Below are 72,089 nucleotides of genomic sequence, written 5' to 3' on the forward strand. Positions count from 1 at the left end.
ATTCGTGTCTCGTGTTTACATGCTAACATTTACCCAGACAATAGTCTTGGCAAGAACACAGCTGAGAGGGCAAGAAGGATACAAATGTTACCAGCGGCGATGGATGTAACTTTTATCATTGTCGGCGGTGAAGGTGCTGATGATGGCGGCGGGGTGGCACAGGGAGCAGCAGGCTGCATTGCTGCCTTGGCATTCTCAGCTATGTACTTGGTCCATGCTTTCTTCCAGGTCTGGCGCAGTAGAGCGAAGTTTACCATGCCACCCTTCTCACCCTGATGAGTGTGCAGGCTGGCCGGCGAGACTAGCTCGTAAATCGGAACGAGGGTGGCCTCGCTGGACACGTCCAGTTGGGAAATGTGTTCCGGCACCTTGTCAACAAGTGTACGCCAGTAGCTAACCTTAGGTGACACTCCGCCGGACGTTGAGCTCTGACTGATGGCCGCCGTATCAGACGTGCTAGTAGAGTAGCCCAGGGAATTGCCAAAGCCGGCCTGAAGAGCCGCGTCGGCAGAAGCTGCAAAGCCGCCAGCTCCCGTCGAGCTGGAGTAAGCGGATTTCAGCGAGCACTTGTCCATATAGGCCGTAGTGAGAACGCTACCACCGTAGTCAATAGCGGTGATGAAGTGAGTACCCCATGTCTTCAGTAGCTGGTTGAAGTAGGGATCATCTGCGTCTGACTCGTTCACCTCGGAAAAGATGGCTGACAGCTCTCCTCCCAGCTCCAGGCATCCGAAGTCTGGCAGAGTGCCAGTTGCCAAGACAACGCGTCTCCGATTCTCAGCGAACACATAGTTGTTCTGATCTTGTATGCGTTGCTGTTGCGAATACTGGAATTTGAATCCCAGAGCGACATCTTCCACTACGCCCAACAGTCCCAGTTTGCCTTGAACGCTGCGCGAATAATCCATACTAGTCAAAAACGAGACCGTGTCGCGATCGCGATGCTCTGACGGTGGATCATAAAACCTCACCGAGGCTTGACACGGCATAACACACTGCAAATCGTAGCGCACACTATCGCTCTTGCGGCCAGATGGGGAGTCCTCATTGCACGCATACAGATTGAAGACGGGGCGTCGTATGAACTCCGACAATTGATAGTTATTGTATTCAGTGATGTCCACGGAATATCCCAGATGGCAATAGCCTTTACCCGGTGCAAGCCTCGCAGGCTCGCATTGCTGTGTGCTCTGGCAGTTTTGTTGACTAAGCGAACAGCTCTGTATGAACTGCTCAGGCGTTAGCTCCGTGCGCACAACAGGAATAACGTGACCGCTCAGCGTGGCGACAAGAAGCAAGTATCTTGCCAGTGTTGCTATTGCCGAGGTCATCCATGCGGAGAGGCGCGCCGCCATCCTTGGCAGCGCTGTTCAGAAAGAGCGCAGAACAACAGTACCGCATGCACAACTAGTATCTGCCCGGTACAACAAAGAAAAGAGAAAGGGGAAATGGCAGCGTTCCAACCTTCGAAACTTCTTCAGTCAGCCTAAGATCGGTCGCGTCGATCTCGTCTGTGCGATCGTAATAATCGTGAGTCTGTTAACGGACTCGGAGCGGAAGGAACGCATGAGGACGGGGATTACCCCGCCCGTGGGTGCTGACATGTTGTTGACGCCAGGACTTTGCCGAACCGAAACCAGCCGATCTACACTACAGACTGCATGTAGTGTAGAGCTAGCTGGTAGAGTGTAGACTGACAGTCTGTAGCCGCGCCAGCACCGGATACTTCTAGAGAATTCTATGTGACATGTGACATGTGACAACAGTAATGTTGCTCCCCGAGTCTGCACTGCTGGAACGATAGATCGTGAGGCAGGCCTCCTACTCCGAAGCGAAACCTGGCTAACGTTTACAGTGGGCTCTTTCGATTACGCAGTCACACACAAGACAAGTAAGTATTACTAGTAGTAGTAGTTAGTTCTGGACCCAGGTTTCAGTATCACATTGCGTGTATATGTAGATCTACATTTTGTAGACTCTACACGGTTATCAAGACTTGGTAAGTGCCATGCGCTTGTCGCCTGATGTCTACGGATCGATCGCTACCGCTACCATGTAGATCTACTAGTAGTCTACAGTACAGGTCAGTACAGCATCATGGGGCAGACCTGGTCCCTTGCGTTCGAATTACTATCCTCCAGCAAGTATCTCCAATGTTTCAATGGGCAATGCTCATGGTAAACTCTTCTAACCACTCACAGACTCCTGCAATATTCATGGTCACTAGTTGGGCGGATCGGACAGATAGGGTGCCCATCGAAGAAGGGAGTCTCACGAATAGGTGACGTGGAGGGCGGCAGAGCGGCAAGAGACTTGTAAGTTGTAGCAGCGATACAGACGAACCACGCTTCAGTTTTGATTTGCAGCGAGTTACGCCTGCATGTCTGGTGTTTCTTGGGCGCGTTCGCAGACGCTGACTGGTACGGCAGTATACGTCCTTTTGCTGGAGGTACCCAGTACTGGTAGTAGATCTACAGCTGTTGTTTATCCTACCGATCAGGGGACTCGAGTCGCGAGGTACAGTGGGTTTGCTGAGAGCTGCCAATGCCACTAGACCATCATCATCATGCTCGTGTGTGCAACTAAGGGGAGTGGTCGCTCCGGCAAGTTCGGCGTGCGGGCTGCGTACATGTACACACCGCCAGTCCTAGCGGACTACATACACGTTGTCCTATTGGTCCTTGCTAGCGTATTGCAGATGGCACTGAGGAGCGACGCATTATACTGTCCATCCGGCTCACAGCTACCCCAGATCTGCCTGAACGAGAGACGGCAGGAAGGTTACTCGTGCGAAACTCCGAACTGCGAGATCGATTTCGACAACAACGTGCACGACGGTCTGCCGCTCGGACGGGGCTTCGACTTTTCCAAGGCTACAGACACCATCTACACGAATAAGCCGGCCATTCTGGCCGTCAAATACTGCAAAGGTACGCCCGCCCGCTAGGCATGTACATGAGTGTGTTGTAGACGCTTAGGAACTATAATACAGCTCAGCTAGTCAGACCTGGTTTGTCAAACAGCATCCATTTAGCAGCTGCACAAAAGGTATACAAGGGAAAGTAGGGCTTTTTAAAACAGTTGTTGCAACGCAGAGTTGTCATGGTAACAATCATTAGACCAGCACCTCTATTTCATTCCTTGGTGCTGACCGCTTTAATGCGCTTCCCGAATCCCTTCGCACAAATCATATCCCCAATTCATTTCGCCATGAACTTAACAATTTCATTCATCTTGGGCACCCTGTAAGAAGACCTTAGGGTCTGTTGGGAATAGGTGTTGGCGGATAATGCCGGCATTATATCGAGCATTATACACCACCCGGAGCATTACGAGCATAAAGCATTACGAGGCCAAAAATGGCATTATACGGCCCAGTATCAGCGAGAATCGACCTTCGGGTGAAAATCATTTTTTTCAGAATAAGGCATTTTCTGCAGCGGCAAAAAACTCTTGCTTCGCGCTCTGCACATTCAAACAAAAAATTAGTTCATCGCAACAATGAATGCTTTTGATCGTCCCAGTAGCAGGAGAGTTCACTCACGATGGCCAGCTAGCTGCCGTCCGGCTCCGCCAGAAGTCATTGCATTTCCTAGGGAGGAATCGTCGCGCCTGATAGAGAACGACGACAGTTTCCAGAAGATGTTTTTTGTCGACGCGCAATTCCTATTTAGCAACGAGAATTTCAACTTGATATAGGCGCTCCGCCAAAGGAGCTCTCTGCTGGCAAAAGTACTTTCTGACATCTGAAAATCCTTGTAGGGCCCTTCTGAATTTAGTACAGCTCCGCTCAGGAGAAATACTCAACGAGGAGAAACTAGTCTAGTGAGGCGACAGCAACAGAGGTAGACGAACTGAAACGCCCTGGATCAACTCGAGTCAGGACGAAAGGGCGCTGCCGCTAGTGACATGATCTGAATTATTTTCCCAGGCTCCCACACTGGACTCCGTGGTGAACACCAAACCCCTTGGACGGGGCAAGAGATGAACATTGATTGATGAGCTACGAACTCTCTGCGCTCAGTGCTGGAATCATGGCGCACTGACGCGCATGCAGCCAGTTCCCACAGAGCTCATATTTCACAGAGGTGCAGCAGTGATGGACTACCTCTAAATCGTGTATGACTATGAGATGAAGTGTGGGGTGTTACTGTTAGAATGTTGTGCCTGTGTGGTATTCCCTGTGGGGTGCACAGACTGGGACTCCAGGTGTAGTTGTAGCCACCCTCCCTCCTGTTCTGCACTTCTGTGGATTTTCAGCAGACTTGCGATGGCGTTCAAACAGTTTTCATTGGTATGCAGTGATGAGGATCAAGACCATCCATGCTCTATGCCAGAGGTTGCCCAAGAGTTGTTTTACAATAAAAATTGGATGGATGATATATTACATTGTCTATTTTTTATTTATTTCACTGTAACACATAGTATTCCGATGTGGAAAACACTGTGATAAATTGTTGTATTTCCTGATATGTGCCTATGCTGGTTTGAGAAGCTTCTGGGTCATCAATATGGCTTTGTTCGGTCTAATACTTTGCCATGTGATCATTCGATACCTATAGATGACAACAGCAGAAAAAAGTCATTTTGTGAAAAATCACCCTAAGGTCCATTTCCGCAGATACTGGGTCGTATTACGACGTTCTACATGACTGCATAGTTGATCTACACACATCGGCAGTTCGTCATGTACAGATTTTTATCGGCTATAGCGTTGGTCCTTGATTGGCAACATATATACGCGATGTATTACTAAAAGCAAGAGTACTTTTTTGTTGGTTTATGTACTCTTGCTACAACTTCAAGTACAAGTACAAGCGATAGACCACCGTACACATCATGCATGGTACATGGTACCAAACAGATCGTGGCACGCAGTGCCAGGCCCAGTATACCAGGTATACTGCAGTCTGCATGCAGTAGTGCTAGCTCGAGTAGCTGTGGTCCAGCACCGAGCACAGTGTGGAAACTCTCGCAGAAACTTCCGGTCCCGGAAGTCTATCTTAATAGGTAACAACGCCGAACCAACGAAACAAATGTGAACCAGGATGGAACGGTGGAGGTGCGCACACGCACACATTCCAGACCTTACCCGGTTACCGTCCACAATGTTACAAAAAAACAATCTTCATCTAAGCAAGTGTCAATGTCTTTGTCGAAGAGTATCGCTGGACTTTCACCGGACATTGACCATTGTGTAAGACCAGCTAACTAGCAGCCAACGCTGATGGCTGACTCGCCGCGTTGCTATTCTTGGGATTGGGAGGAAGCTGGGCTTTCTCCAGATGAGCTTTTGGCGGATAGTGACGTCGTCGAGTTGGAAACTGCAGATCCTGCCGCCGCGATAGCGAGGAAGCGTTCTTTTCAGAAAACAGCTATTACCAAGTCTGAAAATGTTTCCAAAAAGACGCGAGTAGCTCATGGACAGAGCACTGAAGTGGCCATCAGTGCCGAAACACGGGTGCGGGAGTTCCCAGATGAGCCGCTCAAAAGCGACTGTGGCAAGTAACTAGTGTGCCTGGCATGCCATACAACATTGTCAGGGAAGAAGAGTATAATCATGTCCCATATTGCTACCGCGAGACATAAACAAGGAAAGTCCCGTTTGGAGAGGGAAACTCAGAGGCAGAAGCTGGCCAAGAAGTCCTTCTTGGCGTATCCTCTTTGTGCCGCCTCAATATGACTACATGTGTTTGTACGTGTAACCTAGCGTACATGTATACCTGATATTGTATTATGTGTTTATCATAGCATGGGTGCAATATTATAGCGTTTTTCTTAGCCCAATACCGCAAGGTTCAGGTGTTTATATTCCATCCGGCGGAGCATTATCAGCATTATTTGGAGCATTATATGGCCTTTTGTGGAGCATTACTGAGAGCATTATATCCCATATTACCGAGCATTATCCGCCAACACCTAGTTGGGAATGCCCAAGTAAAATAATAAAATACAATACAAAAAAATACCTACATAATTATACATTTTTCTGCGGGTTTACGGAGGCTAGGCTGCTTGGTTAATAACGAGCTTGCAGACATGATATCAATTTCAGTTCAATCACTTGTAGCAACCTGGTTATTTAGTCTTCAATAGGTGCAGGTGAGGTTCAATGTGCTTCCTGCCGTCTGTGTGCCTTCATTTTCTATGAATGTGTGCGTTTGTGTGTATGTGTGTGTGTGTGTACATGTACGTGTGTGTGTGTACGTGTGTGCACGTGTGTGCACGTGTGTGCACGTGTGTGTACGTGTGTGCACGTGTGTGTGTGTACATGTGTTTATATGTGTCCTTATGTTCACGCATTTGAAATGCGCCATGCTCAGACGTAAGCAACCTGAAGACCAGCAACTACCGACTGCCGTGCGAAGTCCTGAACATCCTTGATCGGTCGTTTGATGCCAACTCGATCTGCGTGAACAAGACCTATCACACACTGAGGGATTACGTCAGGGCCATCTCGTCCAATGCCAGATTTGGCACGTACGATGACCTGGACTTGTTGATGAGTGGTGGTGGTTCAGGGCTGGTGGAACGCATGCGTGAGACTCAGGGAATCACGGCCCTGTGCGACCGCTTCTTGAAGACGAAGACGATCAGCATTCGGCCGGAGTGCGTGGAGCTGACGCCGACATTCCTTCGCTATCTGGCGCAGCTGGACGAGACAGACTTCAGACACCCGTCGTACCGGGCTCTGATCGAGACCCACGGCACTCACGTTATCGTCGGCGTGCACATGGGCGGTCGCCTACAGGCACACAGCTTGATATCGGCGTGCCACGCGGAGAACTTCCGCAGCGCTAAGGCAACGGTGGATGCGGGCCTCCTGGACGTCATCAACTTCCACCTGGGAGTGAAGAGCAGCTTGTCTCAGGCGGCGCGGGACGTCAACGCACAGGCATCAGTCACCGTCTACGGTGGCAACGCCAGCTATACAAACTTCTCGCAGTGGATCGACTATGCGCACTCTGTACGCGGCCAGGAGGCGGTGATCAGCTTCAGTGAGTTGAAGCCACTCGATGAGCTAGTCGAGTGTAGCGTCAGTACGGCAGACGACATTCCACGCATTGCCAGGATTGCGCCGCTACTCAGGATGGCCCTGGACGACTACATCAACAGCTCTCAGATCGCACCGCCGCATGGCTTCAGCGGTGCCGTCCCGCTTGCTGACTACTGCAAGAAAGTTGTGTAGTACTACTATGTGTTGCAAGTTACAGTGGGCCGCTGGTTGCCTGCAGGACTCTGCGCTGCAAATTCGCACTGCATGCTATATCTTTTCCTTCTTTTTACCATGGTTGGCTATCACCCACATCTTCCCGTTTTGGCTGCCATCGGAAGCCTCAAGATGTTGAATGAATAAATATTATGCTAAGTGGTTATATGGTCTCCATGGTTACACTCTGATCATGATGTCATCATCCGAAAAGTGGTGTACCAACTACACTACGTCCTGACTAACGGAGTCAGTTTTATTTCATTTTAATACATGCATGACATGTACATGTACATGACTGCATGTATATCCTGAGCCAGACGCTGTCAGTGGCTGAGTGGAGTCAAACTGCAGGGGAACTGTCACTGGTACATCAGAGACCTATGCCGCATGCCTAGCGGCCTGAGCGTGCTGGCAGTGTCACGAATATGAAATGGACATTCGCTGCCTGCTGTACTCTTGTTTCCACAATTCCCTCGTTACGGCCATGTTTGCTTCTATCTCCTGGCCATCAACATTTGAATACATGTACACACTAGTCAAAACAACAGTTGGCCCAGTCCCCAGCGTTTTAAGTTTGGTGCCATCTTATACATTCATCAAGTGCCACGGTATGAACGTCATCAGTGTAGGTGTGGACTATCGTCGGGCCAGCTGTTGCTTTCACTAGTGACCGTAGTGTTCCACGTGCTGCTTCTGTTGTATTGAGCGCTCTTGGAGTTCTACAGCTTTCTCACTGTCTTGTATAACTAATTACTTATATTCTTGTTTGGCCCGGAGTAACATAATACAGGTATTATACCTGCATGTCCACGGGCCAGACTAGGATGTAGTTTTCGCACTATTACTTTTCGCTACACGTAGATCTACAATGTACGAGGCCGGGCGAGTGGCCGAGGGCCCGCACGCCAACAACAAAATGGCGCCGCATGGAACGCACGCCGGAAAGAGTTCTCGCCTGGGAGTCGTACAACTGTCTTGTTCTCGCCTCTCGGTCTTCTGAGTTCTTACCTGCATGCGGGTTTTTCACGAGCTGTGAGGCACAGAGCTGACGAGGCAGGTGATACCGGCGACACCACCGTGGACACCGTGGATACCGTGCCAAAGAGCAAAACGAACAGCTGGAGGTTGCTTGGCTCTTTTTGCTCAAAGCTGCGACCGAAGAATGTTTGCTGCTTTTTATTCCTGGCTACCCAATGTCAACCATGCCGGTCAACATTGCGTGTGCGACGGCGTGTGTGAGTGCGTGTACAGCTAGCGACGCTTCCTAGTAATTTCTGGCCACAGTGACTACCGTAGCGGTGCAGGGTTGCATGGTTTCGAGTGGAGCATTTGTAGGAGTCCGAGTCAGTCAGTGACCCTGTTTTCCGCCGCCAATGAAACTGATGGCAATAACCGTAAGGCAGGGCAATGCAGCAGTTCGTGTTGCTCCTCCGTGTTCTCATAGTTCTTTTGAATTGGCACGGACCGGTCCTGTTCAAGTGTGCTATCCATGCAGGATGATACTATCCTGGAACCCCAAGCTCCAGACCAAGCAGGCAAGCAAGCTGCAGGTGTTGCGAAGTCGGAAGCTTACAAGTTACCCCGAACTGACTGGCTGCTGTAACGACGTCAATGCACATACTCCTACTGGCCACACGGCCGAGAACTGTTACTTCTTTTGCCAGCGGTCATGCGACTAGACTGTATATCGGTATGCCAATGCTCTGTCCAGTCCGAGCTTCAGCGCGGAGTTGCTCAGGTTAGGTCATGCAGATTTTCTACAAGCAAGACTCGGGTGGAGTCTTTTAAATTTACGTTCTATAGTACACGCAAAAGGCACTATCTATCTCTTTATCCTTCTCCCTCTTTCTCTCCATCTTTCCATCTTGCCTCTCTCTATCACACTAACGGAGTTTGTCAGAACTCTGAGTTTAGACACACTCCGAAACCTTTCCATTGTGCCTTTTGCGTGTACTACTGCCCCACATTATTGTGTTGAGTCCTTTCCACTGGCTAAAGCCTAAAGGGAAGTTTCCTCTTTGTGCTTTCTACAGTACAGTGCCGATTACCCGCACCCATCGGGACGCGGGCTGTCTCCAGGGGGTTCTGATGAGGAGAAAGTTCGGATAAGAGAGCAGTCACACATCCGTCTACATTCATTGGAAACGGGCACCCTAACTTTTTGGCGTCTCCCACACATACATGTAGTTGCAGATTTCGTGAAAATAACAGTGCATCCTGCATTGTGTGACCCGTGCAATTATTCCTTGCCACATTTGAGGCCAAAAAAGTCCAAGAACGGGGAAATAGAAATTCAGCCAGGTTTTACAAAATTAGGACAGGTATGCCATGGAATCATAGTAATGTATTGAGAAGCAGATCCAAAACCCAGATTTTTGAGATTTAATTAAAGTGAGTTTTTGATCCTCAATTCGGCCCAAAATCCGACTTTCAAAAGCCAGTTGGACTGTTTCCGATGAATGGACTGTTGCGTTTGTTTGGTTATGCCGGAAATCGGCGTGGGATGCATTTGATCTGCATCTCGGAATCAGAATGAGGGTACCAAACAAACTGTGGCCCACAAGCACTAGGATTCTGGCAAAACAAATTGCAACTATCTCGACAGTTTTCACTCGCGAATTGAAACCTGCTACAAGTATGTACACTCCGACATTGTACATTGGTTATCCGGACCACGAAGTTACGGGCACTTCGGTCTACCGGGCACCCTTTGGGCGAGTTTCGGAGGAAATTATTCCTACTCTTTTGTTGAAATAGTGACGTCATAGTTATTTTGAACTCTGGTCCACCTCAAATTATTTTCAAATGGCCAAGTTTGTCGCTACTTCTGAGTTTTCTGTGTGTAAACCGGTAGGCCATATCTATGGCATTTCCCCATCAACATGTACCTGTATGTGATTCGCAGTTACGGACATTTTTAAAGGTTACGGGCAGTGCTTGGTCCCGGACCACCCGGATAAACGAGTTAAAGTGTAGTCCAGAGTACATAACCCCCAACAGGCGCGTGTGCCGGTGCCCTTCAAGGGGGCCTCCCGCGGGGAAATGTTTCAAAAAATGAAGCAAAATCCTGCATTTTGAGCGAAAAAAGGGTGGGTTCCGGGCACCCAGGAACCCATACGGGGCACGTGCCTGCCCAAGAGTATGCAACTCCACTATGGGTGCTGCCCCGGCAGAATTTCAAATTGACATAATTTTTATGATGCAATGCGCATTGTACACGTCTAATGAGACGTGTCCTGGACCCGTGGTGGACAAGTCCGCGATTCGGCTTGATCTTGTACAAGGAAACATGTGTGATGCACATACAAACATCGTAAATCACTCATGCGGAGACCATTGCATCATAAAAGATGACTTCGACTTGAAATTCTGTCGGAACAGCAGGGATGTGGGAGTAGCACACTCTTGGGGGTTATGTACTCTTGTTGTGGGTGTGCTCATACAAATGGCCCAGTGAAGTGAGTAACAGCTAGACTTCTCAAGCCAAGAGAACCCCGAAAAGGAAACATTCGTCAACATCTACAGATAGATCATTACTGAAGACATCCAAAGAGAAAAGGCAACTGCAGTTCTAAGAAGTTTCAGGTTATGCCATGGATCAGCAAACCAGAAGTACACTGTGATTTCCTCTATAGATGTCCAAGCCAGCCTTGCATGGCGATGACGAGAAACGCGAGGGCACCTTTGCAGTACATTATGTTTCGACAGTTTCGCGTCACCTTATTCGATGAAATCAATGAGGGAGGGCGAAAAAAATAAAAAAAGCCATCCAAAAAAAACAGTGTACGTGCATTGCATTAGTGTACAGTGAAGCGACGCGGCACTGTTCATGTACATGAATACATGAGTGTATTTTTTTCACTGGTTTGTTGACAATGCAACTCAATTTTTGTTATTGTGGCAAGGTCACAACAATAAGAGACAAGATCAAAAGGAAAGCTTTACAATAATAATAATAATAATAAAAATAAAACGTAGCCTGTAAAATGTAAAAAATCACTGAGTACAGTTTAATTCAAAAATCCATGTCCAGTATTTATAATAAAAACAATCTGCTGCAATTTATAGATTCTCACATGCGAGCAACCTGGGCCTCAGCAACAACCAGCTCAGCAGACTCCGGATGCCGAACCGATCGCTCACAGAAAAGACCCCGTGAACCCCGCAAACACATGATGCATGATCGCAGCAGGGCAAATGAGAGACGGCATCTGATGTAAGATATTACGTGGGAGTACTGCTCCTTCCTCCTTTCCGCTCTCAATAACGCGATTCGGCGATAGAGCGATGTCGCCGCTCTTCCCATGCCACCACTTGCCGACAGCACAACAGGCATGAACGTCGCATACTCCACCTCTCTCACTCTCTCTTCATAACATCGTCGCTTTTCTTTTTCATGGCGCCGATAGACAGTGGTGTGTGGTGCATATCGATTTGAGCGTGCATGAGGATTAAAACCCCGTATATCAAGTAAAGTACGCTCAAAACGACTGCCCCACAAACCACTGACCGCTACATCAAGCCGCGCATGCTCCTCCACAATAGCAGACCTGTATCTCATTCTCTCTCCAGTGAGTGGCTGCAGCAGTGGCTCAATGGAGACATTGTGACAGGTCTCTTGAAGGAGAGAGGCTGTCAAATCCCGGATCTCATTATGGCGGATAATGGTAAACCCACCAAGGGGACATGACAAGGCATGGTCAATACCATTGTCCCGTCCACAAGAGCAATGAGTTGGTAACCTCGGCGGCATCCAGCCATAACGGAGGCACAAGCTGTCCATGAACTCAGCTTTGCTCAGTGAAAAGCCATACTTTTTCAATGGACGGCAAGTCAGCCAACTTGAGGCGCCAGGTTCACGGCGAGGACAATGGTGTGTCGCAAGGCGTCCGACGCATCATTGCTGATACGCCGTGCCGACTCCGCCTAGCTATGACGCACTTCCTTCTTCCTCTTCGCCTTCTCCCGCAGTACATCATGTCGGCTGACACTTTCTCTGGCAGCAGGGGACAAAATGCCATGAAAAAACTACAGCACCAGCATATACAATGGCTCGACAATGTTCACCGGACCGTGATTTTCGCATGAGGGGAGCCACATTTGAAGTGTTGTAGATGGACACAGTGTCTGCTCTAGGATTGTAGGACAGCCGGGTACACGTGTACCTGGCGCAACCATTTCAACCGGGTCGGAGCCGGGTACACATGTACAGTGTACCTGGCGCTGTCTCACCAGCCGAGTCACATGCTTTAACCGGTTGGTTGTTTTTTCGGACAATAGGAACCTTTCGCATTTCCTACGAATCGAATGCGAAACGAAAGTTTGATTCGGCTCGTAATCATTTCCTTGAAAACAGAATTCAGGTTTCGCAAGTCGTCATGCAAGTGACCATGGCAACTACGAATACGGCCAGGAGCTTGGCGAGTTGGCGTACGGGTGTTTACCCGGACACGTGCATGGATCATGGAATCAAGGGAAAAATGTGTACCTGGCAAAACATGTGTACCTGGCCAAATAAATGTGTACCTGACGGATTCGGAGCGTGCCACGAATGAAGAGGCTTCCATTCGTGAAAACGAGCTCTCCGCAGGGACTCTGACGAATCCTCGAACCCAGGTGATGAATCAGCATTCGTTTCGTATCCGTACGCGTGGTGCGAAAGGTCCCTAATAAACGGGAACTAGGCCCAATGATATAAAGGCGAATGGATAAGCCGCATTTAGAAAAGAGAGGACAAGAATTAGAAAATTACGAAAGAAGAAGAAGTATCTGACACATACTTGTGCAAGCCATGTAGTCAGTCTAGCTGCATCTCATGTTTGGCATTAAGTGGTCTTTGTAAAAAAAATAAAAAAAGTCCTTTCAAAGTTCGAAAGTGTAAAGTACCAACCGGGTAACAGGTGACCCGGTACTATGATTTCAACCGGGTCCAAGCGCCGCCCGGGTGGATTGCCCGGCTCACCCGGCGCTGGAGCAGACACTGGGACACAAAAAACTTTGTCAGCATCACAGACACTGAAGTGCTTCACCGCTCGCCCACTCATCATCAACAGACACCCTGCTTCCAACTTACAACCCTGAGCTTGGAAAGCACTGCATACTATACCTGGCACACATTTTAATTCCACGTGGAATGAGTACTCATTCCACTTTTTCTTTGGAACCCTCCAAAAATCGATTCTACCCCATTCTTACTGAGACCGGAATGGGAATCGTGCCAAATATACGATGCCGAAGGCACCAAACAAACTCAGTGCCAGGGACCCCAAACCCTTGGAATGACACCGAACAAACGCAACCTACGTCCATGCACATTCCCATCATTTCTTATTCTCTTTGTCAGTTCCACAGGAACTAAAAAATACTCTAGCTCGATCCTAAAATGAAACTACTGTACGGTGATCCAGTGTCATTCCAACCTGTTGCAAAACATATTGCGAACCGCTTGAATGGTGCTCTGGGTGGGGAAAATGAGCAAGAACTCATTTTTGTCAATTCAATGGAAGCTAGTTTTTTGGTTAACGATCGTTGGGCAGTTGATGTTCGGATAGTCGGCATTCTACAGCATGCATATTGGCATTCCTTGTCATTGAACACAACAACATTCATGCACATGTACCTGCACTTTTATACCCCCCCCCCCCCTCTTACCCCTGCCACATGCACTTTTATATCCCCCCCCCCTGCCACATGCACTTTTATATCCCCCCCCCCCCCCCCTCCACACACGCGCGCGCACACACACACACACACACACAAGGAAGAAAACCCCCATTAGGACTGTTTAGCCTATGTCGATAGGCAGTCTCTAGGCAACAATGCATGTGCGGAGATTACCCCTATGAAGGGAAAAGCACGATTAGAAATTTAAAATCATTAATTAACGTTAAAACTTAAAACCTATTGTGACTCGAAGACCGTCATTGGTGTCACACGATGCTCTTAGAAGTGAGTGCGTGCAGCTGTAAAAAGCGTATCAGAAACATCTCCAGCAGCCAGAGAAAGCCATACGACAGCCATACAACAAAGACAGCTGCAGTCTGTCACTTGAGGCCGATGGCTTGAGGCAGATTAGAACGATTACTTGTCAATTCCTAGTGTAAGAAATGGTTAGATTGTGGATGGGGCATTGCACCCCACCCCGGAAAGTGGACGGGGCACTTCACTCCACCCCGGAAAGGGGACACATATTCACACACCCACACATTCTCCGCGCGGTAGCAGGATAGGCAGCCTGTAGGTTATACCAGCCGAAAGCACAGTATCCGTACTGGATGGACGCGAGAAGAGCAGTGAATGAAAAGAGTGCTACAAGAGCCATAATTTATTTCTACAAAATCAAAGGACAGCTCTTCGCACAGCCTAGGCAAGTTCGATCAAATAAATAAAATATTACAGTGAAGCGGATCGCACCTATAGCGCTACGATACAGTGTAGACACATTGGCTTTCGGGAAAACTACCCATGCTTTTGTTGCCATTGCTGCTGATGCTGTTGACGCTGTCGATGCTGCAGCTGTTGCTTCTACGAATATGCTAGTTGGCATAATCGTATCGTTAAACATTGCCAACGCTAGTTGTATCCAGAGACCGGCTGGAGATGTGACCAGTCGTGGTGTCGCACTGCTCCTCGCTCAGCCCTTCTTGACAGCTCTGCGTATACTGCGATACTGGCGGGATAGAGCACCAGCAGGCGACGCCGGCGCTGTGATCACCGGCAGACTGGTCTTGGTGCTTAGATGTGTTTTGCCTTTCACTGACTGGGCCCTTGGAGCAGGCACAGTAGGGGCACTCTTTTTCGCTTGTAACTGCTTCCGCTGCTGCTGCTGCTTCTCTGATTGCTCGTCACCTGAAAACAGGATACAAACAAAAGTCCGCAATCTAATTAGAGGTGAACTGGGTACATCATTGTTGCTGCTGTCTGTCTCCCCCTCTTCCTCTCTTGAGAGAGAGAGAGAGAGGAAGAAAGTGAGAGAGAGAGAAAGTGCCATCCCAAACTCTAACCACCATAGACTTTATAGCTTATCCTGGCTCTGAACTTCACATGTGAAATGATTGGTCAACCGCCCTCAGCCAACCAGAGTTCAACAAGTGTTTTCTTCTTGGCCTACTGATTCCTGAACTCTTGTTGAAGAAACCACTTCCTGAACTCTGATTGGCGGAGTGCACAGGGAAGGAGAAACAAACGGGAAAATACTACAGCCGGTGAAAATCTAGATTTTCAAATTTTCAGATTTTAGATTTTCTTCTCAAGTAGATGGTTGTCGGGGTTCGGGATGGCTAGAAATTTCAGGTTTTCTTGTCCTGTAGGATTTTCCGGCTAGTTTCTCCTTCCCGGTGCAGAAACAACAAGAGTGCAGCCATGAGTAGGCCAAGAGTAGGCCAAGAGTGGACACTTCCTGAACTGTGATTGGCTGAGGAAGAGTGTGAGGGTGAGGCGACCATGAAATGGCAGGGGTCCTGGGGCTGTTCCCGGTGAATTCTTTTAGGGAACTTGGGCTCACATAGCCCGTATTCCATGGGATAAATTGCTGCTTTAGTGGTGCTTTGGCTTTGGCCACCCCGACGTCCCTGGGTAATGAGGGAGTGTGTGAGAGAGTCAGTGCGGGTGAGAGAGAGAGAGAGAGAGAGTGTGTGAGAGTGAGAGAGAGAGTGTGTGAGAGTGAGTGTGCGAGAGTGAGTGAGAGTGAGAGTGAGTGTGTGAGAGTGTGTGTATGTGTGTGTGTGTGTGTGTGTGTGTGTGTGTGTGTGTGTGTGTGTGTGTGTGTGTGTGTGTGTGTGTGAGTGAGTGTGTGAGTGAGTGAGTGTGTGTGCGTGTGTGTGTGAGTCTGTGTGTGTGTGTGTGTGTGTGTGTGTGTGTGTGTGTGTGAGTGTGTGTGTGAGAGAGAGTGTGAGAGAGAGTGTGAGAGAGAGAGTATGAGAGAGAGAGAGTATGAGAGAGTGTGAGAGAGAGGGCGAGAGAGAGACGCTCCTGGGGATTGTGTGAGAGAGAGGGTGAGAGAGAGACGCTCCTGGGGATTGTGTGAGAGAGAGGGTGAGAGTGAGGGTGAGACAGCGTGAGACAGAGAGAGAGTGAGAGAGAGTGAGAGTGAGTGAGTACGAGAGAGAGCAAGTGAGTGAGTGAGAGAGAGTGAGAGAGAGTGAGAGAGAGTGAGTATGAGAGAGTGAGAGAGAGTGAGAGAGAGTGAGAGAGGGAGAGTGAGTGAGAGAGGGAGAGTGAGTGAGAGAGAGAGAGAGAGTTAGAGTGAGAGAGTTAGAGTGAGAGAGAGTGTGTGTGTGTGTGTGTGTGTGTGTGTGTGTGTGTCACGGAACGGATGCAGCGCAGATGGAAAGAGCACAGTGCATCAAGGTCGGGCTTCAACGGCACCCAACACTCAGCACAGTACAGAAGCAGAGACAACACGCACGCCCCGTACACAAGCCGCTTCGTAGCAAGTGAGAGGTTGCTGTCAGTGAAAACCGGCTGGCGCAGGGCTCCAAATGCATGTGATGCACTGGCAATGCGCGAGCTGATATCTGCATCCGTTCCGTGATGGGTATCAGCCAGCGGAATGTCTGGGACGAACGACTGACCAGGGTTGATGTTCTGGAGCGGTGGAATCCGCGTCAGCCCTGTGACATCCCCAGCCTGCTGACATCGCGCCGCATGGAGTGGCTTGGGCATGTTGTGCGAATGCATGAGGAGCGTGCCCCGCGTCAACTACTGTTTGGCACCCTACATCCTGTCCGTCCAATGTGCGGCCCGAGGAAAAGGTGGTGCGATGCTGCGCGGAAGGATCTGGCGGCGTTGGGCATCGACGAATGGTATGACTTGGCCCAGGATAGACGGGAATGGCGGGCCGCTTGCAGTGTTCTGCCCCCGCCCGAACCCGTTTGTGAGCCCCTGCGGATACCTTGTGCCGAGTGTGGCCGAGTGTGGCCGTCTCTTCTCCAGGAGTGGTTTGCCTCGTCATAAATGCCTCGATGAGCGCCGCAAACCTGTATCAGAACAGAGAGGTAGCCGACAATGTTCTTCCTGCGAGCGCTGGTTCCGCAGTGCCGGAGGTTTGGCGGTCCACAAGTGCCCCAACTCCCGGATGCTCCCTGCGACATCGTCTCGGGCTCCGTGCCGGGCGGCGGTGTCTACCATTGCTGCTCAGGCGACTCCTCCGCCGCAGCGTGTGCGGCTCGCTCTCTCATGCTGCAAGGCCCACTGTGGGGCCTGTGGCCGATGCTGCCGCTCTACTCGTGGATTCCAAATCCATAGTTGCCGGAGATGGCTCTCTCGTCGTGCCGATTGAACATGGTTCCTGATCTCTCGGCAGACTGCCGACTTTCTGCCGTCGCGCGTCGTTTTCCATGTTGTCGGCCCCGCGAGGGGACACGTGACCGTAATGGCAGTGTTTACCAGGACCAGGTGTGTGTGTATGAGTGCGTGTGGGTGTGTGTGAGTCTGTGTGTGTGTGTGTGTGTGTGTGTGTGAGAGAGAGTGTGTGTGAGAGAGTGTGTGAGAGAGAGTGTGAGAGAGTGTGAGAGAGAGTATGAGAGAGTGTGAGAGAGAGGGCGAGAGAGGGACGCTCCTGGGGATTGTGTGAGAGAGAGAGGGTGATAGAGAGAGAGACGCTCCTGGGGATTGTGTGAGAGAGTGAGAGAGAGAGAGTGAGAGTGAGGGTGAGACAGAGAGAGAGTGAGAGAGAGAGTGAGTGAGTGAGTACGAGAGTGAGTGAGTGAGTGAGAGAGAGAGAGTGAGAGTGAGTGAGTATGAGAGAGAGTGAGTGAGTGAGGAGTGTGAGAGAGAGAGAGAGAGAGTGAGAGAGAGTGCGAGTGAGTGAGAGAGTGAAGAAAGGGAGGTAGTGAAAGGGAGGTAGTGAAAGGGTGGTAGTGAAAGGGAGGTAGTGAAAGGGAGGTAGTGAAAGGGAGGTAGTGAGAAAGAAAGGTGGTAGAACAATGATGAGAAGAATAAGTATAGAACGAGTGAGTCAACGACAAGACAACAACAACACTGCGGTACGGCGACATGACAGCACTGGGCACATACCGTTTTCCCAGAAAGTAATGTGTGAACCGCTTGCAGCGCTATCGAATCGCTGGTCTGCCGTCAGTAGGGAGTCTTGTGGTGGACTGGATGGCAGCTGGTGGTACCAGTCCTCATCTCCTTGCTCTGGGCCTGCCGCCGCTGATCTAGGTCCTGAGTGCAGCAACAGCCTGGATTGACTATCAACAGTAAAATACTCTGCTTCTTCCTGTTGTTGTTGTTGCTGCTGTTGTTGTTGTGGCTGGCTTATGGGCAAGTCTTGGTAGAGCGCTTCCTCGTCGGCTGCGCTCTCGGTGGCCGGCTTCTTGGCAACCTTGTCGCTGGCGGCTCTCTCCGGGGTGGTAACAACACCAAGGTTGTAGACAGCGTCATAGGATTCCTGCTCCGGTTCCTCCTCGTGTCCCTGGTGAGCTGGGCGGTTAGTCTTCACCACTGCAGACGTGTCCAGTGGAATGCAATCGTACAAATCTTCGCTGACCAATATCGATTGAGTACCAGTGGCACCAAGAGACGTGTCTGCCAAACTGTACGTATCTGGCGGTGAGAGCGGTATGACGGTTGTGGCATTGCTGGCGCGGTGCACGCGAGAATGACACGCGTCGGTATCGACCGCCAGGCCATCCACGGCATCGTACGTTTCCTCAGCGTTTGCCACAACATCTACAGCATCGTAGGTTTCCCCCGTGTTCCCGGGCGCAGCAGTAGCAACAGCCGAGTGCGAGAGCGCCGTGCGGACCTGCGCGTGGTCATACTCACTGGACCCACCGCACTGCTGAGGTGCTGGTGATGGGCAGGGGGTGGTGATGGCGGAGGGGGCCACGCTGAGGGTGTTCACGTCCAGGCACGTGTACTCCTCATTGAACAATTCACCGGTGTCGGCGGTGGCCGTGGCAACGGGACCTGCGGCCGCCAGCCGATGTGCCACCGTCTTGTTTGCGTTGTGCTGATTGCCAGCAGCAGCAGCAGGAGTAGTTGCCTTGCTGCTGTTCGTCTGCCGCAGTGAGCGCCGCGACACCTGGTAACCCGTGCTCATTTCGCTCCCTATGCGGCAAAGATGATTGCTCTCCAGTTCTGCAGACCAAAACACGCACACGCGCACACACACGCACACAGACAGACAAGAGGCAACAACAAAAACGAACCCCATGAACACACAACTGCTAGTGACAACAATAGCAAGAACAAACCTCATGAACACGAAACCGACAGAGAAGGGAGAGAGACCCCATAGCTGGAGTTCAGTGTTGCCACATCATTATAGCCAAATATCAGTAGGATAAAAAAACAAAATGCATCATCCGCGCACGGCACTGATAAGAAAAATAAATAAACTTTTTTGCGTGAGACTCAGGCTGAGTTTGCCGATTTTTCCCGAGACAGATGATGATTTCGCTTAGAGCCTTAGGAGAGAGCTATGGAAACACGCGTAATGAGCAGTAAGAGCCAAAAATCTGGATCATGACTTCTAAACCACGCATAAGGTCAAACTTGGACACTTTCATGGCTGTTGTCGGCAGGAGAAGGTCAATTGTCGGCAGGTCGTGACATGCCTCAAAAATCGGCAGGCTACTGACATGTCGGCAGGTGTGGCAACACAGGGAGTTGCACACTCTTGAGGGTTATGTCCTCTTGTTGATATAATATGTAGGACTCAGTATAGAGTCCATGCACTATATGATGTCCACCACCCTATATGGAGTCCATTGGTCCAAAATCCACTATACAGAGTCCAGGAGTCACTCAGTTTTGATCAGCTTCATCCTGCCGCGCAATCCCCTATAAGGAGTACACTTTTTCTACAAGTCCCCTATTCACGGTCCAGGAGTCCAGTTTATCCAGTCACGCCGTCCTGTGTGTTGTGCCCGAAAGAGAACAGACACCTTTTCAGTTTTGCTTGCCTCATGGCAGCGCATTCCTTTCTTTACTTCAGCCATGGCTGCCAGTTCTGCTGTGCAGTTGCTGACAGTAATCTGTCTCGAGGTAACCAAGGAGGATAAGGACACGTTCAAAATCAAATCTGGAAAGCGTCTTGTGGTTCTCTGAAGACGTTTCAACAATGCGCGGGATGAAAGCAGAAATTGCAGAACGAGAAAAGTTCAGCACAGTTCAAATCTGACGAGGCAGGTACACTGACACTCTCTTTCGTTCGACGCCACAAGGATCCCCTGTTTGGCTGGCCATTGCTGCCAGTAAGGCGTTTGAACGGTTTCATCAGAGCGAGGGATGAAAGCAGAAAGCAGAGAACGAGAAAAGTTCAGCACAGTTCCAATCTGACGAGTCAGATACACTGACACTCTCTTTCGTTCGACGCCACAAGGATACCGTGTTTGACTGGACAAGAGCTGCCTGTACCACCGTGTCAAAAGGCTGTCCAACTACATGGCAGGACGATGACTGAGGTAAGGAAGCTTTTACTCGTTTCGATTGGTCTGCTGTTCTGTCGTTATGCTTGAATTTTTTCCATTTTCAAGGATCGTATCGCGTTTGTTTGATGTTGCTTGAATGAATGCCCTAAAAGTAATCAACCACTTCGTAATAGTCCTCAAGGACTGCAAGGACTTTGCATCAATCGTATACGATCGTCTAGCTATCATCAATTATTATTTAATTTAATCGGAGAAATGTATTTTATCCCTGTGTCTGTGATAATTATGTGAACTCCACGACACTCTTCCTCTACTAGGCTCTAGTATGATGTAAAATACAATGGGATCCACAAACGCAGTGCCAGTGTACTAGTAGTACCGTAAAGTACCGCCAGAGCGCCCCACCATCTCATCCTTTCGTGGTCGTTTCGTGGAGGTGGTCTGCTGTCTGTAGGTCATACGACATGAACCTTGTACACATATTCCACGTTTTTCAGTCAATCCGCACCTTCAAGCTGACACAAGCTCCACACAAAAACCTGCCAAGTGTGACCTTAGTACACTAAGATTCTCACATCGTACACACTTCGTTGCACTCTGCCATACGATTTTCCTTTCTCTGGCTGCAAAATCAAGGTGGGGCGCTCTCGCGAGACGGGGCGCTCTGGCGGTACTTTACGGTAGTAGTAGGAGGAGGATTTCTTGTATGCCGATGACAAGAAAAAGCTTCTCAAGCTAATACATGTACTCGTATTCCATGAAGTAACCGTTTTGTGTCAGTGAAACTGCCTCGTGACAACAAATCATTGCATTTCCATCTTGGGGAAGACTGACTGACTGGAGCGCTGTACAGATTGTTTAGATCATCTCATTTCAATTCAGTTGCAGTGAAGTGAAACACTGTGTACACTACATGTATGGTGGTGTGTCTGTGCGTCTTGAGTGTGCACAAACGATCTTATTCCTCGTATTACCAAGAGTAGATAAACAAGAGTGTGCGACTCGCGGATGGATTGGCCCACGGCGGAATTTTTGTTGACGTAATCTTTTCGACGACGCACGCGCTGCGAGCCTTTTGGAGAGGTTTCCCTCGTGCACTTGGCGGGGCTTTACACTACAAGGTCGGTGCCCAGCACGTGCTCTCACACTGCTCTGCGGCAAAGTCCGCGTTTCCCTGAAAAAAGGTGACGTCAACAAAAAATTCCGCCGTGGGCGGGGGTATCTGCAGATTGTGCAGGAGAGATCCGGAGTTGCACACTCTTGTTTATCCACTCTTGGTATTACTAATAGATTATTGTCCCCACCGTCACCTGTTCACAGGTCTTTGTGTGGATGGATTTTCATTGAGCATCACATTCGTTGAGAACTTGGTAGTTGTGTGCTCCCATGCATCATTACGGTAATAAGCGTATCCTTGTGCTATCTATTTGTTGCAGGTGTGCTGATCTTCAGAAGCTTGCGGAACTGAGTGCTGCTGAACATTTGCATGGCCATGAGCAATGGTGAAGCTTGCTATTGCACTCTCAGCATGTGCTAGTATTATGCTGACTACTGCACTATGTTACTCTCTTACACTACTACATGTATGTAAACGTGCTTGCATCCGCCCACGTATGCATTCGTTTCGTGTAATTATTTGTTATTCCTCTTGACTTTACGTGTAAATGGGCGGACGTTTGCATGGCTGTTGGAGTTGCGTGTGTATTGTGTCTCTACTCTTTTCTTGGTGTTTTCTTGGCGTTGTATAAATTTGTGTGTGTGTGCGTGTGTGTGTGCGTGTGTGTGTGCGTGTGTGCGCGCGCACAATAATTTGAAAACAAATAATTAATCCTTGGCTCTCCATTATTCTCTTTCGATTATTGGTTTTTTCTAGGTATTTTCCTGGCGTTGTATGGGTGTGTGCATGTGTGTGTGTGCGTGCACAATAATTTGGCAACACTACATAATTGAGATAATATTATTGTAATGGCACCTATGCATAAAACATGGCGGCCAGGTCGCCATCGCGACTTCGCACCTTTGTGCGGGGCAACTTGCTCGACGCGAGGCTCTCCTTTGTTTTCAGTCGTTGCAGTGGAAGACAGTTTCGATATTAGTTGACAGGAAGATGGCAGTCAGTCAGGATTTTTCCCAGCTCACCTTGAACCTTCTGAAGGTGAAGTGTGGAGAGTATGGTCTCAAGAAGTCGGGAAAGAAAGCCGATCTAGTTGCGAGGTGAGTTGTTTTCTTCCCACAACAAAATCTTATTTTTTTGAAATTATTTGTGAATCTGAGTTTGTTGTTTATCTGCTCGTGTCGTTTACAGACTTGCTCAGCATTTCTCTGAAGGCGACGGTGATGGCAAGGAAGGGCCACCTCCGCCAGCTGCAGCGCTTGCTGTTATTCCCCACGACCCTCTGGATTTTCCTGTTACTGGGTGGCAGCCGATTAAATCTGCGAGTGGAAGGCTACTCTCCCTGTCGTTCTCCATGCAAACTATGGTTTCTTATTTCGTGGACACTATGACCAGCGATGGACCTGCCAAGAATTTCAAAGCGCTTGCTGCCACTGATAGCAAGTCAATTCGTCTGTATCGAGCAGGTTATGTCCAGAAAATCGAACTGATGAAGGCCAACAGCCGTGTGTACTACCGTGCCCGCTGTCAGCCTGAAATGAAGACCAAAGCTGACTACAAACTTCGGCTCGTTGCTCAGTGTGACTCAGGATCTGCCACCAGTGTTGTTGGTGCTCAGTGCACTTGTCCTGCTGGCAAGGGTGTTACTGCCAGTTGCAAGCATATAGCTGCACTGATGTATGGCTTGTCCGAGTTCACTCTGCTTGGGTTTAGTGATGCTCCGACGTGCACGGACATGCTGCAAAAGTGGAACCAGCCTCCTGCAGGTGCAGGTAAAAAGAGTGAGCCCATGCTGGTTCAAGACATGGAGTGGCGTAGAGGTGGCAGTACCACTGACAAATCTGCGCCAAAGAAACGTAAGCATTCTGGGGGATTGATCATGAAGAAGAGGCACGATGTGCCTACGTAGCCCACCAAGCCAAGTCTGGCAAGCTGATAGATGTTGTTGCATGTGGCTTATTTGTGCATGCTGATGAATGCTGGTTTGGTGCCAGTCCCGATGGCATTGTTAGGGATGGTGATACATCGCTTTTGCTCGAGATTAAATGCCCGTTTGTTGCTAGAGACCAAACTCTAGCAGAGGTAGCTGGGTCTACTGCATCATTTTGTTTGTCCAACAAGGATGGTGTGCTTTCTCTCAAAACAACACATGCCTACTATACACAAGTGCAAATGCAGCTCTTTGCTGCAGGCCTTCAATTTTGTGACTTTGTAGTGTGGTCTCCCTGCAATGATCTTTTTGTTGAGCGCATTTCATTTTGTGAAGTGCATGTCAAGAAAACTCTCGCAGCTTGCCGAACATTTTATTTTGATCATGTTCTCCCGAAACTGGCTCTGTGATCAAGTTTCTTGGTAATAGATATATTCCTCGTCATCTGAGATGACCATTGCTCACTTTGCTCCAGTTCCTGTAGTCTTGACTGTTTACATTCTTCCCTGATTTGTGGCAATCTTTTCTTCTGTAAGTGTGTCTGAACTGTTCTATACGCTGCACTCTATGTTCTTTATTATAGCTTTTTCTGTTCTGCCCTGTTCTGTAGCTCCTTCTTGATATAAACGCCGTGATTAGATGGTGGATAGTTCCATCAGCTACCGGCTTCCTGCATTTGTACATGATTAGGTAGTGTTGTATACATGTACCCAAGACAGTGGAACTCTGCTGTAAACAGTGCGTTATAGTAAATTATACTGCCATTACTGGTAACCACTACAAAAAACGGCACGTACAACTGGTTTACAATAGCTCGCCATTCCGTGTTACAACAGAGTTCAAAAAGGCATGAACGTTACATGAGTATTCGTATTTACTTCAAAGTAAGCGGCACTGGCAGCAGTCACAGGCCACATTTCCTACCTGGTGAACAGCACAAACAGACAAATAGGAGCATCACTACTTCTACTTCGAAGTACGAAGTCCTGAGTGAAATAAGCATCATTGTGTAGGGGCACCATTACTCACAACATAACACAAAGAAAAGAGGGGAAGAAAATACCGAGGCCACGTAGGAATATCGGCATGCGCAAAAAGCTTTCAACAGAGCGGCCTGGTCATAAAGCAAGAATTACATAGACGCCCATCTTCATCATCATTCTGACACATATGGTGGTAGCGTGAGTTACAAGACCTACAAACTCTAAGAAGTGGGCCATCTGAGCGCTTGCAAAACAAACATACGGGAGTGGTCACATAGGCAGCAGCGGCTACAGAAGAAGATGGCACGCTGATAGCAGCAGCAGTAGCAGCTACAGGAGATGGCACGTTCGTAGCAGCAGAAGTAGCAGCTACAGCAGATGACAACTTGGTAGCAGCGGAAGCAGCAGCAGAAGCAGTAATGGCAGGTGAAAGAAATGTGCCAGCTGAAACAGCCACTGCAGAAATGTTTGCATCTGGTGATATCTGGGCAACTTCTGCAGCAGAGGAAAAGTGTGCAGACTGTGTCGATGGCTTACTAACAGGCGGAGGTACCAGGGGCTCCATGTAGTTAGTGAGGAATGCACACACAAATATGATCTGCTCAGCCAAAGGGCACAACACGGAAGATAAGAAGTGAGTTATCCTGAAGTTCTTGATCCTTTCCATTGCTCTCTCCACATGAATACGCACGCTAGCAATACGCCGAGTTTCGATCACCTCTTCTTCATCAAGCTGATCTCGAGAACCAAGAAACGGGGGTATGTTGAGATCGACACCCTCCGGTAGCAGATCGGCAATGTCGAAACCACGGTCGGCCATGATGGCATCACCCTTCTCCATCAACTTCATTAGCCCACTTCGCTTTGTCAGTTTCTTATCAGAAATGCGCCCGCCATAAAGAGGAGACAGAAACGATATTGCACCGGTAGGTGTCACACCAACTAACAGTTTGAAAGTGTTCCTGTTTTTGTAATTCGACCAGGTGGCTGCTTGTACAGTTGGGTTGGCTGGCTTCTCAATGGGAAACTCTGTTGCGTCAATAATTACCCGGGTGCGTGGGTACTTGTCTTTGAAGACGTCGGGCATGTAGCGATCAATCAGAGCCCGGCTCGGCCAAATGTCCACTTCTTTCATAGAGAAGTACATGCAACGAATGTACGTTGAAAATATTCGGGACACCGTGGATTGATCTATTCCGAATCGCAGTGCTAAATCTGACTCAGGGAAAGCATGCCGAAGTTTGACAAGGGTCAATAGCAACTCGTCTTCATACGCCAATGCTCTTCGTCTGCCACGGCTGTCCTGGCCAAGGAAATCAGTTGGCACTTTAGTAGCAAAGCACATGTCTTGACATCCACACCGCAACTGATCCTGCAACAAGTCAAACGCCAGAGAACTCAGGCCCGTGTAAAACAGTACAATCTTGTTGTCATGTCGGATGTTCGAGTAATGGAGTTGGCATTTACGCAAAGCTTCTTCCGATTCATCCAAATTGTACAAGGCCTGCTCCAACTGGGACCGCAACTTAGCCACTTGTGCTTCCAAAGTCTTTATTTTGTTCTCTTGGAGAACGGGAACTTCACCATAATCATGGTCAGCTAAAAGTGTTGCAGCCTCAGGCACCGATTCATCTGTGACTGGTACAGGGTTCGCAGCCAACCAAGCACACAAAATTCCAAACTTTTTCCAAACTTTTTCCAAACCAATTTCAAGAATTTCCAAACCCACTCGTGCAGGAAAAATAAATTATGAATCTCTTCTGCATGACTGTCTTCTCCACTACGAGTACAACCAGGGAGTAGTAAAATCTTCCCTGGTACCACTACCATCAACAAATTCACCAAGGTACATTGCAATGGCATCGCCTTCAGCAGCTAGAGCCCCCGAAAATAGCAAGGGAATTCATACGACGAGAGTAACTCAGTTCCCCTCCGTAAGTTCAAATCCGCCTCCAGAAGGGGTTCCAATGAAACATTTACATAGCTGGCGTTCGTCTCAGCGCAAAAGACGGCTTCATCCTCGCCAGCAAACTCATCTGAGTGCGAAAGGACCTCGCCATCCTGCTGTCCCGACTTCAAAGAATCAAAGTCGAGCGCGAGCGCTAGTAACGAAAAACGGCCAAATAAAAGTCATGAAACATTTACATAGCTGGTGTTCGTCTCAGCGCAAAAGACGGCTTCATCCTTGCCAGCAAACTCATCTGAGTGCGAAAGGACCTCGCCATCCTGCTGTCCCGACTTCAAAGAATCAAAGTCGAGCGCGAGCGCCAGTAACGAAAAACGGCCAAATAAAATAAAAGTCATCACCGGCCGCGCTGGAGCTGCACTGAAATGACTGTACGAGACTCGTACATCAGTGAACACCACACATCGCCAGCGCGTCTTCTATCGCGGTAGTCAAAACGGCCACTTGCACTGCAGGAGTGCAGCACATCCACGGCCAAAAACTCGAAATTCAAAACTTTTTCCAAACTATTCCAAAAGGAGCGCCTTTTCAAAACTTTTTCCAGACCTGGAAAATTGAATTATAAAATCCAAACTTTTTCCAGACTTCCAAACTTCGCTGCGAACCCTGCTGGTAAATCAACATCGTCATCAATATCAATCGCTTCAACGGGTCGACTGACTTCGCCTGTCGAAACACGGCTCTTCCTCTTCACTACGACGGCTTTGTCCAAGAAACGGGAAGGTGGCTCGTCCTCCGTCACAGGTCGACCACCAGGAAAGTGCACCCCACAGACATACGAGTTTCCAGAAAGAGGAGTGTTGACTCTTGGTATTTTGGCAAGCCACTCGGCCCTGATATGCCGGCGTCGATCCGAATCTTTAGGCAAACGATGAAAAGATACAGCTTTACAGACCTCTGCTGTTCCTCCGCAGCCAACACGAGCCAGGTCTGATCCACATAGACGACGCTTCCCAAACACTTTTCGTCCTTGCGAGTTCGCATCATCAGACTCAAACAAACCAAACTTGCAGCTGCTTTTACGATTTGAGCAGCCAGGGACGATACAATGAGCGTTGCTTGGCATGATTGTGTCAGCTGCTTACTGATCTCTAACTAACTTGCTACTTATACACAACAGCAAACTGTGACAACCCTTGCCTTCCAAGAAGGAAATAAATGTCTTGCTTTGAGTTTGATTCTTCACCAACACAAAGGAAAAAAAATTGTACATTGTACTTCAGCCTCAGCAAACGCGAAGCAGGTACGTAGGGCTCTACGATCATCAGAGTTTCCACGCGTGCATGCATGAGACTGCATGCTGCGCTGCGTGGTGCAAGTACAGTGTCGAGGTCGTGAAGTTGCCCCGCACAAAAAACCGCGGGAAAATTATGCATAGGTGCCATTTGCAGCGTCTGCGAAGAGACCACTTGATTTGAGGATGGTGTTTGTAGGGTTTTTCATGTAATGAAATGGCTGCAGTGGCGCCTCAATACTTATTTTTTATCTTGAGAAGTAAATGATGTAAAGGATTAAAGGGAGAGGCCGTTTTCTGGTTAATATTCACTGCTTACAGCAGATCCTATGTCTAATTTCGAACTCTGGATAGGGGATGCCTAATTGGCTGGACTTTATACAGGGAGTGTTGTCCACATAAAGACTCCTTATAGTTGATTTCAAAGTTTGGACTCCATACAGTTGATTTTGGACCAATGGACTCTATAAAGGGGTGAAGCCAATTGGCTGGACTCTATACAGGGAGTGATGTCCAACTAAACTTTGAGCTCACAGTTGATTCCAAGTTTGGACTCTGTACAGTGGACTTTGGACCATTGGACTCTATATAGGGGTTGGACATCATATAGGGGCTGGACGCTCTACTGAGTCCAACATATACACACAGATATACAGGCGCACAGAAAACAGGTGCAAAGACACGGGCGTCAAGACACACAGGCACACAGCGACTGATCAGGCACTGTGGCCGAGGCATGGCTCAATGGACATTGTGCAGGGTTGGTAACGCTCTGTGGACAAATGAAACGACGTATTCGTTGCAACTGCAGTTCATGCTAACAGGCGAACTGCAGTAAGCAACCCTTTGTTGCATGAACTGGAGAAAACCAACCGATAACTCGTTCTATTCGTCTCCACAGAGTGTACATGAGCCTCTCGATCCCAAAGGGGGGCTTATTTCGTTGTTGAGCATTTTGAGTTACCTAGACCATGACGTTGCTGTACCCCAGCAGCAGCTCACTCTGTAAAAAACTCATGTCCAAAATCTTCATCTTTCACAGAGTTAGGGGCTGTCCGGGGTTACCGATTGTTTTTACAAAACGAAAAGTTTTAGTATTTTTCAGCCCCCACCCACCCACCCACCTTTACTCCAGGTAAAACGAATTCCAATAAATACAGTCAGACCTCGCTTTTAAAACCGCACACATCTGTTTTCCACAAAAACATCCGGATAGGCGAGGTAACCGGATAACTGAACACACATACTGTACATGCACGTGGCATGTCAAAAGCAGTGACATCATACATACATGTAGACAGGTCCTATGCAGTACAACTAGCGTGCCCAGTATGTAAAACAAGCGAGAAAAATGAAAAGTGCATGCAACTGAGTGCTGTCCGCACACACCCAGCAGGTCAAGGGCCTCATTTGCTTGTACAACTCCTTGATACTAGCTTCTGCAAGCTCTATAGTCAGTTTCAAAAAGATTAGCAATCCTGGCGATCGCCCGGGGAGTTTGCCGTCTTACCGTATGAGCGCTCGAGCGCTGCCTGGAAAAACCCACTGTGAACTCGAAGAAATATTCCGCGCGAAAGCATGAAAATGACAACTCACTGACGTCGGTACTCGTACAATACATGTTCGTCTGGTTTACAACAAACGAGTTCTTCCTCGTATCGATATGGAGTCAGAGAGGACATGTCGAAAGTGTGGTAAATTTTGACAAGCGGGATGCGTCCCAATTCGTTTTGTGACAATGCCGCTGATGCAATTTACTCTCACGATGTGACGAAAACGGCATCGACACAGACTCATTCCCATGTGGCAAAGCTATCCGTGTGACTTCGACGACATTTTGAGAAAAGCAGACGCCTGTGAAAGCAGATAGAAGACGGCGTTGACTCCTAAATTCAAATAAATTGGCGATCTTCAAATACTAAAATAATTCTCAAACAGAAATCGATCGATCGATGTGCCAGGGTATTCAACAACACGTAGCTACAGCGCAATGACCGTGTTCACACACACGGTTTCAGTGTTGTGTGTGTTCACAACTTCACATGGCGTGAGCCAGTCAAGTGTCAGTTCGGCAGGAAACGCGAGATCCAACAAGTCGTTTGGCGCAGCCACCTTCTTTGTCAACACCAGCGTGATCACCAAAACAATGAAAAAATGAAGAAAAAATGTTTGACTTGAAGATTTGTTGGGATTTGAACTCACAACTGTCTTCATGGTCAGCAGACAGCATTCATAACCACAATGCCAAAAAGGAAGGGATAAATCGTGGGTTTTGATAACAAATCGATACTGGCTTCCAGGGCAAATTATAAACCATGGGAAAAGGCCAGAAACCTGGCCGAAATTCTAACTCCTTAACGGTTGGTCCAATTGTTCCGAAACCTTCACAGAACAATTTGCCGTGCCCTAACAAGCCATTTTATGTACTTTGTTGTTCAAATTTCACTTATCTTCATACTTTTTAAGACCCAAACTTGATTGCTAATCTTTTTGAAACAGACTGTAGCCAGCCACATGCAACCGGATACGACGAAGCATTTTGTACACATTTTAACCAGTTTGTACACAAAATCATGCACCGGTATGCGGATCGCGAGGTCCGGTTATGTTGTATGCATAACATATGCTGCACATCGGTAACCAGCGATTTTCTTCCGGATGGCGAGGGATCCGGATAAACGAGGACCGGATAAACGAGGTCTGACTGTATTGCTAAGAGCAACAGCAGTGAAATTTACAAGTGTGAATTTTAACAATCAAAGCGAGAAATGAACAAAGGAGAAAAGGAAGGAAAGACAACGTGATAACACATAACAGCAGTACATTACACCTAGAACATTAACTGCCGAGCTTGGCCGCACTAAACACGACACGTTACTTGAACAATTTCAACCCAATTATACTATCTTTCTGTACACACAAATTAGGCTTATACAGACGCTGATAGATAGCTTCCAACACTTTTAACTGTAGTCCATAACCATGACGACCACGGCACAATACAGTGAACGAAGAGTCGGAATACGAATTGCAACAATCAGGACTAGCTAGCAGATGATTGTACACTGAAGACTTGCTACCACGAAACCTACGCACAACACTAACACTCTCACCGGCACTCTCACCATCACTCCCATCACTGCTCTCCGACTCACTGCTCCCTCCGCCGTCCGTTCCATCCTCCGCTTCCTCTGTACTCTCACTGTCTCGTCCATCCCGCCTGACCGGGTCCATTGAACTCAACTCGGCCGTCACCCTGCTATCACGTCCCTCCTTTCGCCCTTGTCCAATGAGTGCGTAGCTTCTGTTGTAGTTGGCTGTTGATCGTCTTGGTCTTTCAATTATGGGCTTGGATGGTGGATTAGTTGTGGTTGCTGTAGATTGCGTTGTTGGTGTTGGTGTGGGAGCTACTGATATGCAAGGTCTTTACGACGATGCGTGCGTTTACGGTGCGGAAGGATGTCCTACCAGCCCATCACCTAAGTCATCTTATTTACAACTTTGAATGCCGACAATGCGCTAGTCGGTATGTTGGTAGGACTGTTCAGCACCTGAACGCACGCATCAAACAACACACACCACGTCACATACTTCCACCTTGCGCACAACAACAAAGACCGAAGCGAGGGCGACCTAGAAAACAACCATTAACCACACAGCCGTTGCCTACACAACCCGCGGATCCTGGCTCACAGACTGTGCTTGCTCCGCCGTCGCTGGTGGCGGTGGTGGAGGAGAATGGGCGTGGTGGCTCATCGGGTCGGCTTGTGTCGCCGCCTTTGCTCTGGCCGTCGGTGGTTCCTTCGTCAGTGCCCCCGGCGGCGTTGGCTGAGGCGGTGCCGCTTGCGGTCCCGGTCCCACTGCCTCCTCCTGATCCTCCGCCATCGGTTCTTGCGGCGGTGGAGCTTGCCAGTGGCAGACCGCGAGCAACACTGACAGCTGCATTAACACTACAAATGCTGACTCAAAAAGACCTACCTTGCATATCAGTAGCTCCCACACCAACACCAACAACGCAATCTACAGCAACCACAACTAAACCACCATCCAAGCCCATAATTGAAAGACCAAGACGATCAACAGCCAACTACAACAGAAGCTACGCACTCAGCGGACAAGGGCGAAAGGAGGGACGTGATAGCAGGGTGACGGCCGAGTTGAGTTCAATGGACCCGGTCAGGCGGGATGGACGAGACAGAGAGAGTACAGAGGAAGCGGAGGATGGAACGGACGGCGGAGGGAGCAGTGAGTCGGAGAGCAGTGATGGGAGTGATGGTGAGAGTGCCGGTGAGAGTGTTAGTGTTGTGCGTAGGTTTCGTGGTAGCAAGTCTTCAGTGTACAATCATCTGCTAGCTAGTCCTGATTGTTGCAATTCGTATTCCGACTCTTCGTTCACTGTATTGTGCCGTGGTCGTCATGGTTATGGACTACAGTTAAAAGTGTTGGAAGCTATCGATCAGCGTCTGTATAAGCCTAATTTGTGTGTACAGAAAGATAGTATAATTGGGTTGAAATTGTTCAAGTAACGTGTCGTGTTTAGTGCGGCCAAGCTCGGCAGTTAATGTTCTAGGTGTAATGTACTGCTGTTATGTGTTATCACGTTGTCTTTCCTTCCTTTTCTCCTTTGTTCATTTCTCGCTTTGATTGTTAAAGGGTAAGTCCGGTGAAAAATTTAAATTTCACAGTCCGTAGAGTTCGGGTCGCTGAGTCGAATGGTCTTTGTCCGAGGAGGCTGCGGCTTATGGTTCGTCAGATACGCCCAATCGAACATGTGCGAATTTGAGCGCGCATCACCCAGATCCAGGTGATGACGTCACAGCGTGCAGCCAGGTAGCCACACCATCTAGTTGTGTACAAAAATGGCCATATTCGGAGCGCGTTCGATTGGGGAACCGTTTGTCGCAGCTTCTTCGGACCAAGACCATTCGATTCAGTGTTACAAACACTACGTACTCTGTGATTTTCAGCTCGGTAAACCTCGAGGTTATACCGTATTTTAGCCGTTTCCGATTTGGACTTTTTCCGTCAGCCTCTACGCGCTGTGCGCTGCGTGCATGCAGAGATTGCAGTGCGTGCAGTGTGTTATCTTGCTGTAGTAAAGTCAACAAACTCATCACAGACGGAACTACTCCCGCACTGCCGTGCTGGGGTAGTATCTACAACAAGACTCGAGTCACAACTGACACAAGACTCAGAAAACTAGTCAACACACGGACGTGTCATGTACTACACTCGTATCAGTCGTATTGTACAGTCATGTAGTCAGAGAACGTGTGTTTCTCCTTGCCGGTGCCGGTGATTGTGCTTTGAGAAAGAAAATTACTTTTAGTTTTCCGCTCCCGCCTCATTATTTTATGCTACAGCGATGAGTGCACAACCGTGACAAGTGACAAAACAGCGAACAGCTCCCGGACCTAGAACTTTCAGATTCCATAGCGTTGCGAGCGAAGAGTCGTGCCCGTGGTTCAAAGAGCCTGCACTGTTCTCCAATTGAGTAGTCCGAAATATTCCAAGTTCGCACCAAAACATCACCATGTGGCAGGCTACTGGAGTCTACGCGAATCGGTATGGAACAACATTTAGAGCACTCGCATCACTCTTCTCCATTTTGGCGAAACTGCTCTCCAGCTATCTGATAATTACATCAGCCTCGTCTGCAATAGCTGCTGCTTCTTCATCAGAGGGAAACTCAGTAGCGCTCACTCTTGACCGGCCCGCGCGGCCATTTCTTCAGCTGAATACCGAGGTTCTCAGCCCCAGACCGAACTCATGAAGGTCAGCCATGGCTGCATCCTCACTCTCACAAGGAGTTACAGGTATTCGGGGTCGCTTGCACCAACTAATATCAGTCGCCAAATCATTTGAAATAGGACTGACACTATTGCTTTCACGCACTCCTTTTGTAAGTTTTGACCTAGCTGCACGCTATGACGTTGCAGAGGGTGTGGCGCGGCCGCATGACGTCATGGCGCAGCCCCCCAAACTCAGTTTTTCAAACGGAAATATCTCGAGAACGCTTTGTCGGAGACACGTGGGACCAACACCATTCGACTCAGCGCCCGAAACTCTACCGACCCTGAAATTTAAATTTTTCACCGGACTTCCCCTTTAAAATTCACACTTGAAAATTTCACTGCTGTTGCTCTTAGTGTTATTTCTCTAACTTAGATTTTCTATAATAATAAAATATTGTTAGTGCAATTAAGAGTATAATAGATGCAGACATGGCCAGACAACAACGAGTTCATGGAATTTTTAAGGATTTTTATGTTATTCAAAATCGATTTTCGTGTTCCGCTCATCAGTGAATAGTATCGGAACTGAGGGTACTGTGTACAAAAAAGAACATTTTATAACAGCATAATTAAAAGTGTGAACAAAAAAAGGAAGTGCTACAGCATTACATAATAGGTGTCAAACATAGTGCTAACATATATAACTGAGTGCAGGCACAAAGCATGAGGTGATACAGTGCAACATGACACAACATTTACATCTGATAACCACAAAAGAAGCATGTAGTCGAGCTAAAGTTGTTCTCGTAGCTGGTTATCAGATGTAAATGTTGTGTCATGTTGCACTGTATCACCTCATGCTTTGTGCCTGCACTCAGTTATATATGTTAGCACTATGTTTGACACCTACGGTGAGTATCGTTTATAAAGTGACCGGGTGTAACGATATACCGGCTATAATGATCGAACTCGCCAAAATCAAAATCAAATCACAAAAAATACAGCTAAAATATCACTACACACACTATTATCGGCTATACCGATATATCGCTTATTGTGATGGGCTTCAGGAAGCAAACTATATCAAATGCACAGGAAAATATCGTATTATACTGATCAAGAGTGATGATCCCAAACAATTGTTCTTCAAATTTAGTTCATTTCTTCCAAAACTGATCCAGTGTTGCCTGGATGCATATGGCAGCAGACGTGATTGAGAGAAAAATCTTTCCTGTATGCTGTAAGCAGCCACATGTACACGTGGCTGCTTTTCATGATTTTTCCAGCGTGTACGCATCATTTAATGCACAGTCATGTGCCATGTGTCAGTCATACAATGCAAATCGGCTATAGACTAGTGATGCACCAGATATAGTGATAAATTATCGAAAATCAAAGGGGCACGTTAGGCCGAGTAAAAAAAATTACTAGATGATCGTCCTTTTTTTTGGAAAAATCGGGGAGGGCGGGAGGATTTTATTTTTATTTTTTTACTTTTTACCCTCTCATGCACACAGTGTACACAACAACATCAAGGTTTTTTTTCTCTTTTTTTCTTTTTTTTTCTTTTTTTCTTTTTCTTTCTTCAGCAGATCGATACTGACGTTGTGATATACTAGTAGTATGTGGTCCATATAGTAAAGAAAGTATTAAACAAAGAGCAGTTGCAGTAGAGACAGTGTAGATGATGCACACACTTGGCTCAACATTCACCTATTCAAGTTCAACGTAAGTCTCTTGTACTACTACGTAGTAGGCATTGCTAGACTATCCCTATCGGAACGCATCAGCAACTGTTGCATCGGCAGGAACGACGCAGCCATACCACGACTTCAACACTTTCGTTGCAGCACGAATTTGCAAGAGAACGAAGGGCATCGCAACGACAGCACCAGATGATTCGAAACAGAGGACAACAACTCACTCTACAGATCTGCGTCAAGCTGGAACACAGTCAAGAACTTCGACATCGCGAAGCAACTACCAACAATTTACTTTTGACAAAGTAAGTTCGTCACGGAAAACGCGTGCACATGTTTCCTGCATCCGCGATCGGTAAAAAACCAACGATTTCGGCAAAAACTCACGATTTAAAAAATAAAATATTTCTTGGGGCGCTGACAAAAACTGGGGCGGACGGGGACGATCATCTAGCTTTTTTTTTTACTTGGCCTTATATCCACTATTTACTGTATTATGTAATGCTGTAGCACTTCCTTTTTTTGTTCACACTTTTAATTATCCTGTTATAAAAATTAATGTTCTTTTTTGTACACAGTACCCTCAGTTCCGATACTATTCGCTGATGAGCGGAACACGAAAATCGATTTTGAATAACATAAAAATCCTTAAAGGGGAAGTTGAGGCAAAAATTAAAATTTCACCAGTTGTAGTCTTCGGGGTGCTGAGTCGAATGGTCGTAGTCCGAGGAAGCTGAGACGCTCCCTTCCTACTTGAATCCCAATCGAACTCGCGCACTTCCACCGAAACTGGGTGACTGCGCCCTACTAGATGGGGATTTGTATGCAAAATGTCACCAAAAGCGCCATTTCGTTCTTATAAAAGCATGGATGACCGCGATTGGCCCATATGTTGTACTCTTTTGGACTCTGAGTCGACTGGTTTTGGTCCGAAAAGGCTGCGATGCAGCGTTCCTCCTTTATTCCCAATCGAACATGGTTGAACAAGCGGTCACGTGCTCCTGGGTGCCCAAATCACCTGGTCACACCGCCAGCAGGCGACAACTTTCACACCAAGGTTCAACTCGAGTTCAACTCGAGTGACAGGACTGCACCCAAAAAAGGTCAAACAGGCTAGTAAGTTGTACCCTGCAGGCACGGTGACCAGGTGACTGGTGTACACAGGAGCACGTGACCGCCTGTTCAACCATGTTCGATTGGGAATAAAGGAGGACTGCTGCATCGCAGCCTTTTCGGACCAAAACCAATCGACTCAGCGTCCAAAAGACTACAACATATGGGCCAACCGCGGTCATCCGTGCTTTTATAAGAACGAAATGGCGCTTTTAGTGACATTTTGCATACAAATCCCCATCTAGTAGGGCGCAGTCACCCAGTTTCGGTGGAAGTGCGCGAGTTCGATTGGGATTCAAGTAGGAAGGGCGTGTCTCAGCTTCCTCGGACCACGACCATTCGACTCAGCACCCCGAAGACTACAACTGGTGAAATTTTAATTTTTGCCTTAACTTCCCCTTTAAAAATTCCATGAACTCGTTGTTGTCTGGCCATGTCTGCATCTATTATACTCTTAATTGCACTAATAAAATTGCTTTCTCCACGCTGACTCTTTAAATAAAATATTGATGTCAATTTTCGACACCCAGAAGTAACTGGGCATTCTCCATCAGCATTCAATAATTATTTTCAAAACGAAACTCCATCAAACCCACCCACCCACAAACGAATACATTTCGTTTTGAAAATATTATTGGTAACCTTGGACAGCCCCGTATGTGTGTTTTGATAAGGGTACATTGTTTAATACGGAAAACTCAACTTTCAAATGCATTTTTCTCAATACGGCACAAAACGACATAAGCCCCTTTTTGCATCTAGAGGCTCACTATGTGTATGCGACATACAGGTCAGTTACACCACCATACAGGTCAGTTACACCACCATACAGGTCAGTTACACCACCGTACAGGTCAGTTACACCACCATACAGGTCAGTTACACCACCGTACAGGTCAGTTACACCACCATACAGGTCAGTTACACCACCGTACAGGTCAGTTACACCACCATACAGGTCAGTTACACCACCGTACAGGTCAGTTACACCACCATACAGGTCAGTTACACCACCGTACAGGTCAGTTACACCACCATACAGGTCAGTTACACCACCATACAGGTCAGTTACACCACCATACAGGTCAGATACAACACCATACAGGTCAGTTACACCACCATACAGGTCAGTTACACCACCATACAGGTCAGTTACACCACCATACAGGTCAGTTACACCACCGTACCTGCTGGTGACTCTAGCTCCTTGCCCTCCGCAATAACCTCGCCGTCTGACAGCATAGCATTCGGCGACCCATCCGCAATGGCCAGTTTCGACATCCGCTTGGCACCGCTGGATTGCGATCCCCTGCTCTTGATGGACGAGCCTCGCACACTCAGCTGGCTAGGGGATATCAAGCTGCACTCGGAGCTGACTGAACTTCTGCTTTCGGCCGTTGAGGCGCGGAACTTGCCGCCTCGCTTCTTGAAGAAAAAGGCTGAAGCACCGGCAGCCTGAGTCAAGGTGGACTCTGGTTCTGGATCCGTACTAGACTCCGTTTTGCTCGTTTCACTGAAAGAATGATACATGCCATCGTACACGGAATCCGCCTTCGGGCTGAGGCTGACCTCGCCTTGGTGTGCAGAGTTCGTGGCATGTCTTCCTGTTAAGACACCCACATGCAACAGTACATGCACACACGCACGCGCACACACATGCACACACACGCATGCACGCACGCACACACACGCACACACGCACACACACATGCACGCACACACACATGCACACACATGCACACACATGCACACACATGCACACACATGCACACACACGCACACACACGCACACACATGCACACACACACACACACACACACACACACACACACACACACACACACACACACACACAAGCATGTACACAAACATAATAACACTTGAACTGGCTCACTATCAGAAGGTAGTCTCACGCGCCTCCTCGGGAGAGGGAAGAAAGGTGCAAGAGGATTCACATTGAACATTCGACGGCAAAAAAGAGAAATGGGTTTCTGCAGCAAAGTGGCCAACCATGTTTCACGTGCTGAGAGGTGAGAAGGAGTGACAAGTGAGTTCTTAGACATGATTCATGCCGTATTTTCCAGAGTATGAACCGCACCCAGATTTTTTTGTCACGAAACACAGACATCTACAATCTTTATCACGGCTAATTCGGTCATCGTAGTATAGCCCGCACCGACTCTTTTTGGTGAATTACTCGTACTGGTGCTAAAGTGCGCTCTTCTTCTCTTGTTCGCCACAGGCCATCGTGAAAACAAGCGACTTTTAAACAACAATTTCCCACTCTCTTCTCCAGCGTCAAAGCTAAAATACATAACGTTTGCTCACTCCATCCACCATAATTACACCTCGCCTCATATCTAATGCTCACAACCCCTTATCATGTCAATACAGGCTATAGCTTTCTGCATACTCGCACTTGGCATTTGCCAACTGCAAGAACCGACCGCTGCCCTGCGTCCCCTCTGTATAAATCATTTCGCTATTTCAATTGCCTCCCATCAACGTTCTGTGATAATATTATTCTATCGCCAATTCTGTTTAGGCAAACTATCTCATCCCTGCCGTGCTTTTTTGTTTTTTTTTGGACGAGAAACCACGAACCTCGAGAACAGAATACTGCATGATAGAGGCTCATGCACGAGCCATGCTTACCTGTACGACTGGTTTTCCCACTGCTAACCATGCAATGCCTTTAAGTAAGCATTACAAACCATCCATGCGATGTAAAGCTCACTCTTTTATCTCTTAGTGGCTACAGGCAATTTTTCGTGAGTATAAAATACTTCAAATAACAGCAACAACCTCGACACGTCAAAGAGCCCAGGTTGTGACGGCATACCAACCCGCCGACTGAAAGAGGCAGCCAGTCCACTTGCACAATCCCTAGCAACCCTTTTAACATCTGCTTCGAACGTTGCACTATCCCGCAAGAGTGAAGGGACGCAACAGTCAGCCACATCCACAAGAAGGGCAGCAAAAACCAGGCCCTCCAACTATCGACCGATGTCACTGCTCAGTGTGACTTCGAAAGTGCAAGAGAGGATAGTTGCTGACCGGATCTCCAAGCACATCCAACCTCACCTCCCCAATGGCCAATCAGGCTTTCGTCCAAATGACGACTTCTCTAAGGCATTTGATCGGGTGTGGCACCAAGGACTACTCGCAAAATTGGCCCTACTCGGACTCGATGGCAAATGCCTCCAGTGGCTGGCCTCTTATCTCACCAACAGACGACAACGTGTGAAAGTGGAGAGCAAAAAGTCAACCTGGCTGAGCATTCCAGCGGGGGTCCCCCAAGGCTCTGTCTTGGGGCTGCTTTTTTCACAGCCTACACAGTTGATCTCCCAACTGCCTGCATAAATGCCAACTCCGAGCTTAGCCAGTTTGCAGATGACACTGCCATCATTGCTGCACGTGAGGAATTTCTAGCTGCAGACGAGCACTTCCAGTCAGCTATGACAACAGGCGCACAGTGATTGAAAGGGTTGACATCTCCTGGTCAATGAAAGTAAGACCACTGCCATCCACTTTCACCACACCAACCGCCCACCTCCCAGACCACCATCAATCACACTCAACGATACCAACCTCACTGTGGACTCAAGGCATAGCCACCTTGGCCTCATCATACAGCAGAATCGATGCTGGAACTTACATGTTGACTATGTTATCACTAAAGCGTCCAGGGGGATGTTCCTTCTCCCGCAACTATGCAAGTCTTTAAACACTTCTGCTCTCTCCTCTATCTATCTTACATTCGCCCTATTCTTGAGTATGCTTACGCTGTCCTCTCACACCTCCCCGCAACCCTCAATTACCGGCTAGAGCGCATCCAACGGCGCGCCGCTCGCCTCTGCTTGCATCTCCCCTCTTCGAACGTAGAACCCACTCCGTACTGCTGCACCGGTTCAAATGGCCATCACTTAGCAGCCACCGTACCCTCTCCATATTCTGCTTGCACATAGCCTGCACAATAGATATGCACCACCACACCTTCTTGCAATTCACCTACCCTGAATTCAACTCATTCGCACGCTCAGGTTCCCCCGAACCTTTGAGCTACCCACAACACGCACGAGCCGGCTAAGAGACTCCTCCATTTATTCTTCCCTTGATCTCTTCAATAACATCCCACTCGGCCTCCGGCAAATCAACCCCAGACGAGATTTCAAAGCAAACATCCTACCTCTAGGTGTCTCTTCAGTATGTAGCTGCTCACATTGCTCAGCATATCTATAGCCCCATTGTGCCCAGCCTGCGTGATAAACTCTTTATAACCATCGCCACTATTTCAGCAAGCAGCTAAACTTTGATTTCTCTTTATCCGATCCCCGTGCCTGTCTTTCTTCTTCTCGTATCGGCCACAGGCCACTGTGAGAGGCCACAGGCCATTGTGAGAGGCCACAGGCCATCGTGAGAATAAAAGATTTCAAAGAACAACAACAAAAGTTGGACTGTAACTCACCGTCAAAACGGAGCGCGTTGACCTGCTCAACGTGCTTCATTCTGCACAGGACGAGGGCGGCTACGAGAATCAGTATACAGAGTATGGCGACTACGACTCCAAACACGGTGATGTCGAAGGCAGAACTTGTTAGTTTGCCATTGCCATTGCCCGAGTTCGATACTGAACAGTTCACAATGGAATGACGCAAACAGAAAGGACAAGGACAACAACGACGACGTCGACCATGGCGGTGAAAACACAATCAACATCAGCACAACCAGCAGCAGAGGTGGCAAAAGCAGAACCAACAGTGGCAGCAGCAGCAGCAGAGGTGGCAACAGCAGCAGCAACAGCAGCAGCAACAGCAGCAGAGTTGACAACAGCAGCAGCAGCAACAGCAGCAGAGGTGACAGCAGCAGCAGCAGAGGTGACAGCAGCAGCAGCAGAGAAGGCAACAGCAGCAGCAGGAGCAGCAGCAGAGATGGCAACAGCAGCAGAGGTGGCAACAGCAGCAGATGTGGCAAAAGCAGAACCAACAGTGGCAGCAGCACCAGAGGTGGCAACAGCAGCAGCAGTAGAGTTGACAACAGCAGCAGCAGCAGAGTTGACAACAGCAGCAGCAGCAACAGCAGCAGCAGAGATGGCAACAGCAGCAGCAGCAGCAGAGATGGCAACAGCAGCAGCAGCAGCAGAGATGGCAACAGCAGCAGCAGCAGCAGAGATGGCAACAGCAGCAGCAACAGCAGCAGCAGCAGCAGAGGTGACAACAGCAGCAGCAGCAGCAGCAGCAGCAGAGATGGCAACAGCAGCAGAGAAGGCAGCAGCAGGAGCAGCAGCATGAAAATCCCATGAAGGGTTAGATAGTGAACAACATGCATGCGACTGAACAACACGCATGCGACTGGTGTAACCAATGTGATAGAAAAGTACAGTGCTGCTCAAAGAAATCCGATCACGTCAGTCAAGCTTGGGGCCCTGAGCCAGTTCACCATGCCAGTACCCATAGGTCTAGGGCTGCATAGCGCAGGGTGTGGCATGGACTCACTCAGCAGCAGCACCTTTTAAACACTTCTCAGTAGTGCAAACAGCCATGTTGATGACCCATACCAAAATGTCGCGTATAAAAGCCGTGCCTAATCCTGTAAAAGCCGACGTCAGTGCTAGGCTTCTATTCAAAGCATCTATCCCTACGCATGCCAATACTAAAACCAGGCTTATGTGCTGATAGTGTATCTCACAAATCAGACTTCTATGCGAGGCAGGCATTTATACAAGACACTACGGTATGTACTCAGATGGAGAGCCAAGGTTTAATTTATACAAAAGAGAAAGACCAAGTGGTGGTGTTAGTGGACAGTATAGCGTAACTTGTAGTTCCTTGGTCTTTCTCTTTTGTATAAGCTACGGTATGTACACGCTATAATAACCCTACCTGCGCATGTAGGACCAGTCCATTGCGGCGTGCAAACGCAGGTGAAGCCTCCGTTACTGTTCTGACACCGTCCACTGTTCTTGCAGGGCTGCTCGGCACCACCAGCGATGATGTCCTGGCTGCGGCATTCATCAATGTCGACTTTACAACGCTCACCTGTCCAGCCAGCGTGACAGGCACATGTGTAGCTACCCGGCTCATCAACGCAAGTGCCACCGCTGCCACAGGGATTGCCTAGCAGGCATTCGTTGAGGTTGGTGTGGCAGTTTGCACCAGTCCAGCCGGATGCACAGGTGCAGAGGTAGGAACCCACGGTGTTCTGGCAGGATCCCTGTCCGCTGACGCAGGTGTGATTTCCACTGCGGCATTCATCTATATCACCTGCAAAACAAAGAGAAATGAGAGCGAGCGAGCGAGAGAGAGAGAGAGAAAGAGAGAGAGAGAGAGAGAAAGAGAGAGAGAGAGGGAATTGTTAAATACCAGGTATATACTGTGTTCAATGCTCTCTTTGTGCAGCTCAAGCAGTGACCTGGTTTTACCTGTCAAAAAGTGTGTGGGAGATAAGCGACAATTGCGATGAGCCGGACCAAGGACAACCCGGGCAATATGCATCACATTCTTTCAAAGCAGAAAAATGAGTGTCAAATTTGGGTATTTTCAGAACTCATAGCTCACAATTACAAAGAATAATGCCAACACCTGCACGATGTAGGCATTGACATAAGAAACTCAGCAAAAGCACTTACGAAAGCAAGCAGTCATATGCTTGGCGGGTGCAGAAGACGTAACAGCATGGCTGATGGTGAAGTTGTCGCTAGAACTGCGGTAGGTGTCTGTACCGCTGGCAAACAGAGTGATCTCCGGTAGCTGGAGTGCTGTTCGAAGGTTTGAGAAGAATGCTAGACTGCTGTTGGCTCTAATGCCACTTGCCGGCAGTAGAGTGTTGCCAGTTGGGCAGCTGGCATTGGCTGTAGTCCAAGAAATCCCGTAGACTGGCTCATTTTTGGTAGTGTCATTCAAGACGGTCACGTGGTATCCACCCACAACACCTGTAAGTGATACTGTACATGCCAGGTGGTCATGTGCCAGCATGGACATACATACACCGAAGAGAAGCAGAGAGAGAGAGAGAGAGAGAGAGAGAGAGAGAGAGAGAGAGAGAGAGAGAGAGAGAGAGAGAGAGAGAGAGAGAGAGAGAGAGAGAGAGAGAGAGAGAGAGAGCACGTGGCACTACGTCCCATGGCATGGCAGAATCCGCCATTTCTACATCGTGGCTGCTCCCAGTCCCTGAAACATTCATTGATGTAGTACTCACAGCTGTCACCAGCCCAGGGATGAGGACATTTACAGGTGTAGCTACCGTCAATATCAAAGCAAATTCCATCATTAGCACAAGGATGTTTCGTGCTTGAGCATTCCTGGATAGTACTAGTACAGCTCTGACCGGCCCATCCAGGCGAGCATTGACAGAAATAGCTGCCACTAATATCTTGGCAGGTACCACCATTCTGACATAACTTAGCATTAGAGCGCAGAGTGTGCAGCTCGGATGGGTTGCTGTCACGCCGGAATTCCGTGCTTACATCATTTTAGTGATGTAGTGCGTACAAGCAGGATTCAAGCCGGTCTCTTTCTGCACAACTGCAGCTCAGTTGTATGCACTACGCCATTTCCCGCCTCAGATCTGTGCCAAATATGCTGTAATCGCGGAATTCCGCCGTGACAGACACCCATAGTAGAAAAGGCCCCAAGCTGCACACTCTGGTTTTCATGTACTCTTGGTTCGAGTGGTCTGCGCTCCCCACAGGGTCAGTCTGACCACCAACCAAAAGGTCCAAGAGAAATAGTCCTGGACAGCCGACTCCAAGACAGTTTTCTTGTGATCTGTCAAACCGCGAATTTGGATGCCCTCAATGTCTGCTCCAGCGCCGGGTGAGCCGGGTAATCCACCCGGTTGGGCGGCGCTTGGACCCGGTTGAAAATATACTAGTACCGGGTCACCTGTGACCCGGTTGGTACTTTACACTTTCGAACTTTGAAAGGACTGACTACATGGCTTGTATGTGTCAGATACTTTCGTTATTTTCTAGTTCCTGTCCTCTCTTTTCTAAATCCGACTTATCCATTCGCCTTTATATCATTGGGCCTAGTTCCCGTTTATTGTCCGAATTAAAATAAACCAACCAACCAGTTTAAAGCATTTGACTCGGCTGGTGAGACAGCGCCAGGTACATGTGTACCCGGCTCCGACCCGGTTGAAATGGTTGCGCCAGGTACACGTGTACCCGACTGTCCTACAATCCTAGAGCTGACACTGGCCCTGGGAAGTACCCAGCGGGAAGCAAATCATTGGTGCGGCCTTGAGCATGAGGTGAGTCATGCCCTGTTCAAGGGAATCAATGCTGTGTCCTCCCCTGGGTCTATACAACTCCCCCGCATGTCCCCTTAGGCCCTCATCAGACTACGTACATAGAACATCCAGAACAAAATCACATAAGACCTCAAAGGCAACATTTTTCCACCAACTTTTCTTGTTGTCTTGGAAACTTCAATGTAAATGTGACTTATAGGCTGTTTTGTACCTAGTTTGAAGAGGGCCTTAGGGCTGGCATCACATACTACATTCATACGTCATTACCGTATTTTTCGGAGTATAGTGCGCACCTTTGTATAACGCGTACCCCCAATCTTCATTGGGGGTGCGCACTTCAATCTTCATTTGAAGTACATGCATTTCATATTCGGAGCATAGTGCGCACCTGCGATTTAGGGCCTAAAATAGCACATCTAAATTGCGCTCTACACTCCGGAAAATACGGTAATCAGGGCTGTGTCCAGGACCAGGCACTGCCCGTAACTTTGAAATATTCATAACTCAGAATCACATACATTTTGATGGGGAAAGGCCATAGATAATATATGGCGTATGACGCAGTGCTGCCAAAAAATTTTCGCCCAACATCGGACACCCTTCACCGCCAAGGCTGGCCACATGGTGCGAATTTTTCTCCTCGGCAATTTTTTTACAGAGAATTCAAAATATCGCCTAAAACACCATGAAAATTCGCTTCATTGCCATGGTGACCCCCGGAGTTGTCATGAATTTTGTAATGATGAGTGTGGTCGCACACTGACTCTGTACACACTGTCAGCGTACATGCCATCCAGCCTGATCCAGGCATGTTACTTTGCACTTCCACAGCCAAGCGCTAGCCTTTTTAGAAGCAAATGTACAGTGATTTGTGCCTTCAGTTGCGCTGAAAAGTGAAAGTACAGGACTTCTGCATAGGAAAGTAATGATCTCCGACATTTTGGCTGCTTTTCGGACGTTTCCCTTTTCGGACCGGTTTTCGGAAGAGCCTTCAAAAATCGGACGGTTTGGCAGCACTGATGACGTCACAGTTTCCACAAAAGTTACAAAACGTGACTGCCACAATACCGAGGAAGCAAAAAAAGCTATGGACTCCAAAGGGTTAACACCGAAGCTCGCCCGACGGTAGACTTCGGCGTCCGGATAACCGAGGCATGAGTGTACAATCAGACCTCGCTTTAAACCGCACACATCCATTTTCCACAAAAAAATATCCGGATAGGCAAGGGAACCGGATAATTGCACACACATACTGTATGTATGCATGCCATGCGCTGTAAATCGGTAACCAACTATTTTCTTGCGGATGGAGAGGGATCCGGATAAAAGAGGACTGGTTAAGCGAGATCCGACTGTATGCACTATTTTCGTGTTTTTGCACACCTGTACACATAGCAGGTTCGCTTGAGACGGTACTTTAGTATGTTGACAGGTACATTAGTATGTTGACAGTGCAGAGGAGGCTATATGCAGCGCAGGCAACCAGGCGCAGTGACACTACCAGGTGCCGTACTCGCGCGATTAGAGCCCTCTCTTGAATAATGCCCTAGCTCGAATAGTGTCCTAGTCTCCAAGAGCCAGTGAAAAATAAAGCCCTCTCTTGGATAGTGCCCCCCCCCCCCCCCCCCAGTCTTGTAACCAAGCCCATGTGCAAGTTTGGTGTTCTTTTGCTAATGTTCTTGGCCATTGCTTTGCACTGGTGTTTTCAGGAACAAAATCGCAGGTCCTGTTCCCGTTTCTGTGGAGTCGTGAGCGTTTACAGTACACTTTAGGCTCTGTTTTTCTTTGTTTTATGCTGGTTGATGCAAATGTACCAGCAATGAAAAAATAGTGCCCTCTCTTGAATACTGCCCCATCTGTGATGGACATTGAAAAAAATAGTGCCCCGGGGGCACTACTCGCGCGAGTACGGTATTATATTTTCTGAGTGCAATACATAATTTAGAGAATTTTGACACACTACGCATGTGCTGCGTATGGTGCCATGGGGTTGCAGGACTCGACGAAGTACCTCGGATAGCAGCAGGTACCTTTTTCCCACTCCCCAATGGGGTGTGTCTTATCAGTGTCCACTGTACTGAATTAGATAACAGCAAAATGACTAGTATGAGCCCAACCCAGGTCAAATCTGGATACTAGATTGCTACTGTTTACATTTTCTTAAATCTGGTTTTTGCACCCGAATCGTAAAAGAATTACCGTATTTTCCGGAGTATAAACCGCACCCAGACTTTCTCGTCACGAAATACAGACGTCTACCCTATTTATCACCGTTAAATTGACCATCATAGTAAAACTTTTCTAAGCACTCGCAGACTCCATTGCAGCCATTCACACATTATAGGATACCTCACTTCAAACTCTCCAACTACGGGTTGAATGGTTTTTTTCACCCTGAAGATGGGCCATGCCCGAAAATTTGGTGCATTCCATTTGTATCTAATATTATTTATATTTTTTGGAAGTGAAGTGAACGTATGCAGCGAAGAGACCGTAGTTGGAGAGTTTGAAGTGAGGTACCCTATAATCATAGTAAAAGCCGCATCAACTTTTTCGGTTGAATTACTGGTGTTTAACCCTTTACCGTTTTAGGTATTTGTACAGCAAAAACCGACTTTCGTTGTTCATGCCATAACTTTCTTTATTTTTCACTTTTATTATGTACAACATAGGGTGATTCTGAAAGTAAAAACCCTCAGGAACGTGATGCAATAACTTTCATGTCCAAAAGATGAACCAAAATGACAATTTCCTACTTAAACGTATGCCTGCAGTGACGCAAAGATCTAACTCACCGGCCAATCCTGATGACGGGTAGCTGGAAAGTAGAAGGATTAGCTGGGAAATCCAAAGTAGAAAACGGTGCCGCCGTGCCTAGAGCACGCACCATTGCGCAAACACACCACACAACACCATGTCAGAGAGAGGCTGTGCAAACAGCACAGCAGAGTAAATAACCATGTCGCAGGGGGAGAGGTGTTGTTGTGCGAACAGCAGGGCTGTGCAAACCCACCACGGCATAGAGATGTGTGGCAACGCAGTCAGCAATGCAGTCAGCAACGAAGTCAGCAATGCAGTCAGCAACGCAGTCAGCAACGCAGTCAGCAATGCAGTCAGCAACGCAGTCAGCAACCCAGTCAGCAATGCAGTCACCACTGTCATCACATTGCATTTTTCAAAAAAAAGAGGCTGTTTTTGAACGCTCATGATCCAGTGCCAAATCCTTTAGTTTTTCGATCAAAAGTCAAAAATCCCGGTATGACGGTAGTTACCCTAGTTTTCCGGTAGTGTACTGTAAAGCGTGAAATTTTCGCGGCGTTTTTAGTTCGCGTTTTCAGAATCCGGACAGGTTTGCGAGGTTTTAATTTTGCGATTGCAGAATGGCATTCTCGCTAAACCTGTGGCATTCTTGCTAAACCTTTCATGGATCTCCTTTTCGCGCTGTCTAAATTTCGCGATTTCGCAAAAAATTAGACCATCGCAACAATTTCACAATTTTACAGTAGCGGGAAAACCGGTATGGTTGGCAAGTATGGTACAGCACCGCGTGCTAGCAAGTCCACAGGTGCACAACACCCGCTCCAAGCTCAACATACACAATGGAATTTCACAGAGCGGCACTGCACCACTGCTGTGGACATTGAAATCCGCGGAGAAGTCGAGCGGCCACAGATGGGTGGCCAGGTAGCCATCGTTGCACTTTCTGAACGTGATCATGCCAAAACTACAAGAAAAGTTAAACTTTTTTGGTCGTTAGACTTTCCGGTTTTACAGTAGATCCTGCGAACTCTTCTTCAGTCAACAGTACACTGCAGTACATTGCAGTACACAGTACACTCCACACGTGACGTCAGTGCCTGTAGACTTGTGCATGAGGTGGTGGTAGTAGATGACTGTACAGTAGTACAGTGCATGTCGACATGTTCTGGCCAACCACGTATGGATACCTGACTGACTGCAAAGTATCCACTCTGGCTAAGCGCCTGAATATTGATACGAGAGAGCTTGGAAGCTCAGGACCCTACGCTATGCTTTTTTGCCTTGATGAAATAATAATAATAATAGGGATGTTATAAATTCTTTAAAAAATTCCTTTTTTTAAGAGACATAACCTAGGATTCGAACCCGCACTATCGCACGCCCTGCATGCATCCCCCGATACACTTCGCATACATACTAATTCTTCCAAGTTGCTTCACGTTATGATTTTGCATTTGAAAGCCCTATTTGAATATGCATTGTGGCCAGGCGTCTTTGATGGTACGGTACAGGACAGGTACGATCGAGGGTAATACGACACCGTCTACCGCCTTGATGACGGCAAAAAAAAGCATGGGAATGTTATAAATTCTCCTATTGTTTTTTCAGGCATATCCTGGGATTCGAACCCGCACTATCGCCCTACATGCATTCCCCCATACACTTCGCATTCATACCCATTCTTCCAAGTTGCTTCACGTTATGATCTTCCGTTTGAAAGTCCTATTTGAATATTGCGGCCAGCTGTATGTGGCCAGCTGTGTTTGATGGTACGGTACGGGACAGAAACGGGATAGCGCCAGGCGTGGCACAAACAAACACACAAATACCAAATTAAAGCTGTTTGAACCCTGGCCTAGCGCCAGACGTTACTGAAGTAACGTCTTCTGCATAGCTACGGGAATAAAAACTAGATGTGCACTCATATCATAACCATAGCGACGAATAAAGTATTCCACACCGTTTTCTTGTCACAATTATCAATGGAATTCGTGACTAAAGAGAATGATGAAACTACAATAGGAGTTAAGTAGTTGGAGGTGACAGCGTTGAGAATAGCTATACTGGCTCTCAACGTCTGTTTAGCACAACTCCATGAGCGACTCTGACTCATGCTGCTACCTGGGGCTTTATGAGGTGTTCGTCGCGCTGGAAACAAAGCGTCTCTGTAAGTTTGTATCCCTGGTGATGGTTTGGCCTGGAGAGCATTATATAAGTGGTGCTTTTCAGGCACAATCTTCCTCAGCCTACTCAAGCTCAACTGATGAGGGATGAATTCCCCGAAACACTGTGTATTGTATTGAGCAGGGAGTGGTGCTTTCTTGCAAGTTTGCCGAGTGGAAGGTGCGACGTGCTCCTCGTGTGCTCCGGATGGCAGTCGTGAGTCAGTCAAGTGTCAAGTTCGGCAAAAAGCGGGTGTTCCTTGTTGGAACAATCAACTACAACTTAGTGTATTTTTTGTTCAGGCTCTTCTCGATCTGGGGTGAGATTTTCAATCTACCATTTCTCTCTCAGTTCAAATTAATGAAGCGGAAACGGCTGATGGCGATGGTCTCCTGAGTCTGCATCTTTATTCTCATGTTTGACAGCATGTTGATACATATGGTGGTAAAGACACACCTGGCAGTATGGCGGTAAACACACGCCTGCCCACGCACGCTCTCTAGGCTGCAAAGTTCTGGCACAGAGCTCTCCTTCTCACCACCACCACCATCAGTTCGCGCCTGGCGCCTGGTCGATGCATGGTTGGCGGTATCCGGCATAGCAGGCTGGTACATCAAGTAGCGCATGGCACATAGCAGATGACACAGCAACGACATAGCTCGATCGCGACGTACGTTTCGTCCCCGCTGGACTCATCAGGCAATCTTCTTCTTGGATGTCTTCATACGGAGCTTGACTCGGGAGAATGAAGTTGAAGACACCACTGCAGCTGTGCTTATGGTTGATAAATATGGTGGTAAAGCCAGGTGTGTCTTTACCACCATATTTATCAACCATAAGTACAGCTGCAGTGGTGTCTTCAACTTCATTCACAGCATGTTGCATACGGTATGCTTAGTAGTCATAGCCCAAATTTGCTAGCAATTCTTGGAGCAAAAGATCGGATGCGCAAGTTGCCGGCAAGTTTTGAGCAAAATATCGAGTTTTGGTGGGCTTTTGAGAAAATCCAAGGCTTCTCAGGGACTTTCTCAACACAATCAGTCACCAAAGTTGAAAACAAGCACAAAAGTTGGACAAAACAGACTCATGGCCACATTTTTGTAGAAAGTTGAGCAGCAGCAGGAGCTCAATCAAAGATGCCTCGTCATCAGCGACAATTATCGTTGATTTTTCCTTGAAACTCATTTTATCTCGAGCAAAACCAAAACAAAATATAGACGGAGAAAGGAAATGCCAAGCAGAATCTCGAAAAGTTTGTGGCAAAATTATGCGGCAAAATATCGATGTTGGCAGAGCAAATTTGGGCCATGACCAATGCTTTGGCGGAGTCCCTGGCATTTTGTGAGTGTGAGTTTACCTTAGAACATCTACTTGAGTATCATTCTATTACAATCATTATGATTATTATTGTCACTGTACTGTGCATTCAACCTTGAGGTGACCCTGCCTTTTGGGCATTGCATCAGTGCCCAAACCGCTCTCTAACACATAAAAGTCGTTGATAAATAATTATTATTTTTTCGAAACCGACGAAATGCCGCACTTGAGAAAGCGAAGCAGAAAAGGGAACAACTGCAGCAAACAGATCTAGTGTGTGTACTAGTATTTCTTCAAAAAATTGTCCGAGGAAGGAGTGCAGTGCAGCAAACCTGCCGCGTCAACAGCGTTTTACGCAACTTTTTGGCATATCCATTTCGGTTGGCTGCAACTAGGAAAGAAAGTGTCTGGCTACTCGACATTCCCGAACACTTACCAGCTTGGCAGCCATTTGCTGTCGTTGGCAGATCGTCCCCAGTGATCCACCACGAAGGTCAGCTGTACAAACTAACAGTTACCACTATCCCTGGATACCTCAAACAACGGAACGAGCGTCTAGCAAACATCGAGCAAAGCGCTTCTCCAGGAGTCGAGAGCAAGGATTCAAACAGCATGCATTTTCCCTGCCAAAACCGGCAAACATGGTTTCGGCTTGTTCCGTGTATGGGACGATCCATGATCCAGTCCTTCGCGCGAAACGGAAATCTACGAGATCGAGAGCTTTGTACTGTACTTGTAGCTGTAGAGTGGAGTGGACCATGCACCGTAGCAGGGGTACCGGGGTAGGCGTATGTTTTACCGTAGCTAGCTGCTGATCTGGCGCGGTCAGGGCAGAAATTTTCGGTGGTGTAATATTTTCGGTATTCGCCAAAATCGGCGGTTCGGTAGCGGGAAATTTTCGGTAAAACCCGTTCTCCAGGTAGGTGTGCTACTAAGTTTGTACGATGTGAGAACCTTCGTGTACTAAGGTCACACTTGGTATGCTTTTATGTGGAGCTCGAAGGTAAACTGGGTACGGATTGACTGCACAATGTGCAATGTTTGTACAAGGTCCGTGTTGTATGACCTACAGACAGGAATCCACCTCCACAAGGCGGCCACCTAAGGACGAGATGGTGGGGCGCTCTGGCGGTACTTTACGGTACTACATGTATACATTATCGGTTGTACCGAAAATTTCGGTGCGTTTTATTTTCGGTAAAAATTGTCGGCACCGAAGTTACCGAAAATAAAACACCACCGAAAAATTCTGCTTTTACAGTAGATCTACGAGTACCCCACTGGCCCACATGTACCAGTGGCATGGCACCACTGTTCTTATTAAGGCCAAAGGTGCGTTTGGTTGGTACGATCTAGAACAGGATCGAACAGCTGGTGCACATGGAGCAGCCTGATGCCAACCAAACGGTACTCCAAAAACAGAGCATGATTTTTGTGAAAAATATGCCAAATTTGGTGCATTCTTCAAAATGTGTATGGGTCACCATGGTCACTGTGTACGGTACGACGAGTCTAACCCCAAATTTTATGCACGTAATCATTTGGGACCAAACATATTTTTTCGTAAACCGGCCTCTTGTATACGGGCGCGGCGTGGGCAGAAGTAACACAATGATCCACCAAAATCGACGTTCCCGCCAGGTTTCACTGTGAAAAAGTGAAACTGCTCGGTCTGCTCCGGGATCCGGCCTCGAGGCCGGAGCAAGCAGAACATGTTCTGGCCGACCCAGAACAGGTGCAGTCCCAACCAGGGAGTAGTAAAATACAGTATTTTACTACTCCCTGGTCCCAACCAAACGCGCTGTTCTGGTGAATCCTGTTCTACTCTTTGTAGTTCGTACCAACCAAACGCGCGCCCAAGTCTTGCTCTAATAATAATAATGTAGTCCATGCATGTCACGTGCCTGTTGTCAGGTCGTTGCTAGCATTTGGCCAATCACAGCAGCACCGTACCAGGGCTAGGCCCAGACAGATTCTGCTCCGGTCGCCTCGATATTTTGCGGCAAAATGTTGCTGCGAAATCTTCGATATTTGTAATGAGGTGCGGGACATCACTGCCTCGCTATTGAAACGTGTCGCCAATAGTGTCGCTATCGAGCCGCACTTACAACCGCTCTCTGGTGAGCAGCTCCGCTACAAGACTGCCTCCACAGAAGACCAGGCTCGACTTGATGTTGCGGCGAGTGGTGTTTGGGGAGGTCGGTTTGAGAGAGTCTTTCTGGATATTCGGGTTTTCAACCCCTTTGCTCCCTCAAATCGATCCTCTTCCATCACCGCTTGCTACCAGCGCCATGAACGTGAAAAACGGAGGCGATACGAACAGCGCGTCAAGGAGGTCGAGCGTGGAACCCTCATCTGTAATAGTTTTACCTTGACACTTCTTGCTTGTCTTATGGTAACACCTTGTGTTCCTACTATTCTCACTCCTGCGGTTCTCGCCTTTCTTTTGCTTTATAACCTCTGGTTTGAACATCATTCTGGGAATTCTCCAATCAATCAAGTCTATACTGTTACACTGGTAGCTTGAGGATGGTTAAGATCATCGTTTGCCCTTTGACGTGCCATGTGCTCCTGGCCACTACTGCTCTGCTATACGCCGCTTTCCGTGAGATCCGCCGCGCTCGGGACAACGTGGCTGCTACAGTTGGACGACATCAATTACCTGCTACATCAAGCTCAAGTCCTCCGGATCTAGCCCCGTGTCGATTGCGTTCTCTCTCCCAGACAAGCCCGAGCGTCAAACGCGTTACCAGAGAACCGAATGTTTTCCATGGCAACCCTTCCGAGTTCAAAGAGTAGGTACAGCCTCTTTTACGGGCAAAATAAACACAATGAATATTTTTTCCCAAATGTTCCAAAAACTTCAACTCAAAGTTCTAGAAAGAAAAGAAAAAAACGAAAAAACACGCAAAAAAACAAAACAGCATAATAATGTATACCTACTTAGGTAAACAGCAGCAAGTTCAACTTCAAGTCAATATTCCAGTCACTGTTACCGCTCGTGCACGCTAAGCCGGTACCCGGGCCTCCACCACTGCCAGTGCAGCAGAGGTATCACCCACAGCCAAGGCAGGCTGGCTAGAGAGCCTTCTGCACCCTCGGAGGCACATGATGCAGGACCGCAAGAGGGAAAAAGCGATCCTGCACCTGACGAAAGCCATCACATGAGAATACTGCTCCCCTCTTTTCGCCGCCAACAGAGAGGCCACTCGTTTGTAGAGGGCCGTTGCTGCCTTGCCCATGCCTCCACTCGCAGACATCACAGCCGGAACAAAAGTGGCATGCTCCACTTGTCTCACTCTCTCTTCGTAGTGCCTTCGTTTCTCTCTTTCATGTCGATGATACACAGTGGTACGTGGTGCAGACTGATTTGAGCGAGCATAAGGATTAAAAACCCGGACATCAATAAGGGTTCGCTCAAATCGACTGCCCCACAAACCACTGGCAGCGACATCAAGGCGTGCATGATCCTCCACGTTGGCCGTTCGGTATTGCAATCGCTCACCGGTCAGTGGCTGCAGCGTAGGCTCCGTGGACACATTGCTACAGACTTGGTGTAGGATCTGTGCGGTAGTGTCACGAATGGCATTGTGTCGTATGGTGGGAAATCCTCCATGAGGACAGGATAGTGAGTGAGAAACGCTCACCTCTTGGCCACATGAACAATGAGTCGGTATTCTCGCCGGCGTCCATCCATAGCGGAGACACAGGCCGTCCCAGAACTCTTGCTTCGTGAGGCTGAAACCGTACTTCTTCAGCGGACGACATGTTAACCAGCTAGATGAACCCTTCTCTCTAGCGATATCGATGACATTACGCAGACTCGCGGATGCATTCTGGACCACGTCCTCCATTGCCGCTGCCTGCGCTTGACGGGACTCTGCCTTGACTTCTGCCTTCATCTTGCGCATCTTAGTTAAGCAATCGTCAAGTGCAGTGTCACCAGACAGAATCTTGCTGGTGAGAGACTCGGTAATGCGAACTGACGAGTTGTATTGCCCACACAAGGACATAGGGCTCGTGATACCCAAGCCGCCCAAACGACACGGGAGAGCGAACACGCGCCGGAGATCCCCACCAGGAGGTGAGCGGCAGGTCAACGCTGGAATCAGTTTAGTTCTAATGGCACCTTCAAGTGGCTCCAGCAGGTGCTCGGGGATGTCCATGGTTCTGCATAGAAAGGTCCATTTCCCTCTCAGTCCTGATACAAATGCTGAGGAGGCTGCCTGGGGCTGAGTCTGTGCAATAGTTGCCAGCCGAGTTCAAAGAGTGGGTATTTACGGTCGAGTTAGCCTTGAAGTGCTCACCTCAAGGTGACCCGGAGAGCCAAGTTAACTTTGCGGCTAGCTACCTCGCTGGGAATGCGCGTCTTTGGCTAATTTCTTCAATGGAAGCAGGTGAGCAATTTTCGGATTGGCATTCTTTGAAAAGCGCCCTAGCGCGAGTGTATGGCCCGCACTATGACGGGGAAAGAGTGCGGTTGGATATGTTCTCTATCCAACAGCGTGGGTCAATTGAATCGTACGTAACGGAGTTTTCTCGGCTAAGTTTACAGGTGCCGGAACTTGACTAACTCTCCAGAGCCTTGCTATTTGTCAACGGCCTGCACGGTAACATGCGGACCTTGGTAGTGAAGGAACACCCCACTACACTGTCAGCCGCCGTTCAGTCAGCGCTAGCAGTTGCCTCAGACAGCCGATTTCAGCGCAGACCACCACTGGCGACCGCGCCGGGATTCGCACCACCATCAGGTAGCAGAAAGCTAACAAAACTAAGCCCCGAGGAACGTGAGACATTACGAGCCCAGGGGGGCTGCTTCGCATGTCGTCGACCAGGCCATATGGCCCAGAATTGCCCGCAGCATCGAGATGACCCAAACGGTGGACGTCAGTAAGGCCGATGCGATTACTGACGCAGCAAGAAAAGGCATCACCTGCGTGTAGTGTGTGCTCCGTCTCTACCCGTAACCGATTCAGTAGCCTCGCTGTGGAGGATGTTGACGATGATGCTGAATGCTCCGAAGCCAATTTCAAGCGAGATGTTACACCAACTATTGAGGCCCAGGTTACCAGCGTCAATGTGGAAACGGAACATGAGCTCCTGCGTGTAGAAGGCAAAATCAACGGTCGTCGCGCGCTTATGTTAATAGATTCGGGCTCGACCCATGATTTCATTGCCGAACAGTTTGCCAGGAGAGTTAACCTGCCAACCGAAATTGGCTCGGAAATTGGCTCGGAAAACCTGAATGTCACGCTGGCTGATGGAGCATCAAGCTCGTTTCCCATGGAGACGACCATGAATTGAAGGTTATCGTAGGCGACTTCAGCGATAACCAAACCTTCACGGTGTTCCCCCTTCATCGCTATGACGCTATATTGGGGAAACCTTGGTTAACGCGTAACAATCCAGACATAAACTTCCGGACGAATGAAGTCAGGTTGAACTCGAATGGTTTGCCTTGTGCGTCGCCCAGTCAAAGCGAACCGACCGCTCCTGTGGAGGCGATGTTCATATCTGGTCGTCAGGCTAGGCATGCTCTTAGGAGTGGAGACGAAGGTGTTCTGGCGTGGGTCAGCGTAGAAGACGGCATTGGCAAGGAACCTCCCGACAAATCCACTCAGAACGAGCACCCAGATCTCAAGGCCATGTTCCGTGACTATGACGATCTTTTCCCGGATGATCTGCCAGCTAGACTCCCACCAGAGAGGTCTGTAGACCACGAAATCCGCCTGGAGGAAGGCTCATCACCCCCATCGCGACCTGCCTATCGCCTGCCCAGGCCAGAAATGGAGGAATTGAAGAAACAGCTCACAGAACTCTTGAAAAAGGGTTTCGTAGAACCAAGTAAGTCCCCCTTTGGTGCACCGGTGTTTTTTGTCAAGAAAGCTGATGGTTCGTTACGCATGGTCTGCGATTGGAGGGAGCTAAACAAGATAACTGTTAAGAACAAGGCGTGCTTGCCCAATGTGGATGATTTATTCGATACCGTACAGGGCGCTAGGTACTTCACGAAACTAGACCTCCGATCAGGGTATAATCAGATTCGCATTCAAGCTGAGGACGTGCCCAAAACCGCGATTAACACTCCCTTTGGGCATTACCAATTTAGGGTCAAGGGAATTGGTCTCACCAATGCACCGGCAACATTTCAATCCATGATGAATACGATTCTTCAACCATATCTGAGGGAGTTCGTAGTCGTGTTCCTAGATGACATACTCATCTTCAGCAAAACGTGGTCGGAGCATATGCAGCATGTCCGGTCGGTATTGAGCGTGCTCCGGGGCAACCAGTTATTTTGCAAACGGTCAAAATGTGAATTTAGCGTGGAGAGTGTGCGGTTCCTGGGACATTGCATCGATGGACTGCACACACTAGTCTATCTCTGCGGCAAACAGTGGCCTCGCTTGCATACTTGTACAAGCTATTCTGCCTAGATGCGGACAGCCCGCTAAAGAAGATCCTCCCCCCTGGTTCCCAACGTCGACCTCAGGACATACAGCCCACCCGCGTGTCTGCTCAGCCTACGCACCCACACCAGCTATCGACTAACCTGCCAGCACGCACCCGAAACAGCTGTCTTCGCGCATTTCCTGCCAGCGCTGTGCAGACATGGAATGCTCTGCCCCAAAGCATACTGCTGAGACCCCCACACCTGGAGGGCCTGCAAGCCTTTAAGTGCCGTGTCCACCGTCACCTCCAGCTGCACCACTGGAGCTGGGCGACTGAGAGCCTCTAGCAGACCTCCCACACCCACCTTAGCCGTAGTGCACACACCGCATCTGAGACAGTGTCTTTATTGAAGTTTTTTCGCTAGCTTATATACTCTCCCTCGCTCTATGTTGCGGCACAGTAGCTCCCTTGTTCATGTAATAGCTGGCCCAATTATGACTTTGCTGGCCAAATAGCTGAGGCTGCAGTCACCTCACCAATCATCTCATATTTTCAATGTTCCTTTTATTTTACTTTAACAATTTCGCAACCTCTCTCTCTCTCTCTCTCTCTCTCTCGCTCTCTCTCTCTCTCTCTCTCTCTCTCTCTCTCTCTCTCTCTCTCTCGCTCTCTCCTGCTCTCTCTCTCTCTCTCTCTCTCTCTCTCTCTCTCTCTCTCTCTCTCTCTCTCTCTCTCTCTCTCTCTCTCTCTCTCTCTCTCTCTCTCTCTCTCTCTCTCTCTCTCTCTCTCTCTCTCTCTCTCTCTCTCTCTCTCTCTCTCTCTCTCTCTCTCTCGATCTCCCTCCCCACCCACTCTTGGTGCGTCTAGGTGGCTATGATGTCGAGACCCTAGGTCGGCGGAGCTCCCTAAACCTCACCACCACTGCCACGATTCAGGTTGTGCGTGCTTCCCCTAGCTGCATATCATGTTTGGCATTAAGTGGTCTTTGTAAAAAAAATAAAAAAATAAAAAAACATCGCCCCTGACCCAGACAAGATTGCCGCAGTAAAGGTCTGGCCCGCTCCGACTTCCGTCACAGAGGTGAGGCAATTTCTTGGATTTACGAATTATTTTAGGCGATTCATAGATCAATACTCATCGCTCTCTAATAATAATAATAATCTTTATTAGGATGACCCAGAGGCTTGTCGCCTATCAAGGGGTTCACCGCTTTGAAGGATGTACATGTACACGTATGAGCTAAAGTGAAAGTAGTGAAAAGTTGTGCAGCGTGAATGCGTTGGGGAGGGGGGGGGGGGGTTATGTACATGGCGTAGGCATACCGGAGAGCGAAGCACTATGTTTGCAAGTGAGTTTGCGAAGCTCATTCTTGAAAACAATAATGGATGGTTCTGCAGTTAGTCTTGGTGGGAGGCAGTTCCATAAGAGGGAGGTTTGGAAGAGAAACAACGATTTTGATGTGGTCTTTGCTTTAGGGAGAATAATTTTGTTAGGGCGTCTCGCACTCTGCGTGATATTGAAATGGAATGAAGCTAGGCAACGTCGAAACTTGAAAATAAATGTGTGCATGGTAACCAAGCTTAAAAACTGCCTGCGGTAAAGAAGGGATTCAATGTTAGCTTTTTTATTAAGATCCTGCTTGGGTGTATTAAAGTCGATTTGGATTTTGCGTTTCCTAAGGTAGGATCTTGCAAACCTGGCCTGGACTCTATCCAGCTCAGTCAAGTCGCTTGAACGAAGACGGAAGGACCACACTACGACGCTATACTCAATCACAGGTCTAACATAGCACTTGTAGAGGAGCATCATGGCCTGCGGTGTAAGACGATGTGCCATGTGACAAAGTAGGCTTACTCTCTGCTTGAATTTGCGACTGATGTCAAGGTAGTGTTGACGGAAGTTTAGGTCTGCACTGAAGCGAACTCCCAGATGTTTGAGGATGTCAATACTGGGAAGAGGTAGACCCTCCATAGTGTAGGTGGCAGATGTTGGTGCTGGTGATGATGCTGCCACTGGCTTATAACGGAAGCTTAAAACAGACTGATGAAGGCTGATTCACTCGCATCTTCTGCGGCTACATGTACTGTGCCAGTGTGAGAAAGAACTTACTTTGAAGAAGACGAATTCGAGCATACAATACTGTATTGCCATGATTTCTACACTCTATGCTGTCACAGCAGCCACAACTGACCCTTTCTCTCTCTCTCTCTGAATTCACTATTAATTTTTGATAAAGCCAATCTTGAATACGCTGTTGCACAGGATCTCGGGTGGGAAGAAGCGATGAATCGATACATGGCATTGTGAATAAAAGAAGAACAAATTCACATTGCACGTGAGACTCGGTTAGAAAGACTGAGTTTCTGCATTCATAAGAACGTCACACCCCAGGGATCATGATAAAGAAAATATATGTCGTGAAAATGACTGAAAGAACGGAAGAAGTATTTGATCATCCAGCCAGCTTAGCCTGGCACTACCATACTAGCAGTGCTACCAAGTACCAGCCCTCCATATTTTTCTGTATTTGTACGGAAAATCACTCCTCGTCCGCACTACAGAATTGAGCAAATGGTATAGAAAATCGAAGAGGATCAATCAGCTGTATAGAAGCATTGCAAGTGTAAGATGAGCGATGAATAGTCTTGTACCAAAGCGAGTGCATGCCGTACCACAACAACATGTACAAAAAAATAATGTCGTGAGTGCAAGTCACACATGTTTTACACTACCGAATGCAGCCACCGACATGAATGTGCGTGTCAAAAAACTTTATAGTGCAAGTATGCATGCAATGTACACGGCAGTACGCAAAACACTGCAAGATACGGAAAATCATAAGTCTGAGTACGCAAAACAGACTCAATTGGTGGGCAGCTCTGTACTGGCCTGTACGGAGGGAGTGAATCTCAATGTGTGCAATGCACGCACTTTGGCCGACAGTGAAAACTATGCAAGTCGTGGAGGTTTGCAGGATGAATATGAGTCTTTTTAGACAAGCGCTTTAGTGGAGTAGCCCACCGAAAGAAGAGTACTTGACACCGCGAAGTGGAGTCTGCGCATACAACAGTGAGGGGGTAAAATTAGCTATGACTGATTCTGCATGTGTGTCACATTACACTAGCAGATAGGCACACATGTTGTTAAAAAAGATGCTTATGTCAGTGTCTGAATACGTGTATGTCATGTACCAGGTAATATTGTTGCCAGGATCTCACGATGAGAGTCAGACTTGGATAATGGTATCAATAGATTATCAATATCATACATCATCACCCAAAGTATAATAGCCGAAGGACCCGTTTGTGTGGTGGTGTATGATTTCGTGAGCAAGATGAAGTGGCTACAGATGTGTCTTATATAACACCCTAAGAAAAGATCATCAATTATGGGGAACGTGATTCTGGTAGCATGTCGTATCCAGTGTGGCATGACAGAGACTCCCTCGATTTAGGCTAAGGCCTGTGGAGAATCCGTAAATACATGAATACAATACATACAGGCATCGCAACCTTCAGATTATTATGCACTTTTGCTTGCCTTCTGGAGTGTGGTTGTACCTTGGTTCACTGTATTAGAATAATAGTAGACTTTGTTTTTCGAATTCGTTTCTATAACATTAGGTTTCTTTCTGTTGCTGCTATGTCTTTTCATGTGTTTTACAGGATTGCCATCTGTTGATGAATACCACTCTGAGGTACTATCACGAGCGAAGGTGTTTGAGAATCCATGTAGGAATGATGGTCGTGTTGGCCTAAACGTGCATTACATTGCCGATACTCGCCACCTCCACCCTGGAACATGTTCAATTTCTGTTTCTCGTATGGAAGGACCGAACAGGTTGTTTTCCTGCCTCAGTGGACCACTCAAGACTGAACATTAATTTTGCATAGTATTGCAGTGCCCCTAAAATTGGAGGTAGTGGTAGCTTAGGAGATAAGGGATGGAGCCAGCATGATCATAGTATGTAATGCATATGCAGAAGTAACAATTATGTTAATCTTAAAAACAATAGTGCGGTCGACCTGCGCAGAGGAAAGGCATCATGGACATGATCTACGTGTATAACATAATAATAATTATAAGTGAGCTAGGGCACATCATACACACACATACGCGCATGTTCAAATAGGAGATCAACCTGATAGGCGTTCGCCGGGGTTGGGTAATCTTGAAATAAAGATATTAATATTATTGAAGAGATTATTATCATACGCTCACATAAACACCACACACCAACCATGTGCACCCACCCACCCACCCACCCACCCACCCACACACACACACACAAACACACACGCGCACGCACACACACACATGCTCGCACGCACACACACACACACACACACACACACACACACCTCAGACCTGCCCATCGCGGAAGCGATGATAGCGAACAGCTATGTTAGACATAGCAACTTGTGCTGGGATTACATCATTCAACAGCTTGCAAGGGTGATGAACACACACACACACACACACACACACACACACACACCTTTCCTTTCCTTCCTTCTTCTCCACTGCCATGACTGGCTAAGTGGCCCCATACGGGGCAGCTCTTGGATTAGCGCTGTCTCCGGGAAGCGGCACCAGGACCCGACGACTGACGTGACGGCGCATTCCCACGGGTTATAATTGCTATTGAACGCCGCGATGTACAACGATGCCGTGCGATATCCTGACGGCGGCGGAAACTGTGGTTGCACACACCGCAAAGCAGAGGCTTGTCGACAGGCTCTTGACGGGCAAGTACAATACGATCCACCCCATCAAGGCACTGGGACTTCCACTCACGGCGATTACTTGCCACGTCGAGCCAGGAATTGGGCTCAATGCCAATTGCCGCCAGGTCGGTCCGCACCACGTCCTTCCATCGCTTCCTCGGACCATGGGGCGGGCGCTTCGATGGCAAGGAGCCAAACAACAGCTGACGAGGGATGCGGTCGCCCCTCGGCATAAGTGCCATATGGCCCAGCCACTGCAGCCGCCGCCTGCGAATCTTGTCAGCCGGCTGCTCCAAGTCGCCCCACCATTTCCGCACCTGCAAATTGGAGATGTGCTCATCAATCTGGCGTGCACGACCGATGTGCAAGATCATCCTCAAGCACTGATGGTGAAACACGTCAAGCCGCTGCAGGTCCCTTTGCCGTGTTGTCCAAGTCTCAGAACCATACAGGAGGACAGCCAGAACAGTGACGCCATAGACTACACGCCTGATGCCGATGGTGAAGTCCGAGTTGTAGAACACTGCATCCTTCAAACTGTGGAAAGCGCCCGATGCAGCAGCAATTCTACGCGACACATCATAGGTACACCTGGCATCCGGTGTCACATGGCATCCAAGATAACGAAAGGAGTGCACGTGCTCCACCGTGCCGTTTAAAGGTGCCATGTCCTCGTTCACCACCCCAGTCCCAATAGCCATGAACTTTGTCTTGGCCATGTTAACCTTGAGCCCAAAGGCAGAAGCAGTAGTCTCAAACCCAGCGAGTGCTCTCTCTGCACCGGGGTGAGTCTTGGCAAGAAGTGCAGAGTCATCCGCAAACTGGCATTCCGTTAGTGGAGCCCTGGTGTATGCTCGGAGACGCGTGTTGAACAGTCTGTCCTGACGAAACTGACAAATTGATAGTCCAATCTCGTCGTCACCAGCTATTGCTTCATGCCATTTCTCGACAACAGCAAGCATGTACAAATTGAAAAGAATCGGGGCCATGGTGCATCCTTGACGCAGTCCGTTCCCCACCGCAATCGGCTCCAACAGCTCGCCACCAATGCGTATAGATGCTGACATGCCGACATGGAACGATCGAATTACGGAAACCAGCACCTCTGGTACGCCAAGCTTTGCAAGCACCCTCCACAAGGCGGCCCGCGGCACCGAGTCATAGGCCTTTCGGAGGTCAATGAATACTGCGAATCCCTTGGAAGAATGCTCATGCAACTTCTCCGCGACTTGCCGAACAGAGAATACCATATCCGAGCAGCCCCTGCCTCTGCGAAAACCGCACTGAGAATCAGGCAGATACTGTTCCCCAACACGCTGCAGACGGTCCGCTATAAGCCGTGCAGCAAGCTTGCCAACCACGTCGAGAAGGGCAATCCCGCGCCAGTTATCAGTCAGACTCAGATCACCCTTCTTGGGGATAGGGACCAGGATGGCATCCACCCAATCCTGCGGTACTCGACCAGCCCGCCATACCTCCTCCAGCAATGCCTGCAGCTTACCCAGTAGAACAGGACCACCATACTTCAGCATCTCGGCAAAGACTTCAGAGCTACCACAAGCTTTGCCGTTCTTCAGTGCTTGCATGGCCTTACGAATCTCCACACGGTCGGGAACATCCGCAAGCTCCCCCAAGACCGGACGCTGGTGAATAGAGTCGAGGGTTTCCACGTCAAAGTCGCTGACGATATTGAGAACTCCCCAAAAGTGCTCCCGCCACCGCATGTTCGTGGCCTCGGGGGTGTCACAAACCTGTCCCATTGAATTCTTGATCGCTGTTGTGACCTTCGGTTTTAGTCCCTGAAACGCAGCCTGGATGTGTCTGATGCACTCCCAGCCACCCTTGGACGTGAGGCTGAAACGTTTGCAATCCTGGGCCTTGTTGAGTAGCCATTCCTGCTTGACGCGTCTGACTTCCCTCCGCGCGGAGCTGCAGGCACACTTATAGGCATTGCAATCACTGACTTTGCGTGTAGACACCCAAACAGCAAACAGCCGATCCCTCTCCAGTAGGAAAGGTTCAAGCTCTGCCTGACTATCCCGAAACCACTCCGGCTGTCTACGGCTCTCTCTGCCCAAGCAATCCTCTGCAACCTTGATAGTTGTTGTCTTGATGGTAGTCCACCAGTCATCCAAGGATGGCTCATGCGACCAGGCTCCCTCCAACTCTGCATCCAGCATGTCGCGAAAGACCCTACGAGTGTCCGGTTCGTCATCTCCGCCAGGCTTGCACAACAGCTTGGCACACACACACACACACACACACACACACACACACACACACACACCACACACACACATACACACACACACACACACACACACACACACACACCACACACACACACACACACACACACACACACACACACCTGTCCTGTCCTGTTGAGCCACTGCCCGGTTACGTGGGCCCTGGAGGGGCAGCTGAGAGAGAGAAGGAGCACACAGCCCTGTGACGATCCAGGTGATGCGGTAAGCGAAATCGGCGGGAGCAGGCGCAAACACATGTGAAACCCTGACGGTCCTGAACGGTGAGCATCGATGACGGGCGCGGACACACACACACACACACACACACACACACACGCACACACAGACACACACGTGCACGTGCACATTCACACAGACGCGTAATCATACATAATATGTGTGCACAGACTCACTCTCTCACAGTAACGTCCAGAAAACCACCACGCCGAGTCCCTACAGCCGGTCGGTCGCCCAGTCCCAGTGGCTCGAGCGCAGGAATCGGTGGACGCTGCACTTGAAGGACTGCAACCTCTTCTGGTCGGGCTGATCCAGGAGGTGTTGGCGAGGCAACTGGTTCCAGGTGTCCAGCACTCCTTCAGGGAACGACCGGCGGACGTTGTTGCGAGAATTGGCTGGGATATCAGACTGCAGCTGGTAGCGGTGGCCGGCCGCCACCCGCGCCTGCTGCCTGGTGTTCGCAGGATGTTGGTCGTGGTCTGGTACTGCTTGGGAGGGGTCAGCATTCGGGTTAGCATCTGTGGGCCTGTCAGATAGTGGATTTTGTAGAGATAGCAGAGAGCAGCCACTTTGCGCCGGAGTTCGAGGCTTGGCAGATATGCGCCTTCGCTAGGGTCCAGCGGATAATGCCGGCATTATATTCGGCATTATACGACTATCCGAGCATCAAAGCATTATGGAGCATTAGAAAGGAGCAAAACGAGCATTATGTGAGGTTTGAGCGGCATAACGAGTTTCATAGTGGATAATATCGGGAAATCCCAGGTTTTTGGCAACAATCGGCTACAATCATGATCATGAGATGTCGTCTGATTATTGGTTTTTGCCATGAAACTCTGAGTAACAACGAAACAGCCCTATTTGACTCCTTTTGTGTCCCTCTTGCGTACTACGCTCCTCCCATTCCGGGCATTTGAGCATTATGCATTGTACCGGCGCATGACTTTGTGATTGTGTAGACACGTAGATCTAACACCTTTAGCACTAACGCTACTTTACTATTGCTACATAAAAACGTTATGATTGTAGCGATGTGGTCAGGTAAATGTATACAAGCCATTTGTGAAGCATGCCCAACCGAGGCCGAGGCAGTTCAAGTGACACAAATCCGGAGAAAATATTAACGAGGTTTCTTTTACTTTTAGAATAATGGAGAGCTATGGAGGAGACATACGCGAAGTGCATATCAAACAGACGAAGAAGAGTTTTCTAGTTGTGCCAGAGGCTCTGGCGATAGCATCTCTACCGATACTGAAGTAGACACTGATGCATTGCTAAATTTGGACCAGGGTGAAGGAGCGGCTATAAACAGAAAGATCTCGTTCCAAAAGAACTACCTTTGCTGAGTACAGGTCAGGAGGCTCGAAAAGAACTAGAATTTTTCATGGACTCAGCACCAAGTCGATTGCTCAGCAGCGCCTGTCTTACTTTCCTGATGAAGCACGTACAGTTAGTTGTGGACGGTTGTAATGCCAGGCCTACAGTCCAATGCTATCAGAAAGGAAGAGTATTGTGGCAAGCCATACGTCTACACACCATATCAAGGAGAAGATGAGAGCACAAGCAAAGGATGTAGAGTGGCAAAATAACTTCTGACCACGTGTTTTCAGGATTTCCGCAAATGGGAGGGCTCTCCATCTGAGATCAGATCTCAGGAGCTGGCCTCACGTCTGGTGTTTCAGATGAAGGCATTATTCACAGAGTGGATGCAGTGACAGCTTGTCTGCAGGCAGGAATACTATTTGCCAAGATTAACTTCATCCCAACAATGAATGACTACCTGCAATACTGGTTTCATCTCTCACTACATGGGTAGTTAGGGGAAAGATTTGATACACTGACTATTCTGCCACATCCCTGCATCAAAGTTGGAATGGAGAGCAATCAATGGAGAAGCGATCATGTCTTATAGTGCTAAGAAGTGTAGGAGCTCGTGAGAGATAAGGTGGCAACTTCAGATGCAGATCGACGATATGCATAATTTCCTGGAAGTTTGACAATGTGCAGACTTTCTTCCATTTTTGTCCCAAACCAAGAGCATTATATCCCTTGCTGAAGCATTATAATCAGCATTATAAGGCAGTTTTTGGAGCATTATGGTTAGCATTATACGAACATTTTCGGAGCATTATCCGCTGGACCCTAGCCTTCGCCGATCAGATGCAGGGCTCTCCGCTGTACAGCATCGAGTTGGGATTGCACTTCATTATGTGTGAAGGGGCTCTATGAAGAAATAGTTTATGAACCGGTGTACAGAGATGGTGCTTTTGACGAAAGGAGAGAGGAGAAGTGTGTGAAAGTCGATAAAGGGCATCCGAAGGAAAACATTGATCCTTGTGAAGAATAAGTATAAATCTATGGTTGAAACCTACTTCCCCAAGCGTTCTCTGAGGGGACCGAGGTCTACTCTATCAGTTCATGCATTCTGTGAAGTGACATGACCGTTCGTGGGGACCTTGCTCATAGCTGCAAACGTCCTCGTCTGATTTTTCCGCATCAATTGAACGTTGTACATGTGCATGTAGTGAAAGCCACATGCAAAAGGCTGTTCCCTGGCACTCACTGAGGCTGCCACCAAGCTCTGGGTTCATTGGCTGAAAATATTCTTCGGCACAGCAAAGTCGTGCGCCCGAGAACGTGGAAGCCTACAGAACATCCAGCCTGGAATACTAAGAACACCACAGCCCAAAACTAAGAATTGCGGTGCTAGGTTTGTGCTGTTGTCAAACACCGGGATTGTTATGTTGTACATGTATCTGAGCTTTACCACTACATCCACGTCTGTCGATACAAAATACTCAATCTGCAGACAGCATGCTGTTTCGTCCTTTAATTAATTATTAATGGACTCATCAATGAAGCACAGAGAAAATGAGGCAGATGAATGTCCTAGGCTAGAGAGCATCGAATACAGGTATAGAATCATGCCTTGCAGACCTCGTTACGGCCCCTTCGATGCATGTTTGAACATTAGATGGCTGTGTAGCTTCAGTTATCCCAGAATATGTATTTATCCAGCAGCAACAACGTTGGGCACACAACTATTCACTATAATGAGTATGCGTTGGAACACTTTACCCCGAGTCATACTATAGCAGTGTATGCCATGCATGGGTTTACCTCACACACTGAGTTTCATAATTTGACATCCAAATCACAGAAGAGTGGTGTTCCAAACTTTACGTAATTGCACTCCATGTCCTGCGAGCTACAGTAGAATACTTTTAAAATAGAATACGTCTTATAGCACGTTCTTAGAAACAAATCGTATAGGTTCGAGGCTGTCAACCCAGAAATTTGTGATTTCACAGCCACAGATGTTACCAGTTAGGTCACTGTATACAGTAGGTATGCAGAAGAAAATACTAGTAACTCTTTGTGGAAGAGCTGTGCCAAAATGTGTACAGTACAGTAAATTAATAAAAAGTGAGAGAAGCAGTGACAAGGCTGTGTATGACGTAGATCTACCAGTAAGTACAGTGCACCAGTGAAACTGTTGGTGTAGTACCGGTATACTACTATAATTATAGCATGGCCCATGCCACTACAATCTATTTGCAGTGGGCCGCAGTAGGCCAGTGCAACAGAAAGCATTTCAGTAGCTGTGTGCAATGTGAACATCTATGACATACAAGTAAACTGCCATATAGCACAATCGATTACTCTCAGCCCACATAAGTACAATGTAGTCCAATCAGTAGTATAGATACATAGAGCACACTCTACATCATACATAGTCAGCACCAAATCTATTATTGTCGATGTACTTTGCAATGATGAAATGATGGCAAGCGTGCTTGATTCATCATAATATTGCCTTGTTGACTTGGTTGGAAGTTAGTTGTAAGTTTAGTGGTCGAGGTAAGCAGAGCTGCTCCAGCATTCAGAATAATAATAATTTTAATATAGCTATGAAAAGAATGAAGGCCGCAGACATCACGCAACTACGTTACTTGTTTGACATGTATTACTGTGTATTTTATAACACACAAGAGTACACAAAAGTAAGTATATAGGGCTGTTTTTTTGTGTTGTAACTCAGAGTTTCATGGCAAAAACCAATCATCAGACAACATAAGGAGATTAGAAAAGCACACCCTCTGTGTATTTTCTAACAAAAATATTATTGAAAACCCAGAATCGATTTTCTCGTTCCTATCATCAGTGGGAAAAAACGGAACTAATGATACAACCAAAGAAACTGAAGTTCAGTACTGTAAAAAGAAAGGTGTTAGAAATAACATCAAGATACAAGTGTAATAAAACCACTAGAGGAAAAGCAAAAAAGGTAACAAGATTACATAACCAAAGGCGAGAAGGCACTGAACGAAGTGTCAACCTACGAATACAACTTCAGTGCAACAACGTGCTCTTTCTGCTTACACAAAACAGGCTTATGAATACGTATACAAACTGCCTCAAGGACTTTCAACTGTTGGACATAACGCGCACGACACAGTACAGAAAAATGAGAGTCATCATACACACCAAGACAGTCAGGACGAGATAACAAGTGTAGATACACAGCTGACTTCTTGCGATCAACACATTCATCCGCCTCATCTCGCCCCTTCCCACCCGACTCCTCCTCGTCCATCTCATCGTCCTCTTCCTCGTTCCGCTCGTCATCCTCACGATCATCATCACCACCATCATCTGCCTCGTCCTCTGTCTCCTCACCAACCGTTTCGTCATCCAATTCCTCTTCCATCCTCTGATCATCCGTCTCATCCTCCGTTTCAGTACAGACCACTTGTCTCCCATTTGCTAGCTGCTCGTCCCGTGAGCGTAGTTGTTCCTCCAGATCCGCTTCACTCACTGACTCATGATACTGCTCTGTGGAGTAGTTTGTTTGTTGCCCTCCGAGGTCTCTGGATTAATGTGGGCGGCGTGGTAATTCGTGTGAGAGTTGGTGATGCCAGCGCGAGTGTAGGTGGGTCCACCCCATCCCCCGCCACAAGAAGAGCCGGTGGCGGTTCTGGTGGTGGCAAGGGCGACGGTGGTGCTGCTGGAGTTGGCAACTTGGGCAGCCTAGCTCTCCCACACGGCACTGCATTCTGTGTTGGCTCAGTCTGTACCACTGGCACAGGGGGTGGGTTCTTGCGCGGTCGGCCACGCTTCGGCCGCTTGGATTTAGCTGCATCCGGTAGAATATGCAGCGGTACATGCTGTTTGATACGTGCGGTCAGGTCAGGTGTTGATGGGTCCTACCAACGTACTGGCTACCACAATTCCGGCACTCAAATTGGTAAACTAAAACGAGCTGAGCGTAATCCGCCACACACAAGCAAGTTTGGTACCAGGCGGAGCAGAGTCACCGTTGACAGCTACACAAATCAGGGCGTTTCGGACGACCAGCAAAGATTGTGGAAGTAAAATTTAGTTGACAAAACAATTGGTCACTCAGTTCCGACATGTCGAGTCGACACCTACCTGTACCACAACCATACTCTTCAAAGCTTCAGCGAGTCCTTGAGAGTTTTCCGTGGGCGCAGTGATGAGATCGAGAGTCTACGGAGTCGGTGATGAGCGCTGTCGATCACAACATCGTGTCCCAAATGGTGGCGAAACTCCTGGCAGAGGTGACACCGCAGTCATACTGAAGTAGTTGTCTGATATCGTGGCGAAGGGCAGCTATTTGGGTGATCAAGGTACGAGTACCGTAAACAACAGCGTTACCGTTGTTTGCTAAGGGTGTCTATTAGGTCGAACCCAAATCACGGTATTTTTCCCCTTACGATAATACCGTTACAACATAACGTTTTTTGCTAATTAGGGTGTCTATTATAGGTGACCTTACGCACTCCGCCGTGCCACCGCAGCCGCAAGCACGCACTCTTGCAGAGTTCCGCATTCGAGTCGCACTCGCGTACGACATCCCGTATGAGCCACCCCTCGCCTGGCGGATGCATCCGTAGATGGCTCATCTACTGCTGGCTGGTGTAATTTTGCCAGTTGTCTGTTTTGCTGTGAGTGCTCGCCACGCAATTTTGTTTTCTATTCCTCAACGTTTAGTATGGCTTTTTCAGCAGCCCAGAGGGACTCCATCGCCGAGATTGTGGCTGCCAGCGTTGCAGCAGCACTTGGCAACAGCCCGCCGGCTGGACAGCACGCGGCTGACTCCGAGACTGGAGCAAACAGTATGTTCCCAGATATCACGCACCACAACCACACCCCCGCTTGTATTGCGCATGTGGCCCAAGAAGCCATTGACAAAATAAAACGGATCGAGTATGTCGATATTGCTTGTCTGCTGCCCCCAAAGCCGGGACCAGCCGCCGAACTAACCCCCAAGAGATTCCGGGTAGATGACGACGGGGCACTGGCAGTCTGCGCCGCCCCAAAACGGAAAATTGAAAACTTGGCCATGTGGATCGAGGCGTGGTCCGTTTTCAGCCTGATTGTCATAGGCGAACATCACCTATGCGCCGAAGCCCTGATGATTCACCAACTCCGAATCATCCAGGCCGCCGGCAAGTATCGCTTTGCAGCAGTTGTAGAATTCGACAGTAGGGCGCGACAGGCGCTGTCGAAAGATTTTTCCCGGTCACTGGCAGACCTGGACACTGAGCTCTACACAACCTGCTTTACCGGGCAGGCACTCCCCTTCTGCAACAACTGCAAGAGGCTGGGGCACCTGACTGCCTCCTGCACAACGCAGCCCTTTCGGAGCAGGCCAAAGGAGCAAGGAGTCAGCTCCAGCGCAAAACCAAACGAGACCTGCCGCCGTTACAACTACGGCACCTGCGTCAGCTCGTGCAAGCTTCGCCACGCATGCATGTTTTGCTCGGGAGAGCACCCAGCTTCCGCCTGCCCAGCCAAGAAAATATTTAATAGTGATGCTGCGAAGGCAGCCCCGGCAGTATCCTCTCTTAATAGTCTTATTTATAATATTGCACCGCACACCCCCATCCACATTGATGTATTGCATGATGAATTGCCCACGCACCCCGACCCTTCTTTTGTTCTTGCTTCGATTGATGACTTGCGTTTTGGCTTTCGCATTGGTTTTACCGGACCTCGTAATGTTTCTGTTCATAGTGCTAATCTGTACTCTGCAACAGCTCACCCCGAAGTCGTGGTCCAATATCTCGCAACTGAATGCCAGCGGGGCCACACGGCCGGTCCCTTCACAGCTCCGCCAATCGCCTGCCTCCGCACATCAGGAGTCGGCGTGGTCCCGAAAAAATCAGGCGGGCACCGGTTGATCATGCACCTCTCCGCCCCGCAGGGGAACAGCGTGAACACGTTCATTGACCCTGACCAATACCGCTTCAAACTGATTATGATCGACTGCATTGCCGATCATGTTCGCAGAACAGGCCCCTGCGCACTGATAACCAAGGTGCAAATGAAGCACGCGTTTCGGCTCTGTCCAGTACACCCCGACGACTGGCCACTGCTTGGCATGCAATGGAGATCGAAGGATTACTTCGACACAGTCTTGCCGTTCGGTTTGCGGTCCGCCCCTAGCTTATTTAACCGCCTAGCAGACGCGCTTGAGCGGATCCTACGCCACAAGTACAGCAGGCGAACTTGGCTGTATCAAAAGCAACTGGACCGGATGGCATCTCTGCTCGTGTGCTCAAGATGTGCTCATCTGAACTTGCAGACCCACTGGCA

General features: G+C 48.4%; 3 protein-coding genes across 3 annotated transcripts; 2 read left to right on the plus strand and 1 right to left on the minus strand.

Annotated features, from left to right (window-relative positions):
- Positions 1-1,975: 1,975 nt before the first annotated feature.
- LOC135829889 (uncharacterized) lies at positions 1,976-8,057 on the plus strand. The gene is made up of 2 exons (XM_065342272.1): positions 1,976-2,930; positions 6,324-8,057. Exons 1-2 carry the CDS (start codon positions 2,567-2,569, stop codon positions 7,187-7,189), a joined length of 1,230 nt encoding a protein of 409 aa, XP_065198344.1. The 5' UTR covers positions 1,976-2,566; the 3' UTR covers positions 7,190-8,057.
- A 5,943-nt stretch (positions 8,058-14,000) lies between these two features.
- On the minus strand, positions 14,001-51,491 carry LOC135829907 (uncharacterized). Its single transcript, XM_065342288.1, has 8 exons — positions 51,297-51,491; positions 47,416-47,494; positions 42,996-43,310; positions 42,250-42,630; positions 40,836-40,997; positions 37,555-37,971; positions 18,230-19,297; positions 14,001-15,061 (listed from the first exon to the last, which is right to left on the minus strand). The coding sequence occupies exons 1-8, from the start codon at positions 51,309-51,311 to the stop codon at positions 14,847-14,849; spliced, it is 2,652 nt and encodes an 883-aa protein (XP_065198360.1). The 5' UTR covers positions 51,312-51,491; the 3' UTR covers positions 14,001-14,846.
- On the plus strand, positions 22,587-23,615 carry LOC135829490 (uncharacterized). The gene is made up of 2 exons (XM_065341894.1): positions 22,587-22,806; positions 22,898-23,615. The coding sequence occupies exons 1-2, from the start codon at positions 22,700-22,702 to the stop codon at positions 23,613-23,615; spliced, it is 825 nt and encodes a 274-aa protein (XP_065197966.1). The 5' UTR covers positions 22,587-22,699.
- Positions 51,492-72,089: the final 20,598 nt, after the last annotated feature.

The sequence above is a fragment of the Sycon ciliatum genome, chromosome 13 (assembly GCF_964019385.1).
Source record: "Sycon ciliatum chromosome 13, ocSycCili1.1, whole genome shotgun sequence".
Classification (NCBI taxonomy): Eukaryota; Metazoa; Porifera; class Calcarea; order Leucosolenida; family Sycettidae; genus Sycon; species Sycon ciliatum.

Coding starts and splice junctions, on each gene's coding strand:
- LOC135829490 (XM_065341894.1), top strand. CDS start 22,700: ATGGCAGTCAGTCAGGATTTTTCCCAGCTCACCTTGAACCTTCTGAAG. Junction 22,807..22,897: donor AAAGCCGATCTAGTTGCGAG/GTGAGTTGTTTT, acceptor TGTCGTTTACAG/ACTTGCTCAGCATTTCTCTG.
- LOC135829889 (XM_065342272.1), top strand. CDS start 2,567: ATGCTCGTGTGTGCAACTAAGGGGAGTGGTCGCTCCGGCAAGTTCGGC. Junction 2,931..6,323: donor GGCCGTCAAATACTGCAAAG/GTACGCCCGCCC, acceptor CGCCATGCTCAG/ACGTAAGCAACCTGAAGACC.
- LOC135829907 (XM_065342288.1), bottom strand. Junction 42,631..42,995: donor GCATATGACTGCTTGCTTTC/GTAAGTGCTTTT, acceptor TTTGTTTTGCAG/GTGATATAGATGAATGCCGC. Junction 15,062..18,229: donor CATTACTTTCTGGGAAAACG/GTATGTGCCCAG, acceptor TCCTGTTTTCAG/GTGACGAGCAATCAGAGAAG.